Consider the following 72,089-nt stretch of genomic DNA (forward strand, 5'->3'; position numbering starts at 1 on the left):
ATCAATTTTCCCAAGCTTTTCTTCAACAGATTTGTTAAAAGCAGTTTGTGTACTAATAAATTCTTTAAGCATAGCTTCAAGTCCAGGGGGTGAACTCCTATTATTGTTGTAAGAATTCCCATAAGAATTACCATAGCCGTTGCCATTATTATAAGGATATGGCCTATAGTTGTTACTAGAATTGTTCCGGTAAGCATTGTTGTTAAAATTATTATTTTTAATGAAGTTTACATCAACATGTTCTTCTTGTGCAACCAATGAAGCTAACGGAACATTATTAGGATCAATATTAGTCCTATCATTCACAAGCATAGACATAATAGCATCAATCTTATCACTCAAGGAAGAGGTTTCTTCGACAGAATTTACCTTCTTACCTTGTGGAGCTCTTTCCGTGTGCCATTCAGAGTAGTTGATCATCATATTATCAAGAAGCTTTGTTGCTTCACCAAGAGTGATGGACATAAAGGTACCTCCAGCAGCTGAATCCAATAAATTCCGCGAAGAAAAATTTAGTCCTGCATAGAAGGTTTGGATGATCATCCAAGTAGTCAGTCCATGGGTTGGGCAATTTTTAACCAAAGATTTCATTCTTTCCCAAGCTTGAGCAACATGTTCAGTATCTAATTGTTTAAAATTCATTATGCTACTCCTCAAAGATATAATTTTAGCAGGGGGATAATATCTACCAATAAAAGCATCCTTGCATTTAGTCCATGAATCAATACTATTCTTAGGCAGAGATAGCAACCAATCTTTAGCTCTTCCTCTTAATGAGAAAGGGAACAATTTTAATTTTATAATGTCACCATCTACATCTTTATATTTTTGCATTTCACATAGTTCAACAAAATTATTGAGATGGGCAGCAGCATCATCAGAACTAACACCAGAAAATTGCTCTCGCATAACAAGATTCAGTAAAGCAGGTTTAATTTCAAAGAATTCTGCTGTAGTAGCAGGTGGAGCAATAGGTGTGCATAAGAAATCATTATTATTTGTGGTTGTGAAGTCACACAACTTAGTATTTTCAGGGTTGGCCATTTTAGCAACAGTAAATAAAGCAAACTAGATAAAGTAAATGCAAGTAACTAATTTTTTTGTGTTTTTGATATAGCAAACAAGATAGCAAATAAAGTAAAACTAGCAACTAATTTTTTTGTATTTTGATTTAGTGCAGCAAACAAAGTAGTAAATAAAACTAAGCAAGACAAAAACAAAGTAAAGAGATTGGGAAGTGGAGACTCCCCTTGCAGCGTGTCTTGATCTCCCCGGCAACGGCGCCAGAAATTTGTTACTGGCGCAAAGTTGACGTGGGAGTTAGAGATCTCTGTGGTGTAACTTTTCTTCAGTTCCCCGGCAACGGCGCCAGAAATTTGCTTGATGCGTGTGGTTGACACGTCCGTTGGGAACCCCAAGAGGAAGGTGTGATGCGCACAGCGGCAAGTTTCCCTCAGTAAGAAACCAAGGTTTAATCGAACCAGTAGGAGTCAAGAAGCACGTTGAAGGTTGATGGCGGCGGGATGTAGTGCGGCGCAACACCAAAGATTCCGGCGCCAACGTGGAACCTGCACAACACAACCAAAGTACTTTGCCCCAACGAAACAGTGAGGTTGTCAATCTCACCGGCTTGCTGTAACAAAGGATTAACCGTATTGTGTGGAAGATGATTGTTTGCAGAAAACAGTAGAACAAGTATTGCAGTAGATTGTATTTCAGTATAGAGAATTGGACCGGGGTCCACAGTTCACTAGAGGTGTCTCTCCCATAAGATAAACAGCATGTTGGGTGAACAAATTACAGTTGGGAAATTGATAAATAAAGAGGGCATGACCATGCACATACATATTATGATGAGTATAGTGAGATTTAATTGGGCATTACGACAAAGTACATAGACCGCCATCCAGCATGCATCTATGCCTAAAAAGTCCACCTTCAGGTTATCATCCGAACCCCCTCCAATATTAAGTTGCTAACAACAGACAATTGCATTAAGTATTGCGTGTAATGTAATTAGTGACTACATCCTTGAACATAGCACCAATGTTTTATCCCTAGTGGCAACAGCACATCCATAACCTTAGAGGTTCTTGTCACCCCTCCAGATTCACGGAGACATGAACCCACTATCGAGCATAAATACTCCCTCTTGGAGTTACTAGCATCAACTTGGCCAGAGCATCTACTAATAACGGAGAGCATGTAAGATCATAAACAACACATAGACATAACTTTGATAATCAACATAACAAGTATTCTCTATTCATCGGATCCCAACAAACGCAACATATAGAATTACAGATAGATGATCTTGATCATGTTAGGCAGCTCACAAGATCCGACAATGAAGCATAATGGGGAGAAGACAACCATCTAGCTACTGCTATGGACCCATAGTCCAGGGGTAGACTACTCACACATCACTCCGGAGGCGACCATGGCGGCGTAGAGTCCTCCGGGAGATGATTCCCCTCTCCGGCAGGGTGCCGGAGGCGATCTCCTGGATCCCCCGAGATGGGATCGGCGGCGGCGGCGTCTCTGGAAGGTTTTCCGTATCGTGGCTCTCGGTACTGGGGGTTTCGCGAAGGAGGCTTTAAGTAGGCGGAAGGGCAGGTCAGGAGGCGGCACGAGGGCCCCACACCACAGGGCCGCGTGGCCAAGGGGGGGTGCCGCGCCGCCCTAGGGTGTGGCCCCCTCGTGGCCCCACTTCGTCTCCTCTTCGGTCTTCTGGAAGCTTCGTGGCAAAATAGGACCCTAGGCGTTGATTTCGTCCAATTCCGAGAATATTTCCTTACTAGGATTTCTGAAACCAAAAACAGCAGAAAACAGCAACTGGCACTTCGGCATCTTGTTAATAGGTTAGTTCCAGAAAATGCACGAATATGACATAAAGTGTGCATAAAACATGTAGATAACATCAATAATGTGGCATGGAACATAAGAAATTATCGATACGTCGGAGACGTATCACAGGCAGAGAGATTGATTAGGAATGGTACATCGTTCCGCCCAAAGTACGGTCTTGGTTACCATGATGTGGATCCCTTAGACGATGAAGAAGAACTATATGAAAAACATCGAGTTAACAGTTGCACTACTTCTGCAACTACAAAGGGACATTATTTCGACCTAGAAGAGGCAGAGTCTTCAGATGAAGAGGGTTTAGTATCAATATACCCATCTGAACATCAACCTTGATCTTTTGAAGCTGCAGCCAATGCATGCCAGGGGCTAAGAAATAAACAATATCTCCTCTCCAGAATACATGAGGCGATGCCGATAGCTCATGGGGAAGTTCTTGAGGCTGCCCCGGCTCCACAACAGCTAGAGGATGAAGTCAAACTTACCATCGATGAGCTAACTGAAGTCAATCTAGGGACAGAGGATGATCCCCGGCCTACATATGTTAGTGCAGCCCTCAGCAATGAAGAGCGAGAAGAATACAGGACGTTTCTGATGCAATATCGGGATTGTTTTGCCTGGTCATATAAAGAAATGCCCGGACTTGACCCTCAAGTCGCAACACACAAACTTGCGATTGACCCACAATTTAGGCCAGTAAAACAACTGCCAAGGCGTTTTCGTCCCGAGTTACAGGATCAAATAATTGCGGAAGTGGATAAGTTGATTGCTGCTGGTTTCATAAAAGAAGTGCAATATGCGCGTTGGTTGGCAAATATTGTACCAGTCATGAAAAAGAACAATCAAGTACGAGTATGTGTGGATTTTCGGGACCTCAATCGTGCTTGTCCCAAGGATGATTTTCCCATACCCGTGACTGAGATGGTGATTGATGCTACTACTGGATACGGTGCTCTGTCGTTCATGGATGGATTTTCAGGGTACAATCAAATTAAAATGGATGAATATGATGCCATTGACACAGCCTTCAGAACGCCCAGAGGAAATTTCCATTATACGGTAATGCCTTTTGGACTGAAAAATGCGGGTTCTACCTATCAAAGGGCCATGACACACGTGCTTGAGGGTCTCATACACAAGTCGGTTGAATGTTATGTTGATGACATAGTGGTAAAAAGTAGAGAGCGAGGAGGTCATTCAGAAGATCTCCGTGTTGTGTTTGAGAGATTGAGAAAGCACCAATTGAAGATGAACCCCCTTAAATGCGCTTTTGCCGTCCAATCAGGTGTGTTCCTGGGCTTTATTGTCCACAATCGTGGTATAGAGATTCAGCCAAAGAGCATTAAGGCAATTATTCAAATGCCGCCCCCTCAAAATCTGAAAGAGTTGAAATCTTTGCAGGGGAAGTTGGCGTACATTCGACGGTTTATATCAAACCTCTCAGGGCGCATACAACCCTTTTCCAAACTTATGAAGAAGGGCGCACCGTTCGTCTGGGACGAGCAATGCCAAAATGCCTTTGAGAACATTAAGCGGTATTTGTTGAACCCCCCTACTCTAGCAGCACCTATTAAGGGCAAGCCACTTATCCTTTACATTTCAGCCCAGGAGTCTTCCCTAGGTGCCCTCCTTGCACAACACAACGAGGAAGGGAAGGAAGTAGCATGCTATTACCTCAGCCGAACCATGGTGGGCGCAGAACAAAATTATACAGATATTGAAAATCTATGCCTTGCATTGATCTTTTCCTTGAAGAAACTAAGACATTATACGTTGTCTCATGAGGTCCAACTAATTGCCAGAGCAGATCCGGTGAAGTATGTTCTCAGTCAACCGGCACTCCTAGGAAGGCTTGGGAAATGGGCTGTTTTGATGATGGAGTTTGATATCACGTACGTGCCACAAAAGGCGGTCAAGGGGCAAGCTCTAGCCGACTTCCTTGCAGCACACCCAGTGCCTGATGATTCTCCCTTGATAACTGACCTCCCGGACGAGGAGGTGTTCACCGTTAGTTCAAAGGCATGGGAGATGCACTTCGATGGTGCTGCCCGCACGGAGAAAGATCTCGATGGTGCGCCCAGAAGGAGGGCTGGTGTTTAAAAGTCCGATGGGTCAAACCTTCTATCATTCATATTCCCTTCTCAAAGAGGGATGCTCTAACAACGAGGCAGAGTACGAAGCTCTCATATTTGGTTTGCTTTTAGCACTCTCAATGAACATACACACTTTGCATGCATTTGGTGACTCCCAATTAATTGTTAGACAAGTTAATGGCGTGTATGAGGTTCACAAACCAGAGTTAGCACCTTATTGCCAAGCTGCTCAGAAACTAATGAGAAAATTCGAAAATATCCAGGTCGATCACATTCCACGGGGGGAGAACTCATCTGCGGACGCATTGGCAAAACTAGCATCATCACTTGTTTTCCCTGGGGATGATCATGTACAAATAAGAGTTGAAGAACGATGGCTACTCCCGGCTGTCCTTGAGCTTGTCCAAGATGAATATGAGGTAAATATCATCGTCGTCGCTAATGTTGAAGAAAGTGATTGGCGTAAGCCGTTCTTAGATTATTTCAATCATGGCAGCCTTCCAGATGATCATGTGACAAGAAGACAACTGCTACGATGAGCTCCCTCCTATTTGTTGAAAGCTGATGTGTTGTATAAAAGATCTTTCGATGGAGTTCTCCTTCGTTGTGTGTCACGAAGTGAAGCCAACATGGTATTGAACGAAGTACATTCTGGGGTATGTGGCGGACACCAAAGTGGGGCCAAAATGTACCATAGTGTGAGACTAGCTGGGTACTATTGGCCAGGCATCATGAAAGACTGTTTAGATGTTGCTAAGGCATGCCATATGTGCCAGATCCATGGCGACTTCAAGCATAGACCGCCAGCACCACTACATCCCACAGTACCTTCTTGGCCTTTTGATGCTTGGGGCATCGATGTGATGGGGCCTTTTGATCCTCCATCCTCCGGGGGTCATCGTTTCATACTGGCAGCTACAGATTACTTCTCAAGGTGGGCTGAAGCAGTTCCGTTACCTGAGGTGAAAACTGAAAATGTTATCAATTTCCTCGAGCGAAATATCATTTATCGCTTTGGAGTCCCGCATCGCATCACCTCTGATAATGGCAAAGCTTTTAAATCACACAAGATGTACAGGTTTGCTGCAAAGTATAAAATACACTGGAACTTTACCACGGGGTACTATGCACAGGCCAATGGATTGATTGAGGCATTCAACAAGACTCTAGGAAAGATATTGAAGAAAACAGTGGCGAGGCATAAAAGAGATTGGCATGATCGTCTCTTTGAAGCTTTATGGGCATATCGTGTTACCATCCGCACACCCACACAGAGCACGCCATATGCCCTTGTTTTTGGTAGTGAGGCTGTTCTACCACTTGAGGTTGAAATACCCTCGCTCCGAGTTGCGATACATGATGAACTCACAGAGGATGAACAAGTCAAGTTACGGTATCAGGAGTTGGACTCTATTGAAGAAGAGCGCCTACATGCACTTCAAAATCTTGAGCTCTATCGTAAGAATATGGTGCGCGCCTATGATAAACTCGTCAAGCCACGGGTGTTCAGAAAAGGGGAGTTAGTGCTAGTTCTCCGACGTCCAATTGTACTCCTGGGAAAAAGTAAAGGCAAGCTGGAGCCCAAATGGGAGGGGCCATATGTCATTGAACAGGTCTATGATGGCGGTGCCTATCAGCTAATTGATCAAGAGGGCCAGCACCCAATGCCACCTATCAATGGCAAGTTCCTCAAGAAGTATTTTGCTTAGAAGCTAAAAAAAAGAGGGTTGAATCCATACAGCATCCTCATTGCTGATATGGCATTATTTTTCTCTTTCCTTGTAAAAAATAAAATGAAATAAATAAAGGGTCATAGTCCGCCCCATATTAAAAAAAATACAGGGCTCCCCTTTTCTGATGTTTGACTGTGGCACATGAGTATAGTTGCATATGAGTTTGATCGCTTCGGCAAAGTGCGGTGAAATAGTGATTTGTGCTGGCACATAGCTCGGAAGAAACACTTTCTACAAGAAACCATGCAAGGCCAGAGCACTCGCAAAATATGTTTCTCATCCCATGATGACTGCTGCATCGTAAGCATGCAATCTCTTGAAGACCAACTATGGGCGAATAACCCCGCGAGCAGGGGCATAGAGTTATGCTGAGACATACACAATCGTCCAAGACACAAATAACTCTTGCAACACTACTCATGGGTCACACCATAGTCTAACAATTTAAAGGCGGAGCCCACAAAAAAAAGCAAAAAATATCAGATTTTGTTTTTGGTCTTCATCACATCTTTCACTTAACTTCTTTTTGTGATTGTTTTCATGCCTTTGTCAATTTTTGGATGAATTCTATAATGTGCATTAAAATTTAAGGGGTAAAGTGGCATGATGTTTCGCCATAACCCGCTGACACATATTTTTTTGAAACTCCACTGGCTGGCACTGTATAACAGTCGCAGTAGGGTTGATGAAACTTCTTGAGGAACGGCAGGTCCTTTCGCCTTGTCTCAAGATTTTTAAGAAAATGACTTGGCGTGAAATTCTCTGGTTGACACCGAGCAGCTTTGGTCGCAGAGACGTTCTGTGGTGAAGACATGGTACTTCGTCAGAACTCAGAATGTATATGTCAATCATTACATCGGCAACCCATATGGCTGGCACCATCATGGTCGCAGTGGGATTAATTCTTGTGCTATGACATGGACACAGCATGGACTTTCGCTGTGGCTCATTCAAATTCAGGAGTAAGCTGACCTGGGACAATATATATATGATCAGCTTATAGTATAGAATGACGCTATGAAATCCTGTATACTATACACAGCAAGGACTTTCGCTGTGATCTTGCTGAATATTGATTTTACCAATGGGCAATAATCAGGTGGACTACACTGCTTGCAGTACCAGAATCGTAAAGAATAATGAAATGAGCTGATCTGTGATAGCCTCACATACCTTGAGTTTTTAGGTTCCACGATATATAAAGGATGGCTTCACAGACTTTGAGTTTCAGGTTCTACATAAAACAAACTACCAAAATACAAGACAATGACTATTTTCTAACGAAACAGAGAAACTTTGATGGTGGCTTGATAGGCTGCTCGAGAATTTAATTTGCATGTATAGAGCAAGGAGGTTTGTTGATGGCGCTCAAGCTTGGACACACAGGTTCAAAACTTCATGACTGAAAATATAAGTGCTCAAGACCGGTTAATCTTACAAGTTTTAGGCAGAAATATGCAGTGTTAGTAAATAAAAGATCGTGCAGCATGGATACGAAACAAAACTGTCGCCCTTTATTGATGAATAATGGTCCCGATTACAACGAAGAACTTTAACAAGTAACAAAGCAAACTATGGCGTTCTGAACTAAGAAATAAAGGAATGGAAGACTTGTCTTTGTAAACTCTGACCCTAAAGAAGAAAATGGGCGGACAGTTGGGTGAGCATCACTCGTCATTTTCTTCAACACCTTCGATCATGCATGATTCCACAAATTTGAGCTGTTCGCGCAGACCAAAGGGGAGTTCAGAATCGCCTAGGCTTCCGGTCTCCTCAATGGCCTTATTGATGCTCTCCAAGCAAGAACTCCCCTGCGCCAATGTTTCTTCAAAACGAGAAAGGGCACCGGATGCCCCGTTTAAAACTTCGTCGTACTGACTATGGAGTTCATTGATTTTCTCCTCATATTCTTTCTCCAAGGAGAGTTTAGCCCTGGCAATTCCTAGGGCATCATTGAGCTCCTTGATCTTCACGAGGTGCTCTTCCTTCCGCTGCTTCACTTCATCCTTGAGGCCGCGCCAGACGCTGCCATAGCCCTTGAGTGAATTATAGCCCAACATGACAGATCCATGCGACTTCTGACCAATACTCAGTTGCTCCTTGACATGTTCTTCATCTGCCCTCAGTTGAGAAATACCGGTTGAAATGTCATTCAGACGGTTGAAATGTCATTCAGACGGGATTTGATAGGTCCCAGACTAGCATCTTGGAACGTCTTGCTTCAACGACTCGAACGAGTACAGTTGACGTCAGGTCCTGATGTGGTTAGATGGAATCTATGCGAGAGTGGTAAATTCTCGGTGGATTCAATGTACAATGCGCTGATTCATTCTGTTACACCTGTTTATAAGAATACAAAAATCTGGTCTATGAAGATACCGTTAAAAACGAAAATTTTTGCTTGGTATCTTCGTAGGGGGGTAATTCTTACTAAGGACAATCTTGTAAAGCGTAATTGGCAAGGTAGCAAAAAGTGTATTTTTTGTCATCATGACGAGACAATCAATCATCTTTTTTTCCAGTGTCAATTTGCGAGATCTATATGGTCGATAACCCAGATAGGTTCTACCTTGCATCCACCTCAGAGCGTTGCTAATCTTTTTGGCAGCTGGTTAAATGGGGTGGACCGTAAGTATAAAACCTTTATTAGGGTGGGGGCGATTGCCATCATTTGGTCGCTTTGGCTATGTAGAAATGACAAGATTTTCCATGATATTAACTCTTCTTGTTTGCAGGTTATCTACCGATCCACCGCTTTGCTCCGTTCGTGGTCTATGCTTCAACGGACAGAGAATCGAGACCTCTTTATGGAGGTATCTTCACGATTGGACGATGTGGCGAAGGATATTTTTTCCCAACATGGATGGCGGCGTAACCTTCGGATTGAGCCTTCGGGGTCCTAGGCGTTCACCATTGTTGGTTTTTCTCATAGCTTATTCAAAGACGTTTGTTCTTTTTTGGGTGTGTACGATGATACTCTTGAGTGTGTGCGGCTGTGTGCATCTTGTTATGCAGAGGCCGGGTGTAATGCTTATTTATAAGTAATGGAAGCGCCCTTTATCGAAAAAAAAAAGTTGAGAAATACTAAAAGGGACCGCGTGTTCCACCTTACTATTCAGGTTCTCACACAAATGCTCTAATTCATTTATGAGTTCTTGTACCTCTTTTGGGATTTTGTCCCGCAACATGGCCCTCCAGTTGTTCAAGATTTTTCCAATCCGGGTGTATAAAGCAACCTTGTCCAAAATCGGCGCGGCAATCCACTTATGGATGCGTTTAAGATCAGTTTGGACGTAGCCCATCATGCTTCTTAAACCAGGGTCAGCAAACTGGGGCACCACAATCCCAGTACGTTCTTCATATTTGTTGATCCCACTTTGATCAGAGTTACGTTTAAGCTTCTTCATATTTGTTGATCCCACTTTGATCAGAGTTACGTTTAAGCTTAGTGAATTCATCACCAACATTTGACAAATAGCAATATATTGTCCGATCGATGGTGGACTTCAGTGTCGCGGCCTTGGACAATGCGGCTTCCAAATCCTGTTCATCGCCTGATAAAAAAAAGAGGTTGAAAAGAAGCAGTCTACATGTTTATGTTGGACATTCGTACAAAGATAAAGTTTGCTTCATTTAATTACCTGGTCGACCCAGACGTGGTTTCTTCGCTGGACTTTTGTCATGGTGGTCTTCTGGTTGCTCAAAGGGGATGTCAAGTCCTTTATTTTCGATGTTGGGTTTCACTAAGTCCGTCTTTCCCTCTCCTCTTATAGGTTGAGGAGAGGAACGTTTTCCCTTGTTCTTTTGCAGAGCATCGGTCTTTTCTGGTGAAGAGACCAAATTTTCATCTGGGACAGGAACATGAGCTTCAACGGTTGTCACATCTCTTTTCTTGTTGCCACCAGCTTTGACGGAATGATACACCTGAAGGAACCGAGCAGCTGTTTCTTTAGGACTACTTCTCTTTTCAATAGAAGCTTCGCCCACCGATGAGTTGATATTCGGGACACCTGCGATATAAGAAGTTCATGTTTACACTACTGATGTATTCACGTACTGGAGAAAGGGTTACTGGAGAAAGCGGCAGTAGGTTAGGAGTCAACAAAAGGAATTCCTTATTACCCAATTTGGAGGAAGCCGTGATTCTCTTTTCATCAGAAGTCATATTTCCCTTCTTATTGGAAGCAAGAATATTTTTTTGCAACAAGTGGGTAACCGCTGGCACAGAAGAAACTGCAAAAAAAAAAAAAGAGAGGCAAACAAAATCAGTACGCAGGTTAATTCAGTTTCGTTTTGTTTATAAGAGAAGATGTAGCTCACGTTTGGAGGCTTGGTTGGTCTTGGCTTTTGGACTAGCCTGAGATTTCTTAGGTAAGACAGTAGCTCCAACAGTAGTTACACCTGGGTCTGCATAAGAGCAGTTTATTAAACCAGCATGAAACCAAAGAAATAGTAGGGTGAATGCCATTTACCTAAGCTACGGGCCGTTTCAGTGCCTTTGTTGGTAATGGAAACCGGTACGACTGTCGGTGCTGGGTCCTTTTTCTCTTTCTTCGAGGCAGATGAAGCTACAGGAAGAAAACATACTGATGTCAATTTACTTGAGTCAGCTGATAAAAAAAGAAAAAAAAATAACTTCTGCAGTGCTGCTCACCTGTCACGGACTCGACTTTGATCTGGTCTGTTTGAACAACACACAATGGCTCTTGCCCGGAACAGATTACATCAGCGTTTGTGAGGAAGCTCAGCGCTGACATGCACCACTTTATATACTCAACAGAACACTTGCTCCGTCGAGAGAAAGGTTGTAAATGGAACTGATGACCCATTGGAAAATAATATGCCAAGTGTCTCCGCTGCAAATGTTCAATTGTCTCCTCACGAGTACCTTGTAAATAGGTAGGAAACTGCAGAAGAAATTGCCCGTTTGACCCTTCCATAAAGAAGTCAGGGACATCTTGATCGCAGGCGTGCATACGAGCAAAGCGGTGTGGGCAATATACCAAATTGTTGTGAATCTGACACCTGGTATGTGTTACAGCACCGACACTAGAACTAATCAGCATATCAATAGTTGTAATACGGATGGAATTTCGGCCACCATCGACTGACTCACGTGCATCACTTAACAAAACTTCAGATTCCGACTTGGGGAAACGAATACAAGATTTTCCCAAGAAAGACAGCGAAAGAAGAGATTTCTTGTCTGCCGCCAAATCAATAAAAAGACGATGAGCCTTAAACAGATCAATTTTTGCAGAGGTGATTCTCCATGCATCGGTAACAAACGGTGGAAAATGAGTAATTTTGGGATCTACCCTGAGTTGTGAAGGTGTCGTTTTCCAATAAGAAGAGAACCAACCCATGATAAAATGAGCTGGTACTGAAAGTTCACACTCACTCGCTGACCTTGATTCAGAGATGATGTTCTGACAAACAATGTCAAGACTTTGGTAAAGATGAGCCATGCTCGCTGTACCTATTGCAAGACGAACACCTTGTGCTAGACGCGCCGCAGCACAAAATACTTCTGGCCGAATGGAGGCCCCCATGCCGACTGGGACACAATATGTACACAACCAAGCCGCAATGAAAGCTGCACGATATACCTCTCGCCCATAACCTTGCTGATGAAATATTCTGTAACTGCTAAACCTGGCAGACCAACACTTCTGCAATTCAAGAGTGCGGAAATCCAGTCGTGAGAGTAATGGATCTTCCGGATCCGCATAAAAGTGACTTGGCATCTGTGTTTTTGTTTTTGTTTTCACAGTGGCCCCAAGGTCTTCACCTACAAAAGAAGGTGTGCGTTAAAGATAACCATCACGTCGAAATTAAATCAAGAAGTACGAGTTTGATAAATTTACCTATGAAATGATCTAGCCAATTTTGGAGGGTCACACTGGAAGAGTTCCCTTTCTGATTCAGTATCCATATGTCCGTGTACGCCGTGTGGAGGACACGCACAATACCTAAAACTTCTGACTCTATCGGTATGTATTCTTCATATAGATGACCAGAAATTGGTATACCCATTGCATCGTACATGGCAATGAGAGGATATCCTATCTCTCCCTGAGTTGTGACTAAAGTATGTCCTTCAGTATTCCAAAATGTGAGAAATGCAGCAAGCAACGATGGGTTGATAGGGATATGATACATGGATGCCAGAACGCCACGGAAGATATCAGCCTGAAGTAACATAGCTTTGTCCTCCTGGGATATGAGCATCATACGAGCCCACAACAACAATTTATGGTGATAGGGAATAGAGGTGTGGAGCTGAAGCGAAGAGTTGTTCCACCATAGTTTTGAAGGGTTGCGAATGAACTCTTGAGCCAGAGTGTTAGTTATAATTGAGGCTGCTTCTTTCAGGACGGGCTCTAGAACAATAAAAGTGGTGCTTTTCTCTTCTGATACAAGTTCATTCTCCTTCTGAGATCCTTCAAGTCGGAACAACTTATTTGTTAATTCCCTCGGAGGAGTTGGGACTCTGCAATGGTTAAGGGGCCGGGGGGTGATCTTCATTCTATCGGTACGCTCAAGACCCATTAACTTGGCGGCTTCGCTAATATATTGCTCCGCATCACGATCTCCCATGTCCTTACCAACATCAGGAAGCTTCATGATGATATCGCTATAGACTTCATGAGTCTCTTCCCACATGATGGCTTCCCCATCAGCACCCGCTTGTTCATCAAAGTCAGTATCACTAAAACTGTTGCGCTCCATGGCCTGTTTGGAAAAGAAACCTCTGGCATAAGTGTTTGCCTTATGCAAAATAAAATTAAGCAAGATTGCATAAAAAGAAAGCCGAAAGTTCAAAGGAAAATGAGCCACATATATATATTTATAGGGAGTACCAGGGAAGCATCAGACTCCACTTTGCTCTTCTGGGTGTTTCCGTGAGTTGATGACCCGTCTTTTGAGTTGTTTGGCGTGCGTTTGTTACGCATATCAACAACGGCACGTTTGGGCCTGTACTGATATTGGGTTCTCGGGTAATTTCTTATTTTTTGGCGAGGATCACCCTCCGGAAAAGAGGCATTTGAGCCTTGATATTGTGGGCGTCTGTAGCGTCGGGGCCTGAGTGGTTGAACTACAGTATTATAGTAAGATCGATGGCTGCGTTCCCCTCTTCCACGACCACCCTGTCTGCCACGATCCCCTCTTCCACGATCATAATTATGGTGATGATCAGAGCTATCTTCGCGCTCGTCGTACCTTTCACCTCTTTCCCCCTCAGTGTAATTTGTATGGCAGCAAGAGCAAGAGAGATGCCCCTACCTGCAATTAACAGAGGATAACTTCAGAAGGTGCAAAAACATGAAAAATAAAAGGGATACTGCAACGTGATGCATCTAGTGAGTGACTGAAACAGTAACAGATAGTGGACACAATTCTCTGAAGTTAACTCTTCTTATCATAATGAGAACAACTTGACGGCAGCGTAGCTTTGCTGCATGAAGGAAAATGATCAAAGGCGGTCGACGCTTCCACAAGATCAAAACACAGCTTTAACCCAGCCTAACGAAGACTACTGCACGTCGCGTACTGACGACGTGGTGGTATTCCGTAATACTTATCCGACCTTGCACCTGGAGTTCGTCACCCGTCTCCTTTGCAGAGAAAAAAAAAATTCAATTCTAACGAAGACTATTATGCTGAAATTCCCATGAGCTGGTGGCAGCTTGACACCTTTGATGGTTAGAAAAGTAACTCCAAGCCCGACAAAGTTTATATAATGACAGACCATGGTGACATGATGGGCGAGCCCAATGCTCCAAACTTCTGCGTCCTAACGAGGACTACTTGATGTAATTTGGCGATGACTGATGATGCGGCGGCTGTAAGGTTACCCTGATCGGATTTCACTTTAGCTGAACCTAACGAGGACTACTTGAGGCGGTTTGCCGCTGATCGCCTCGACTGCTGGTAGAACCCAGCATAGATCGATCTACATCGCATGGCTCAATGATGATGATCTTTAGGCTCAGTAGAATTCTCTATGTATCCTGCTAACAAGGGAAAGACGATACAAGTGAAAACACAAAATAAAAGAAGAGGAAAATCAGCTGCACCTCAGGATTACGATGGAGTTAAGCCAAGCTCTGTTTCACGGCGGCGTATGCAGAGAGCTTGGAGGCAGAGACTTTGGAAGCTTTTACCCTGGGCCGTATCTGTATTTATAAGCCAGATAGTTAGGATTACGATGGTACGTAACAGATACGGAACCGGCCGGCCGGCCTGGTTGTTAGTTGTTACAGATTGGACTTTACATATAATGCAGCGCGAGGATAAAAGTTCTCTATCTGATTGAGAGAGGAGATTGTTGGCTTTACGGCTGCAATATTTCTGGGTCATTTGAACAGTTGGGATCGACCACTTTCGGTGAGATACGAATCAATCTATTTCACCAAGCAAAGTACAAACTGCTCCGCGTTTGAACTTAACTTGGTGAGGGGCATTTGTTTGATGGTGTTTTGGTCATAGGGTACTATGAAATCTGACATACATCACTGCTGACAGAAAAATTAGAGTAATATAAATTTGTTGATGCAGTATATATGTAAATATTTAATGGTCAAAAGGGAGCAAAGGAATCACGTGACAGTTTTGTCCTAGCAAGGTGATTTTGGCTAACCATCAGCCGTGATATGCATGCGATGGCAGCAGCTGCATGCAATATGTCGGACGGTTGATTTATTTATTTAATAGCAAGAAAATTCAGATGTTAGCAACTTGTATCAGCTGGCCAGCTAGCCAGTTCGGAGCACGCACACATTTAAATTTTGGGCTCACGCCTAAACAAGGAGAGAGCGATGGAAACGGCCAGTACCTCACCAAGCGGAGCAGTTCAAACTTCTCGCTAACAACTGCGGCCGGGGCGCAGGTGATACTTATCTCTTCATCTCCATCTATGACTGGCCGTAGACTGGTAATATAAAAAGCCCCACAATGTGAGCGCAGAATAGGTTAGAGATACATTTTGAAACACACACTGATACATCATTTCACCACGGCTATCACATACATACCGCGAATCCATCTGCACTCCCCACTCCAATTCACCCTACGCCCTGCCTCTACATCTTGCCCCTGCCGAGCTCCATCGGCTGGCTTCTTCAAGTCACAAATCAATGGCATCACCTGGTGAGTATATTGCATGGAGGTAACATGCAACATCTTTTTTCCTTTTTTTAGTATTACAGGTTTGTGGTGTTTCCTGGCTCTACGTGATTCATATCACCGCCGCGGATGCCGCTTGTTTCGATCTGTGAAATTGTTGTCGCCCCGGCTCTACGCGAGTCATGTCGCCGCCGATGGTATCTTCACAATTGGTGTTATCGCGGCTCTACGCGATTCATGTCGCCGCCGATGATATTCATGATCTTATATGCAAAATCAGTTTTGTCCCGGCTCTACGCGAGTCATGTCGCCGCCGATGGTATCTTCACAATTGGTGTTATCTCGGCTCTACGCGATTCATGTCGCCGCCGATGATATTCATGATCTTATATGCAAAATCAGTTTTGTTTTCGGCTCTACGCGATCTATATCGCCGCCGCGGACTTATCATCCCGTCTACAAGATTGTGGTATGATAGGCTCTACGCGATTCATATCGCTGCCGGTGCATTGTAGTGTAAATAAGTGCCTTATGACATTTCGTGGTATCTCAAGACCTGCGGAAATCTTCACCAAAATACAAGTGCATCTATCTATTTGCGAGGCTCCCATGTACACGCATTGGCTGGTCTTCAAGTTTTCTGGAAACGGCATATACATGTGACGTCTGAACAAAAAACGTGGTCATCTACATTGGAATAAGCAAAGACCCATGATCAAGAAATTATAGAGTGACGATTCACATCAGGCCTGTGATTCAGTACAGTCTACTCTTCTTCCGCGACCGATGAGGCCGGAATCTACACACAATCTACACGTATATCCTGACCGACGAGGCGGGACACACCCTTTTCCGCGACCGACGAGGCCGGAACCTTCATATAAATCCTGACCGACGAGGCGGGATAAATATTGTTCGCGACCGACGAGGCCGAACATCTATGTTGAGGCTTTTCTCTGAATATGGTGCCAGATTTGGCGTTGCATCCATGATTTGTTGATGCGGCTGCAATTGAATTAAGTTGTCAAATATTTGCATGTCATATGCCTTGGCAGATGTGAGCTACGAGTTGATGATGATGATGACCACTTGATGCAGTATAATCGGAGGTTATCCATAGATATAAACTGTGGATGTAATTAACTAGAAGCCCTCTCGAGGCTCTAGGAGTTGAGAACTACACAATCGTCTCTTGTATGTCAGATGCTACACAGAGGATATGTAATAAGACTTGTATGTAATCTGCAAAAAGTTAATGAAAACTACAAGTTTCCACCGCATGATCTTTGTGTTTGTGTTATTTAAATTGTATACAATCGTATACTGGCACGCCCGCGCTTTATACTGTCAATGGCGAGAAAGCTTATTAAATATTTCTCTCGCTAAAACATATATAGATATAGATTTGAATATAAGTACTAAAGAAAAGCCAAACAGAAAGAGAAAAAGATACCATCTCGTCGATGGGTAGGATTTATTCCAGGATTTAACCGGCGCTATGCTTTCAGTGGTAGGTGATGTGCCCGTCAACAGCGAGGCGCCAGTGGTGACTTCGTCAACCTCAAGATATGCCGGCTCAGTCCCTCGGAGGTGCTCATAGGGTAGGGTGTCGAAAAGACACCCATACCATGGCTTCAGAAATGGCCCAATATGGGCTTCTTTCTTGGGCCGGATTTTTTTATCTTGAGCAGATTTTCTTGGGTCAGGTGGCGCGTCATGTTCTGTTTGTAGCTGCAATCTCGGTAAGTGGACCGGCCCAAGTACAACAGCCCACGCGCTACCTCAAAACCCTAGGACCCCATATATAACGCTCCCTCTCGCCATTCCCTCTCCTTGCCGCCGCAGCTCGCCCCCGTCGCCCGGATTCCGCCGCCGCAGCTGCTGCTCGCCTCCTACCCGTCGCCGAGATGGTACGCTGCTCCTAACCTTCTCTCCTCCATTCGTCCACTCGCCCTAAAAGTTGTGCCCTTGGCTGATTGAACGCGTAGATCTGCGGCACATTGTCTGAACTATTCTTTTCTGAGGATTCCTGGTTATCGATTCTTGTTAGTGTTTGTTCCCACGAGTTCACCGCAGCTAGGTTATCTGCCATGTCAAGTAGAGCACTCTCGATTATTTTTTGGTCCATTTGTGTTAACCGTGGTCGGCTTTGTTTTCCGCCCGATTATCTTCTTCAGTTCGGGTTCGGTTATAAATTGCAGGTTTAGGATGGTTAACCGATCTCGCAATATGTTATTGGCTTATATATTATGGATCTTTTGTTGTTTGCATATAAAAGCTAGTGCTAGTTTTGCCTGCGTTTTGTATCGAAGTTCTAGAGTGGGATTGGGAGGATTTAGTTGAATGTTCTTAGTTTCAGAATGTTATTAGTTGTCATCGTAATTTCACTGAAGTTCTGAGACTGGAATCGTTCTGGCATGTTTGAGCATTATTGACTTTCGTGCTGGAACCTTCTATGTTGCTGATACAAACCTGCCCTACCTTCTAGTGTGAAATGTTAGTAGTTTGAGTTGTGCAACCACGGGAAGTTATATCATATACATGTTAGTAGTTTTAGTTGTGCAGCCACGGCAAGTTATATATCATATAAATGAGTACTTTGAGTTGTGGAACCACCGCAACTTACTTCAGATTGGTCAGTTTTAGTAAGCGGCTGCCTAAGTTGTTGCATTTGCCATTTCTTCCCAGACAAAGCGCACCAAGAAGGCTGGAATTGTTGGCAAATATGGTATATACAATTTAGAAGTTTGGTAATTTCATTAATTCACTCATTTGTCAGTTTCTTGAAATAACCCTCATGATTTTACAGGTACTAGGTATGGTGCCAGTTTGCGTAAGCAGATCAAGAAGATGGAGGTGTCTCAGCACTCCAAGTACTTCTGTGAGTTCTGTGGCAAGGTATGTCAGCTCTCACCCTGCCTGGTTAGCATTCGTGCCAGACTACTACCAGTTTATGGATTATAACTATACAATACACCAACCAATGGTGGCCAAGATTCCTAATGTTTGTTGATGTTTATCTCATACCATGTAGTTGTCTTTTTGAGCCTTTTCCTCCTATGGCAGCATTAATTTTGTCTGTGCCTTTCTGTTAATGTTCTCAAGTCTATGTCGAAGATACATCTTAGTAGTACGATCTTGCTGATCATAGTAGTACGATCATAGCAGTTCGATCGTGCTAATCTACTTTGAATGTTGTATTGTGAGCTATATGTTGCAACATTGAGCTTGTTTTAGCTTACCTTTTTCTGTCTATTAGTTACTCTATATAGTTTTTATTTTCGGATGCTATAAACATGTCAATTTTATGTATCTGAATAATCCTATCTTAATTCTTCCTCGCTGTAATTCTTACCAGTTTGCCGTGAAGAGGAAAGCAGTTGGAATCTGGGGATGCAAGGACTGCGGGAAGGTGAAGGCTGGTGGTGCTTACACCATGAAGTATGTTATCATCAGCTCTCTTATCCTTTGAAATTTTACCCCTTTGGTCGCCCAATCTATGTTGCTGATGACGCAATATGTATATGCAGCACCGCCAGCGCTGTCACCGTCAGGAGCACAATCCGTCGCTTGAGGGAGCAGACTGAAGCTTAATTTTGCTACTCTTGTTTTGTACTAAGGGCCACCTGGGGTTTTGCAGTTTAGACGAGATTTCATCTACTTATATTGGCTGTTTAGCCGGGGATAACTTTGTACTTGGTCTTATGGATGACCTGTTATGCTATTCCACCACTCTTGTGTTGCCTGATTTCATCATTATCTATCCTCTGACGTGCTAGCTTGATGATTAGGGATTGAATTACCGTCATGGAATAGCGGGAGCAACATCAGGCCCTGCTGTGCTAAACCCTTAGTTTGGTTGTCCATGTCCTTTTTTTTTGATACATAGATCTATTTGGGTTTCTTAGCATTCTCCACTCAATCAATGAATTTTCCCTGACTGCCTAATGAACAAACAACGAATCTCTGGTTTAGTCTGCTTAGCTAGCTGCCTATTTCTCCTGCATCTTGAACAATTAATCAGCTTCCACTCACCTGCCCTTAAACTGATAGATGTTTTATGTCTTTGTTTTTCGGATTATTTAGACTATGAACTATATATCTGAACTATACTTTGTGCAGTCAGTTTCGAAAATTGGTTGTGCTGCTCTGCTCCTGAAAGTTAATTCAGCATCAGAAAACCTGTGTTGGGTCCAGCGTTGTCACTTGTCATTTTCCAGACCATCTAGTTCCGTGCCGCCCCAAGTACCCATTGCACGAGTGTGAATCCTATCCCCACTCCCCGTGTTGGCCCTTCCCGATTCTGCCGCACCAGCCACGGTCGATCCTGCCACCCCACTCTCTCCAGCCTCGACGCGGCGCTCACATCGTGATGGATGCCCCCAACCCGCTGGTGGTCGCTGACCAGGTCACGCCACGTGTATCGACCCTGCCCACCGCTCCTGTATCTCGAGCCGCCGCACCAGCCGCCAAGGAGCTCGTGGTCGACACCGCCCAGGAAGCTCCCCTCCCTAACGGCAAGCGCAAGCGGCTGGGGCAGCACGTGCTCCCGCTCTCACTCTCGGTGCGACCAAGCGGCAGAAGAAGTCAGCCAGCAAGCCGCAGAAGAAATCGGTAGCGAAGAAGACCATCGTCAAGAAGCTAGCCGCCAAGATGGCATCCTTGACAGCTTTCCCCGGGGGCGATGGGTGAGGCATCCGCGGTCACGCATAAGGTGCTCGACAAAAGTCCCACCCTTGATGATGTGCCGGAATCGTATGTTGACATGCTCAACGACGCATCCTTTTGTATAGTTATGCGGAAAAAAATCGCATGTACATATCGACAATCTATGTCCTTTTGTATAGCTATGCGGAAAACCCATACTTTTTGCGTTTGATTTAAAATGACAAAACATGTATTTTAGCATCAAATTTTGTATTTTGATTCAAAATTACTAAATTTTCAAATAAGATCTAGAAAATCATAAGTGTTGATCGAACTCTTGCAGGAAATTCAAAGTTCCAAAACAGACATCCCTCCATTCCATATAAATACAGTAAGAACTTAGTATTATAGACCATATATACAATAAAGTATCAGCATTTATAATTAAAAATATATAATGCACTATCAAAATATGGTTTCTTCAAAGGGTATGGTAGGTTTTTCAATTTTTGTCAGGTGACATTTTGCTAAAAAGTTGGAAGTAATATTGTAAGAACTTGACAAGATCGGTATGAAACTCCATCCTACAAATTGAAACCGGTCTAGTTTCCGAGGATGGGTGGCGGTAAGCAAGGTAGAGCAGGACATGTACTCCGTTCTGAAGAAATATATGAACATGAATTAGGCCTTAAGCAAGCAACGTCCGCTGTGGACTAGCGCCGCCGCGACAGCCTTCTGAAGAAAAATAGGCAGCGCTCGCCGTCACCGCCGTCGTCTCTCCAGCACGTGTAGAGATCGATGCGGTGGCCCGCCGAAATGCCGCTCGCCTCCGCGAACCGGAGCCACCCGGAGCCAATGATCCGGTACGTCCGGCTGGAAGGGCGGTAATGGATGTGGGCCGCCTCCTCGACGCCGCCGGCGTTGAGGAGCGTGACCGGGATCTTGGCGTGGCCGAGCTCCGCCAGCTCCGGGAAGAGCTCCGGGATGGGTCCGCCCAGCACCGTCGTATCCATGAGCAGCAGCCGGCGATGGCCCGGATGGACGTCGGACGGCCCCACGTGCTTGGCGAGCGCCCAGGAGGCGTCGTGCACGCCGAGGCCGTCCATGGCTTCCCGGTGACGCGCTTCTGCCGCTGGATGGATGCGAGGACGCTTCATGTTGCCGACGACGTCCGAGCACCGAGGGCGATGTGATGGTTATACTTATATGGGAGAGCTCTGCCTCGTCGTGCGATGCGGACACACATATGTAGTCGGTTTGCTTGCACGACCGCGTGGTTTCTTGTTTGGAAAGATATGAGATCGGATCTTGAGCATCGTACTCTATTCAAACTCTGCAATATTTATCGGAGCAGAGTTGTAATACAACATCGCTTCAACAATTATGTAGACCGGTTTGTACTCTACTCGTCCATGTATTCTACCACGATTCAAGATCGTCACGTCGAGCCTGCAAAATGCACACGACAGGTCAAGCACAATCTACTTTTCGTTTTTCTAGTCTATTGGCATTAAAAAAAATCGAGATAAAAGAGATTTACCTCATTCATTAATTATTAATTAAGCAGTGAATCCGCCGTTTTTATGAGAAAACCGAGCAAAAATCTGGCCAACCTACACAAGCAGCACATCCACACAAACCCACACTCAAGCCTAACAGAGCCACACGAACTATAGCCAACACAAGAGACTATAAAGCAAAGTGAACGAACACTTCAGACACTCTAATATCATGCCGACAAAGATAAGCCATGACAATAGGGTGTGAATTCAGGGTAGGCAACAATCAAGATGGCTAAAATATCGCAAACCTCTCTGGCGATGACTCCGCGCACATCACAAGTAGGAACCACATGCTGGCCAAACTCAGGCAAGAGAGACAGTACAACATCAACAATATCACTCTTCTCAAGAAGCCACATGTCTATTGGCAATAGTTATCTTTAAAAAAAGTATTTCCTCCATTCATAAAAGAATGTCTTAACTCTATTAAAATTTTAGGGAAGGTGTATTTCTACTAATCGAAACTAGAGTGTGCCTACCTTCTTGTAATGCTAGTGGCAAGGATAACATGCACGGCTTATTTAAGTGTACCGGAGTGATGGAGATTTAGGACCTGCTGGGTTTGAAAGAGATCATTGATGAAGCACTAGACAAGATGTTCACACACCCCGCTACCGTCATTTGTGGAGTATGTCATAAGATTCATGGTTCAAAAGCACTAAATAAATATGGTTTTTTAAATCACAATAAACATATTTTAACAGTAAATTGCTTGTCAAAGCATTTTCTTAACAAATGAATTATACTTTAAGGCTAGTTCGATCAGACACGATTCTGTCATTTAAGGGAACAGAAATAAAGAGCAAGACCCATCACCAAATCGAACTGCAAACAGATGGCGGTGAACCGTTTTCGCCTCGTCCTCTCCCAGGCGACAGGCGGCGGCGAAAATTCCCTCCAATCTCCAGCAGTGAGAGCGTTGGTCCCCTCTCCCTCCACTTGCCGCTCCGGCGGTAGGAGGGAGGGGGGCCTCGTTCCTCGGTTCTATAGTTAGGGTTAGAGTTTTGTCTGCTATGGTGCGTTGTTGGGGTGGTGGGAGCGGCGCTCAGGCGAATAATTTTTTGTCTCAACTCCACTCCTACACCGGCGACGATCTTCACGGCCTTCAGATCGGTAGCTAGGTCTTCTCGCCATTCTTCAGATCTTGCCAGATTTGTTTCTCGATGTGTCGCCAGCGTTCGACATTATCTAGGGATCGGGGCGAGGTGGATGATCGGGAGCGAGGATGTTGGTCCGCAGGTGATGGATCTGGCATTATTCCCCGACTTCACCGACAGGATGTGGTGGATCTTGGCCCAAGAAAACATAGGAACGTCCCCCGGTTGACGTGCACAGCAACATGTGCCTTAGAGCATCTCCAACAGAGGCACTATAAAGCGGCGCGCTAAAACAGCTTTGCAGCGCGATGCATCCTCATATAGCATGCAGCGCCGGTTTCTCCTCCACCAGAAGTGCTAAAAAGTCGTGAGCCAAAATAGCTCAAATCATCCCTAGCAGGCGCACTAAAATGCAGTGCCACAAACACGATTTTGCAAAGAAATATCACAAAATAAGATCTAGAAAATAGGATAAAACTAGTTTAGATAGAACAGAAAATAGAGATAGCTCATATTTTTAAAACTAGTGCAGATAAAAATAAACCTTATCTAACAACTAGACATCGGACGAGTCTGGCGTCGTGGTTGACACCGGTGTCAACGAGAACTGATGGGCCCAACGGGCATCGCTGTCGGAGATGGTGTGCGGACCTTCCATCTGCGCCTCGATGCAAGCGCGCCTCACCGCCTTGTCGGCCCTCTGGAAGAGGCGGTCCTCCTTCCTTCTGCGCCGCCTTGTGTGTGGCGAAGTGTTTCTTCTCAGCGAGGACGTCCTCGGGGAAGCGGGCGCCCACTCGAGCCATGCGCTCGTCCCGCTCGGCGATGAGATGACGGCGTTGCTCCTCCTGCGTGACGAGGCATGGCGGCGGCGCGAGGTCCTCGGCCTACTAGCGCGTCCAAACGTCACGAAAGTTCATAGACTGCCGCGGGCACCAGATCCGCCAACCCATGGCGTCGCACGCGCCTCGTGCGCGGTCTCGAACATGCCGAGGCCGATGCGCTCATCGCCGGCCCGGATCTCCGCGTAGAAGGTTCCGTTGGAGCGCTCACGGACGCCACGGTACCCTGAGCACGAAATGGCGTCACGACGGTAGCGGAAGCGGTAGGGGAGGGGAAAGGCGCGCTGAAATGTCATGTGGTTGGAGGTTTTATAGATTACGTGCTCACCGTGTCGGGCCCAGAAAAAAGCGCGGCGTCCAATTTTAGCTTACCGTTTCGGTAATTTTTTTGTTGCGCGTCCAATTTTAGCTCGCCGCTTCAACAAATTAGCAATTATTTTAGCACACGGTTGATTTGGCACCTCTGTTGGAGATGCTCTTACTGCTTGCAGCGGGCCCATTCATCGACTCACAGCTTCGTTGACAATGGTGCTTATATGGGAGAGCTCTGCCTCGTGTCGTGCGATGCGGACACACATATGTAGTCGGTTTGCTTGCACGACCGCGTGGTTTCTTGTTTGGAGATATGAGATCGGATCTTGAGCATCCTACTCTATTCGAACTCTGCAATATTTATCGGAGCAGAGTTGTAATACATCGCTTCAACAATCATGTAGACCGGTTTGTACTCTACTCCTACTCCACCATGTATTCTACTACCACGATTCAAGATCTTTCCGTTGAGCCTGCAAAATGCACACTGTTGCGAAATAAAACATGTGGTCAATTGTTTGGGAAGGATGCCTTCTAGAAGAAATGTCATGTGGTTGGAGGTTTTATAGATTACTTGCTCACCACGCCCGGCCCAGAAGAAAGCGCTCGCTGCCTTTTCCCGTAGGCGGTAAATTTTTTGTTGCGCGTCCAATTTAAGCTCGCCGCTTCAGCAAATTAGCAACTATTTTAGCACATGGTTGATTTGGCACCTCTGTTGGAGATACTCTTACTGCTTGCAGCGGGCCCATTCATCGACTCACAGCTTCGTTGGCAATGGTGCTTATTTGGTCTGTCTTTTAGTTTCCACATTTGTATGTTCATGTAACATGATTTGATTTTCTATTGATGAAATATGTGGTTGCTCTAAAAAAAAATCTAACTGCAAACAGGAGGTGGAATGATTAATACTACTAGTAAGAAAGTAATCCACTGATTCAAAACGCGCCATGAATCCATCTAAGAGAAAAGGATTCACGCGAAGAAACTGTCTCACTAACTGCAGTTCAAATTCAGAGCACGCAAAATTTTCAGAATGTTACACCGGAACCAAAATTGTGCTATCATATCTTAAACGAGTAATTGCAAAAATTCTGAAAGCCGAACTGTATCCCCTTTCTTTACTCATAGGGGTGCATCTGGTATGCACACAAACATTTCTAAAAGCCCACCGCAAAACTATCAAAACGCCCTCTCTACTTTCTTGCTAGAGATTCTGCTTTGTGATCACTACCAGTGGTCACAGTATAACCAGCTCCAACCTGAAATTATTTCACAAATACAGCATCATACAATAAATTATTTCAAAGTGGACTTACTGTTACAATGGTTAAATGTAAATTTAATTCATTTTTATTTCGTTACAACAACTAACAGCATCAGTTGATGTGACAATATTCAACATAACTGAAGTTCTTCTCCCTCAAGTTCAATTACTAGAGTACAAATTGGTCAGAAGAAAACACATACCTGGCAATCTTTCAAAACAGCACGCTCTTGAAGTTGCACATTATTACATACAACAGAACCTTGAATGTGACAGCCATCTTCAATAACCACATGGTTCATGACAACAGAATTGACAATCTGTGACAACATATGGAAATAAATAGTTTCGTAAAACAGAACTCACTTTTGCGGTAAAATGGCACGCTAGCTTTGCAAGAATGGTTGTCAAAGAGAAAAGGTTTGCAATAATGTAACCATGGTACAGAAAGGTGCCAGCTTGCAGAATTCAGCTAGGTTGGATGCTAACTTTACAATGATGTATCAGCAGGATGTAGTAAGGGCAACATGATGAGGTGCCAGAAATAAACTAGATATGGCCAACTAGATCTTAGCAACATCCAAGAAAGAACTTATAAAATAAATCCCACAAGCCATTCAGTAAGAACTCAACAAAAACAGAATGCAACTCAACAAAATTATGGATGAAGTACTTGTTCCTCTGCACGACAGGCTCTATTTGAGCAAAGGATTAAGGCTAAACAGGCTGGTTTAAATTGTATTTTATTACATAAATTGTCACACTGAACTTAATACACTCGATTGGGCAATTTCACGACTTAACTGTAAAAATCACTAAATAATGGTCCTGTTTCATCTCCAATCAAATTTTAAAGACATTATAGTCAAACAAGAAGGCAACACAGGACCTTCACATTTACACAATTGCAGTACCAGCAAGCAGAATGCTATTAAGGTACACACACAATTGCAGTACCAGCAAGCAGAATGCTATTAAGGTACACAAGCATCATTTCAGTAAAAAAAAATTACAAGAAACCAGCTAGGAAAAATAAAATATTGCTTTTTACCTTCACATTCGAACCGAGTCGACAATGACGGCCTATCACAGATCGCTTGACACTACATTTGTCACCTAACTGTGAACCCTCAGCAAGCATGCATTGTGGCCCGACCTAACAAACCATAAGGCACAAGGGAGATGAGCCAAAACAGAGGAGGGGAGGGGGGGGGGTTAGAATATGCAGTAGTTGCAACTAATCTACCATAAAAAAATTCACAAAACATACTCATAATATAAGCAGTATTAACATGTGTTTATCAATACCACAGCCAACATCATCCACCATAAATATGGAATCAAGTGGGTTTGAACTTATGAAATAGATTAAGATAACAGATAATTCTAAGGATCCAGTCTTGTAAGGGAAAATAGGTAAATTATACTCTCTCCATCCCATAATATAAGATGTTACTACAATCAATATAATTAGGGAGTATATGCATATAAGAACACAAACCAAAAGTACACAAACACGTTTTTTTCTGGAATGTTGTAGGATAATGTGGCATATTGTCATGACCTATATTGTTTCCTTGGTTCTTATGTATTACAAATAAACAAGAAAGTGTATTATGTAACTGAGGTAAAATAGCAAGGCTTAAATTTGAGTACTGTCATAACATTAATACCATAGACCACTTATTTGAGCCTTCAGATTGACCAATACACTATGCTATCTTTGATCTAACTCATCAAATGCTCATATATAAGACATCTCTACTTGCATCCAATATTGCATTTTTAGCATTCATTCATTTAAGGTATTTGCAGGCAACCAGCCGTAGATGCTTGTAATGAATAAGTATGAAATTAGACTCACTGTAGTCTTCGATCCAAGCACACAGGATGGGTGGATGATGTTATTATGTGAAGAGAAGGAATAACCAGAGAGAGGACTAGCTTCCCCTATAACCTGTGATATTGTGAATTTGTGATTAGCGTAACTTTCAAGCAATACCCAACACTAAAACAATACAAAAAAAAAAACGAAATGGATGGTTGTGTTGGATCCTTACATCTCGGTTAATATCACAGTACGCCTGAATGGAGTTCAAACGGTGGCAGTACTTGTTTTTACCAGCAATATAGACACAACACCTATGTGTCTCACCACCTGAACTTGATAGTAAATCTTGCTTGAAAGCAGATGGTGCAATTGCACGATGTTGTGACAAGCACTGTAAATTACTGTTGGGCGGAACTATAACATTCCCAGTTTCATCAACTATTGTTCCTTCACCTCCTGATGGAGCTGATCTCTATACAAATTTGGGAACAGTTAAATAGCGCCTAGGACAATCTCAGAAGAAAACAGTGCTTCGGAAAATCATTATGCAGTAAGCACGAGCTTACCAACTGGCTCCTCACTAAGTATGGGAGGACTTCAAGTCTAATGCTACGGTATGTTTCTTTCTTTTCCAGTACATCCTGCAATGTTGTCCTGTGACCAGCAGTATATATCAAGAGATTGCTGAGTGAGAGTGCTTATAAAGACATGAGATAAAACAAGTTTAAGACAAAATAGGCCAACCTATTGAAGGCATAAAGATGGGCATCCATCAGGTCACTTCGAATTTCCATCTGGCAAAAGAAAGGCAGGGTATATGTTAAATTCATCAGTATATAAACATCAGAGCTCAATACTTTTGAGATTTCTATAATTATGTTAAATCAAATAATGCTAGGAATAAAATTAAGAGCTTCGGTTATCACTAAAAACATGATGGCCACCAACAAACTGCAACTGTTCTTAAAATGCCACAAAAATAACATCTCCTAACTCATTGGACGTATTATCGTTGCAAGTTATGCCACAAATTTTCAACAAATCTGAATTTGCAACAAAATTACAGCCATTATATGCAGAGAAAAATCAAGCTCGTAAGCTTGCAAGGAGTAGCTCTCATCCCAAGAAGGAAAGAGTGCCTATTTAGCTCATGTCCTCAGAAAATTTCCCTGCCTTACTTCAGTCAATTGGTTCACCTCTTGTAGTGTGCAAAATATTCACCACAAGAAACACATAAAATATTTATTTGGTCCACATTTTCAACAAACAATTATTAATCACTCACTCATTCCAGCACATAGATATAAACTGTCCAAATTTCACTCCACAGTGCATAGTAATATCCTGCCGAGGAAACAGTATAATTTATCTTCTTTCAATGTAAAAAGGCAACAAAATTTACTCATATTATGTACAGATGATGTATTGTCCTGTCAGGGGCAGACTCAAGTACAGCTGAGTGGGGGCAATGGCCCCCACTCAATTTTTAAAGTTTAGGTGTAATTGTATTATACTTTAAGGAAAAAAGTTTTAAAAAACGCTCATCTGAATTGCCCCACTGAACTTTTTGCCTAGGTCCACCCCTGCGTCCTGTGTAAATGCCTCAGTAGTTTTAAATGGTTCTGAACGCAGTGGACTAGCATAAATCAATGACCTGAAACTTATTCACAAGTTGCTAAAATTTTAGTGAAGTACATTTGCTAGAACAGCACGACCATGAGCAACTGTAAAAATGGAGACACCTAGATCCTGACAGTTCTGTCTAGCATGACAAAGTTATTATGTGGCTGTCAATCGTAATATCTAGCCAGGAAAACGCACCCAAAAACAGAATAACTGCTCAGAAAAAAAAACAGCAGAAAGTAGAATAACTGCTCAGAAAAAAAACAGCAGAAAGTAACTGGTTTGGCTAGTTTGATCGGTATGTGGGACTCGGTACGGTAGAGAAAAACAGTTGTGCAATAGGGCATTTCATGTATACACCATGGAAAATCAGACAAGCTGAAGGGCGGAACACCCAACCTAAGTTAGTCTGCTCCAATTCAACATGCAGTACACCTCCGGATCATAAAGGCATGACCTAGTACCACATAGCGATCATGCGGATAACACTTCCAGCCCATATGCAAGTGGCACATCTGCCTCTATCCCTCAGCCACGCCATCTCTAGTCCACGATGCAAGACGAAGATGGCATCGCCAGCGACCATAAGCCCATGTGGTTTTAAGTTTAGGAGGTTCATAGCACTTCGAGCAGTCCATCATGTTTACTACTGTGGAGTCCTGCCGGCTTGTCAAGGGGTTTGTTTGTGCAACATGGGATTTAGTTACTGGATGTTGATACCATATGATTCTTTGACATAATTTATCTACCCCAGCGTGATTAGGTTCATCTCCATTTTAGTGACAGTCTTCCTCAAATAAGGAAGACGATTGACTTGATTGGTCAAATGATGTAACACCATTTGCCATCCCAGTACATTTTAGATTTGGAAGTGCAAGTATGAAGTATCTGTTGCCAGGTTCTTCTGACTATTCTTACATTACTCTCAATTATAGCAGTATGGCACGTTGAAACCCTGCACCAAATTAAGTGAGATTGGTTGACAGCAAGTTACTGTGGCATGGGTTAATTCATCCAGCCTTCTAGCTTCTAAACCTGTAAGCATGTGAAGAACTAAATGCCTGAGCTTAGGTGCCACCATCATGCCTAGCGCCTAGCATATTTTAGAACACTGGTTTGAAACACGATGTTCTAAGCAAGCATGGCATCCAGCCTTCCACTTGTTAGTTGTTTCTTTGATCTTCCATACTGAAAATTCATCGTCATATTGTTCCACACATTCATGTTAATTTTGGTAAATATGGTATTTACTGAACACTGAAATAGTTAAGTTATCACTGAGACTGATCATAGGTTTATTTAGTAATTCTGGTATGTAGTTTCAAATACTACCATATTTCAATTACTATAAATACCGCATGACCTCCCATAGTTATTTGTAGGACTCAAACAAAGATATAATAAACACAAGTATACTGCACACCAAACTAATTATGGACTGCTTGTATTCCGTGGCATGTGATAGTGTTATAGAACATAAGGTGTGGCAATGAAAAGTGAAAACACAAAATGCGGTTAGGAAACAAGCCAACATTACCTGACCTACAGCTCGTATTTTTCTCTTATAAACTCGAACATCCTTTTCAACGTCAGTTCCTACAAGTAGTATTTGACAAGCATAAGGATTTTGAATGACAGCTATTACCTAACTAAAGCAAAAAACAATAAAATAAGCAAACCTGATACAATATGCAACAAGAATTGCCTTGTTATGTCAAGCCCCACTATGTTCAATCGGGATGGTTTTTTAGCCTTATCTTTCCCTCCTGAAGAAGCAGCATCTGAAGGACCACTAACAGGAACATAACACAGTAACGCAGTAACAGCTGCACCATTTCTTCTATGGGTAGCAGCAACAGCTCCAGGAAGCACATCGGTTACTAGGTCACCGCTAATCACCTATTAAAACAAGGCAAATGCATTAGCATCTTGATTACTCCCAGCACGCATATACTTTTACGTTCCTGAAAACGTGGAAAAGCCCTGGCATTACCAAAACATCATTCGCGACCAGCCTCTTTGATATAGCTCGCAATGCACCAGCAGTTCCAATGTCCTCAGTAACTGCAACTACCTACACAAGACAGAAAGGAGTTACCTCCAGACAGCTGAGAATATTTCGCCTACAACATATTACCTCATTCAAATGCTAAAAGAAGCCAAGAAATAAAACAAAACACACACCTAAAGAAAAATTAATTAAAAAACAGATATGAACTAAAGCAGAAAATCCTAGTATTTTAACAACTTGATTAGCACTTTACAACATTCGTAGACAGAATATGCCAATTATGGTTCTTACACAAGCTATTTTAGTTTAATAGACCACTCATATGAAACTCGTTCATTCTATAGGAAGATGTTTACAGGTCCGTAAAATGCAGGATACCACGCAAGGAGAAGATTGGAAACTAGTATCCCATATTAGATAAAAAAATATAGTGAATTACCACTATGTAGCATACATGCACCTAAAAGAGTTAATAGAAAATAAACTTTAACTCAAGCAGCTCAAGTTACTGAAAATTATAGGATTTTAACAACTTGTTCTAATGTCATACTATCCGCCAAAACAGCCCACTGAAGTGAAACTCCACTAAACAACACATGAAAAAGAGTTGATCCACAAAAGTTGGCTATAACAAGAGATGCTTTCATTCATCAGCAAGCAAAGTTCTTGTGAAGTAAGCATAATTGAGGCAACCATTAGCCTATTCACTACCAAGTCGAAACTACATGCCAAGCTAATGCAGCAAGAAGCTTCTAATGGGATGAGAATTAGATGATCCTAACAACAATAGCATCATCCAGAGTGTTGTATTTGAAGCGGGCAAACGCCAAATCGGCCTCAGACTTACCTCCACGAGGAGGAGGCGGTCCAAGTATGCACTAGAGATCCACGCTCCGACGAGGCGGGCCGCCTCTTGCCCCTCCACGACCTGCAGAAAACACACGGTCGCATCAGCGAATAGCGCCCAACTTGGGAAGGAATTGAAGAAGTCGGTGGCTTGCTCACCACGATGATGTTCTTGAGGTCGCTGGACTCGAGGAGATCGAGCACGTAGGAGATCGCCGGGCGGTTAGCTACGGGGAGGAGGGCCTTGGGGACGTCCTGCGCGAGGAGACGAAGAGGATTAGTTAGGGTTATCGGTGTGACGGGCGGGGCATCGTGCTCGGGACTGGACCTTGGAGACGAGGGGCGAGAGCTTCTCGGAAGTGCCTCCGGCGAGGACGACAACCTGGAAGTCCATATCCCCGGCGGCGGCGGTGGCGGTGGCGGCGGCGAAAGAGTTCGCCGGGGAGGGTTCTGGGTTCGTCTCCTTCCGGCGGCAGTCAGTACTCAGTGCCAAGATGGGAGTTTTCGGATTCGCTTTCTGAATAGTTAAGGCACAATGTAATCCCAAAAAAAAGTTAATTCACAATTCGGGCCCAACTTGGAGATTGTTTTTGATGAAGTGTGTGCTACAGAAATTACTATGGGTTGGATTCTTGCTTCAATATTTCGAACATTTTTCATCTCCTTTTAAGAATTGGGCGCGTATGATCTAGGGTTTTTTCTTTGTTGCATCCAAATGAATAACCGGTACCTGAGGAGAGGAGACGATGCCAATCTAAAACAAATCTAGGTTTTCCGTCCGAGTCGCCGATGATGCTACATGTTCTACCTTCGGTGGCCTTGGGATCTTGGAGGTGCGGTGGACCATGGCCTCTCGTCGGTAGGAGGATTTTCGTTCTTTGTTTAACTTGTTTTTCAGTATCTTTTTTGAGATGGTGAGACAGCGGCTACATCTTGAGGTTAGAATAAGGTCCTCCCCGCTCTATCCTTTCGGTGGTGCGGCTAGCGCCGGCGAAGAGCGTGTGGAGTCGCGGCGGATCTACCGGGAACTGTTCGGTTTTCGTGTTCGTTGGTGTGGTTTCATGTCAGTCTCTTCCAATCTACGGTTATCATCATTGGCGACAGTTGTTGTTCTGGTGCATCGGTCCTTTTGGGCCTTGGCGCGATGACCTTATGTCTGTCTACCACAACAAGTTCTACTATTGCAAGATTTGACCGGCTCCAGTGATGGAGGGTGAGGATGGCGTTGCACCTTCGGCTTGCGCTATTGTTTCTAGTCGTCGTTAGATGGTCCAATAACCTATTTGTAATTTCTTTTACTTTTAGGATTCCTTTTACTACTCTTGATGATTATTAATAAATCGGTGGAAAAATGGCAATGTATGTAGTTTTATGTGTATTGCAATCTTTATTTTGCTTTCGACAAACATGTCAACTAAACTGTGTGATTCAAAGAGGCCATTGACTGTCAACTACGGACCTCGGTGGTTTGCATGATTTGAACAAAATAACGGAAAACGCGGGAGTATGATGTCATCGCAAGTTTAACCTTATAGGAATCAGTAATATAAGTCTAAAAAATAGAAATTCCTTAAATCAGTAGTATAACTTGTTTGAGTGCACTATAAAAAAAACACAAGATTATCTAGAGAGGTTGAGTCATAGATCCAAAGGAAATTTCTGAATGATCATGTAGTTAGAAATCCTATCGAACTATAGTGTACCAAACCCTAGCAAACTATAGTCAGAAATCCTATAGGGCAGGTCCATTAGGGGTAGGTGCCTATTCCGCTATTAGTAGAGATCTGACCTTATAAGGCCCTCCATGGCAATGGAAGGCATTTTCCGTGTGTGGCGGAACAACGCTGACGCTTAATAATTTGAGGCATGCACTCTAGGCAGCCTCCTACGCAGGTATATGACACGTGCATTTTGCATCACCATTACTGCTACATATATGTTTGTTTTTCATTGTTATTTGCCATCATACATCATTTTCTATGCATTTAGTCGATTTTCTGGACTTTTCTACAAAGTTCCATTCATTGGTATTTAATTTCTGGGAGGCAGAAAACCTTCTTTTTCGTATTTTATGTGTTTCAGTACTTTCTGTATCGCAAAAAATTGAGGAAAAAATAATTGATCAGTTTTTCACCCGGAAAAGGATCGTGAGCAAAAGAAGTACGCGAGGGGAGCCACGAGGGCCAAACGGCACCAGGTGGCACGCCCTACATGTTTGGGCGCGCCACCCAGGTCCGTTTACGCCTCAGGCATTGTCTTGGCCCCCTTCTATACCAGACCATCTGTTTCGCCCAAAAATCTAAGCCATATTTTCCCGAGATTTATTGAGGCGACGACGGAGGCGAAAGTCTTCTCCTACTTCGGAAGAGGGCAGATCCTTCTGCACCGGTGCCTCCGGTGAAGGGGAAATCGACGCCATCGAGATCCTCACTCCTCCTTGGCTTGGGAGGAGGCATCTCCATCAACATCTCCATCAACACCATCATCACCACCATCCCCATCTACGAGATCGACGTTACCCCCCTCATAGTTTGTGTTGAATTGAACCCCGGATATTGTTTTCTAGTGTTGTTACATGTTTGTGATTGGTACTTTTGTCATTATTTGGTGGGGAGATTATATATTCAGATTGTGTTGTAATCATTATGCTTCTGGTCCATATCATGTTTCACACTTTGTGAGTAGTTCCCCACGTTTCTAAGGGCATAGGATGATCTGGTTATGATTCTATATGATGTGCAATGAGTATTTGGTAAAATTTTCTATCTTTTATGTTGTTCTATGATGGTTTTATGCGAACATCGACTGCATATTACTTTACCTATATGAAATCATAGGGTTGCACTTTAATGTAATGCATTAGTGTTGGAAGGTACAGACTGATGGAAACCGTTTTCCAATACTATGGAGGTTGCATTAGAGGGGTTTATGTCGGGAACCAATGATCTTATTGCTATGGTGGGACATTTATGTCTTAATGATTCCTATACTTGCACACGAAAATGGCTCTAGGACCCATCATAAGGGGTGTGTTTGCACATATCTATGGCTGCACCTAATTTAGGCTCAACCCCTAATTGAATAAAGCTTGACAAAATATTTACTATGTCGTTTAGAAGTCAGATGCTAGTAAATCCATACCGCCCTCGGAAACTTTAGTCTCATATAAGCACACACACTTGAGCTTGTCCTCTTGCTGCATAGAGGATTGAGTTTTTCTCTCATCGAGAGCATTTACTTATTTGCTATTTACTTTCTGTATTTTATTTTTATTGCAAACTATACATGATGTCCTGTCCAAGAGAACTCTCGAACCTGGTTTCTGCATATCATGCATCAGCAGCCCTCTCGATGTAGCAGTAGCAAATTTGCTGCTGAGCTCAAGAAAGAGAAGATGGTAACTGCAGAACTGGAGGATCTTGTCAACACCCAGCGCAATCAAATAGATTAGTTGGCCAACAAGATAAAGGAAAATGAAGACCTGAAAGATGGAGGAGTTGCACAGGTTTATTCACGAGTAAAGGTAGACTTCCTAACCCATATAATGGCTATGGTGGACTGGTGGTGCGATGTTCAACGGTTGCTTTTGATGGTTGGCTGGTTATTGGCTGAACTATTATTTTGGTGGTGCGATGTTGAACTGTTGGTTTAGATGGTTGGATGGTTATGGTACACATTAAAGTAATGTTCCCAACTGTACTCGTTTAACTATGATCTGTGTATGCGTGTAATAATTCTCGTTTAATGTATATATTATATGTCTATAATTATTCCTTTTACTTTCGTGGCTTCGGTTTCTGCAAGCAAGTCCCTTGGGCCATTTTATGTCATGCATGATGTGTATTCATGGTCTATAATTTATCATAGCGGGTTAATATTCTTTATATGATGGGCCGTGGGCACGCCGTGTCATGTACTAAAGTAGCAAACTAGGCCGAATATAATCCAGCCGTGAATATATAAATGTTTCATCTCATATTTTAACTAGGCTGAACTAAAAACTCGGCCCAGCTATAAGCAGGCCTCGCGTTGCGGGCTTCGAACGGACCTATTTTTAACTAGGTCGAAGTAGAAATCCGGCCCAGCTATAAGCAGGCCTCGCATTGCGGGCTTCAAACACGTGGCTATTTATTATTCGTCCACCTAGTGGAAAGCGCAATGTCAGTATCAACACATGTCAGTCACGGGGATGTCCACGTGTCATTGGCAATAAAATATGTCGTTCTATAAATTGACACGTGTCGAAATGCTACTGGTCCTCTTGCCCTATTACTATTTGTCCATGCATTGAGATGCTATTGGATAACGTGTCCTTATTCCATTTGTCCAGGTGACATGCTTCAATTGGTAAGCCTCTCGTCATCAGACGGACACGTGTTGGCTTCGTAATGCGCCACGTTACTCATGCCACGACGGTACTGACGTCAGGATAGACGACAAAGTTTAGAGTCGACCGGACTAACAACTTAATAATTGGTCTGACAAGTCAATCATTGCCCCGACATGGTAATCATTGACATGACACACCTGACACGGTGGTCACCGGTGAGGGGAACCGGCGCATGACGGTTATTTGCGTCACAACGACTTGGGCCAGGCGGGCTCTAGGCCAGCACAAATCAGTCATGGATCTGTGACGGCCAAATCTAACTGTCAGCCGGTCCATCTGTGACGCGAGGTTCGCCACGGTCTTCCAAACCGTCAGTATGAGGTCTCCGTGATGGATTTTGCACATTTGCCGACGAACTAAAATCGTTATGAACTTGCGAATTGTTTGTAGTGACTTCAAGAAGGTATTATTATAGGATGAACATTACGGATCTACAGACCTTCTGATACTCAAATGAAGCTTTTCCGTGATTGCCTGGATGAGTGCAACCTGGTTGATCTCGGTTTTTCTGGACCGAAATATACGTGGTCAAATAGGAAAGATGCCCAATGTAATATCGAGTAGGCCTGGACAGGGCAGTGGCTAATGGAGCTTTCTTGAACTTGTTTGCTGATTGTAGTGTCGAGAATATTATTGCGACATCTTCTGATCGTTATGTTGTGCTTATCTCCCTTGCATCAGGCGAGCCTCGTCTGGAAAAACCCCTAGTACAACATGGTTTTAAGTACGAGGCTGCCTGGAGAAGGGCCGATGATTATGTGGGGTGATCAAAGAGGCCTGGTCTCCGAACAGTGTTGGGCCTAATTGGAGGCAGTCAACGTGGGCCAACTTGAATAAACTTGCAATGTATCTCAAGGAATGGAGCAGAGTTTCTTTTGGTTCTGTCCAGCGAGAGATTCACAAGCTTGAGCGATCACTTCGCTTCCTTCGCAACAGACCCATCAGTGATATTGTGATCGTTGAGGAGAAGGCAGTGGAACGTCAATTGTGTGAGTTGTTTGAGCGCGAGTAGGTTATGGCGCGGCAACGTTCACGAGTGGAGTGGCTCCGCGAGTGAATGTGTATTTGACGCGACTAGAGGGGGGTGAATAGGCGCTATACCAATTTTAGTTCTTTTTCAGTTTTTATGCGGAAGAAGAATATAAAGGTGATTACTTGATAAAGTAAATTGTTCCTACAATGATCGATGCAATGCACACTAGCAATTAGAACATGTAAATAGCAAGTGTAAAATAAAAGGGACAACCGGGAGAATGGTAGCGTAGACGACGCGCTATGTGTTTACCGCAGTTCCTTCCACAATAGGAAGTACATCTGCGTTGAGGAGGTGTGGACCACGAAGGTACCAACAACCACACAGGCTTCACCTTATTCCTCGTGAACACCCAACGTAGGAGTATTCACTTCTCCACTATCAAGGCCGGTCGAGGCGGCGATTCCTTCACAAAAGGTTGGGACGAACTCCACAAAGGACGGAGGCTCCCAACAACATCAGGGCCTAGTCACAACAAGATCTAGGACGAGATGCTCTACAAGAACAAGGATCCCCACATAGGAGATCTAGGGTTTCTCAAATGACTAAGGAAAACTATGGGGATCTTGAAACTTCTTGGGTAGATAGGTAGATCTAGCCCTCCTCCTTCGATTCCCCAAGTATGAAGTGATTTGGTTGGCTAGGGAGCGAGATCTACGCGATTTGAGCTTTGGAACAATGGACGAGAGAGAAAGTCTTAGTGAATCTTAGATCTGATTTGAGGAAGATGAAGGCTCCCCCGTTTATAGCCCGTACGGGCCAACAGCCCGTTGTTGTGTCGAGGGGGCGGATGATCCGGCATTAGTAGGCCGGATGGTTGCCCCCCTAGATGATCCGGGGTCTAGCCTTCAGAAGCTCGGCCGGATGGTCCGGCCCCTCCGAGGAATATTCCTTTTCGGGCCGAGGAGAATATTCCCTCCAGCCTGCTCCTCCGCACGAGTGTCGTTGGTGTGCAGTTCCCTCTAGGGGGGAAAATGTTTCGAATCATCCAGGGGGCGGATGGAAAAACCATCGGGCCCTCCAAAACTGCTCGCGATGCGAATTCCCCTGGTGGGCCGGCTCTTCTCTTCGTCCAGGGGGATGAAATAAACATCCGCCCCTCTGGTCTTTAGCCGATTTTGCTTCAGGGGGCCGGATGATCCGGCCATTGGGGGTCGGATGATCCGGTGCACTTTTCTTCAGGTTTCAGTTCCTTCAGATCATCTTTCTCCTTTGCAATGTCACATCCACCAATTCACATATATCTTTATGCCCAGTATAAAACCAGACTCAAAGACACATATGAACAGGTGGGTACAATCCCATGGTGCTAAAAATAAACCTACACACTTAAGCACACATGGTAAAATTCAATTCAAGTGTTGTAATCAAACACACAAAACACTAGGGATTAGAATATGCTCTTTCAGCGAGGGAGACCGAAATATCGCATTTTTCTTTTCAAAGGCTTCGGCGAGAACGAACCTTATAAGTACCTTGCTGCGGGAAGATGGATCGGTGAGCATTGATCAAACTAAGATTAAAGGGATGGTGCACAATTTCTATGAGGAGTTTTTTAATTTAGAACCCCTTGTGATGATGGCCACTGTTCTGGACTCGATCCCTAATAAGGTTAATGATCAAATGAATGAATACCTTTGTAGACCATAATCAAATGAGGAAATCAAGGAGGCCTTATTTCAGATGGGAGCTACCAAGGCACCCGGACCTGATGGTTTCCTAGATGTCTTTTTACCAGGTGCATTGGGATCTTGTCCAAAATGAGGTTTGTGGTGCCATCATGAGCTTCTTTAGTGGTGATGATATCCCAGAGGGTTTTTGTGAATCAGTGATTTTCCTGATTCCCAAGGTAACAAACCCAAAACATCTATCTAAATTTAGACCAATAAGCTTGTGCAATGTTCTGTATAAGATTGCTTCAAAAGTTGTAGCAAATAGGCTAAAGATTCTTTTGCTACACATAGTCTCAGAATTTCAGAGCGCTTTTGTGCTAGGATGGCTGATACGTCCAATTTGCATCACTATTTTATATCATAATTTGCTGTTATTCATTGATATATTTCATATTTAGAGATGATACTTATGTTATTTTATCTATTTTGCATGTTTCATGATTATTTGGGGATCGCGCACCGGAGCCAGGATTCTGCTGGAAAAAGCGCCGTCAGAATGCAATATTTCGGAAGATCAATAGTTGACGGAAATTATATGAAAAACCCTATTTTTCCAGAAGACGAAGGGAGCCAGAAGGGGGAGCCGAGGGGACTCGAGGTGGGCCCACCTCATAGGCCGGCGTGGCCCAAGGCCTGGCCGCGCCGCCCTGTGAGGAAGGGGCCCACAGCCCTCTCTCGCCTCCTTTTCTTCGCGTACGTCTTCGTCCCGAACACCTAAGCCCCAGAGGATAGTCGCGAAGAGTCACAGCCGCCTCTGCGGGGCGGAGAACACCAGAGAGAAAAGAGCTCTCCGGCGGGCGAGGAACTGCCGGGGAAATTCCCTCCCGGAGGGGGAAATCGACGCCATCGTCACCGTCATCGAGCTGGACATCATCTCCATCACCATCGTCATCATCTCCATCATCATCACCGCCATCTCCACCGCTGCACCTCGTCACCGCTGTAACAATTCGGGTTGGATCTTGATTGTTTGATAGGGGAAACTCTCCCGGTGTTGATTTCTACTTGTTATTGATGCTATTGAGTGAAACCATTGAACCAAGGTTTATGTTCAGATTGTTATTCATCATCATATCACCTCTGATCATGTTCCATATGATGTCTCGTGAGTAGTTCGTTTAGTTCTTGAGGACATGGGTGAAGTCTAAATGTTAGTAGTGAAGTATGGTTGAGTAATATGCAATGTTATGATATTTAAGTTGTGGTGTTATTCTTCTAGTGGTGTCGTGTGAACGTCGACTACATGACACTTCACCATTTATGGGCCTAGGGGAATGCATCTTGTACTCGTTTGCCAATTGCGGGGTTGCCGGAGTGACAGAAACTGAGCCCCGTTGGTATATCGATGCAGGAGGGATAGCAGGATCTCAGAGTTTAAGGCTATGGTTAGATTTATCTTAATTACTTTCTTCTAGTTGCGGATGCTTGCAAGGGGTATAATCACAAGTATGTATTAGTCCTAGGAAGGGCGGTACATTAGCATAGGTTCACCCACACAACACTTATCAAAACAATGAAGATTAATCAGCTGTATGAAGTGAAAGCACTAGACTAAATTCCCGTGTGTCCTCAAGAACGTTTGGTCATTATAAGTAAACAAACCGGCTTGTCCTTTGTGCTAAAAAGGATTGGGCCACTCGCTGCAATTATTACTCTCGCATTTTACTTACTCGTACTTTATTCATCTGTTACATCAAAACCCCCTAAATACTTGTCTGTGAGCATTTACAGTGAATCCTTCATCGAAACTGCTTGTCAACACCTTCTGCTCCTCGTTGGGATCGACATTCTTACTTATCGAAGATACTACGATACACCCCCTATACTTGTGGGTCATCAAGACTATTTTCTGGCGCCGTTGCCGGGGAGTGAAGCGCTATTGGTAAGTGGAATTGGTAAGGGAAATTTCTACTGTTTGTGCTGATTTTATTTCACTGCTGCTATAATTCATTATGGAGAGATCTTCTCTTGAGTGTTTATTTGGGAAATCTACTACTACTGCAAAGGTAGTGGATGAGGCGCCAGGTAAGGAAGAAATACCATACAAAATACCTATGAAAATTATTGAACGTGTAGTGGGTAACCGTTATACAGGGGATGGAACTGTCCACCCTGGAGATCATTTACTGTTCTTACATGAATTATGCGGTTTATTCAAGTGTGCAGGTATTGCTATGGATGAAGTGAGGAAGAAACTATTCTCTATATCGCTGTCTGGTAAAGCGGTGCATTGGTATAAATTACTGGATAATGGGGATTCTCTTGAATGGAATGATATTGTGCCCCGGTTTTATTCTAAGTTCTATCCTCCAAGTGAGATTCACAAAGATCGGAATCGCATATATAATTTTTGGCCTCATGAAGGAGAGAGTATTGCCCAAGCGTGGGGGAGATTGAAGTCTTTAATGCTCAAATGCCCCATTCATGAGCTTCCTGGTAATATTATTATTGATAATTTCTATGCAAGACTTTCTTTTCAAGACAAGACCTTGCTGGATACTTCTTGTTCTGGATCATTTACACGCAACAAGGAAGGGTTTAAAAGGGACCTTCTTAATCGGATCCAAGAAAATACTGAAGGATGGGAGAACGACAAGGATAGAGAATCAGGTATAAGTTATGATTATAAATGCATTGAAGCTTTTATGGATACTGATAAATTTTGTAATATGAGTGCTACTTATGGTCTTGATTCTCAAGTCGCTGCAAATCTTTATAAATCTTTTGCCTCTCATTATGAATTGCCAAAGAAGAACTTTGATAAGTATCATGAACCGTATAAAGATAAAATTGATTCATCTATAAATAAATGTGTTGTAGTTGAAACTGTTGATCATGTTATTCCTGAAGCTTATATTGAAAAAACTCCTTTCCCTGCTAAAATGAAGGAGTACTCTGTTATAAATAGTGTGGTTCATAAAAGTGAAAAGAAACCTATAGAACCTGAAGAACAAATAAAAGTTGAACCTGTTGTTGCAATAGTTAAAGATCTTGTGACTGAAAATGTGGAAGATGGTCATATTATTTTCTGTGAAGATGCTTCTAATATTGTTTCACATCCTAATAAGTCTAGGAAAGCTAGTGTTCCTATGCTCTCTGTTAGAATTGGTGATCATTGTTATTATGGTTTATGTGACATTGGTGCAAGTATTAGTGCTATTCCTTATGAGCTTTACACGGAGATTATGCACGAAATTGGTTCTTGTGAACTTGAAGATATTGATGTGGTTATTCGGCTAGCTAATAGAGAAACTATCTCTCCAATTGGTATTGTTCGAGATGTGGAAGTTCTATGTGGTAAGATTAAATATCCTGCTGACTTTTTGGTACTTGGTTCTGCTGCTAGTAAGTATTATCCTATCATTTTTGGTAGACCTTTTCTAAATACTTGTGGAGCTATTATAGATTGCAAGAAAGAGAAAATTTTGACTAAATTTGCTGGTGAATCTTATGAGTTTAACTTCTCTAAATTTGCCAAAACTCCTTATAAAGCTGATTTGCCTAATAATGATTTTAAAGTTGAACAGTGTGCATCTATTGCTCTTGCTCCTAGTAATCCTTTGCAGCAACATTTGGAGAATAGTGAGAGTGAAGTCTTTAGGGAAGAAAGAAATGAGCTTGATGAAATTTTCCTTCGTCAACCTATTCTTAAACATGATTTACCAAAAGAGAAGATCTAGGTACAACACCACCACCAAAGGAAGATCCTGTCTTTGATTTAAAACCATTGCCTGATAATCTTAAATATGCTCATATTGATGATAAGAAAATATATCCTGTTATTATTAGTTCTAAGCTTTCAGAGTTTGAAGAAGAAAGGTTATTGGAAATACTGAAGAAACACCGAGGTGCTATTGGCTACACTCTTGATGACTTGAAGGGGATTTCTCCCTCTATTTGCTAACACGCCATTAATATGGAAGATGATGCAAAGCCTGTTGTTGAACCTCAGCGTCGTCTAATTCCTAAGATGAAGGATGTGGTAAGAAATGAGGTATTAAGACTCCTTGAAGCTGGTATTATATATCCTATTGCTGATAGTAGATGGGTTAGTCCTGTGCATTGTGTTCCTAAGAAAGGAGGAATGACTGTTGTGCCTAATGATAATGATGAGCTCATACCTCAAAGAGTAGTTGTAGGGTATAGAATGTGCATTGATTATCGAAAAGTTAATAAGGTTACTAAGAAAGATCATTACCCATTGCCTTTTATTGATCAAATGTTAGAAAGGTTATCTAAAAATACTCATTTTTGTTTTCTTGATGGTTATTCTGGGTTTTCACAAATTGCTGTTAAAACTAAAGATCAAGAGAAAACCACTTTCACTTGTCCCTATGGAACTTATGCTTATAGGTGTATGCCTTTTGGTTTATGTAATGCTCCTGCTACTTTTCAAAGATGCATGTCTGCTATTTTTCATGGTTTTTTCGAGAGTATTGTAGAGGTATTCATGGATGATTTTTCTGTCTATGGGAATTCTTTTGATAATTGCTTGCGAAACCTCGATAAAGTTTTGCAGAGATGTGAATAAACTAACCTTGTTCTTAATTGGGAGAAATGCCACTTTATGGTTAATGAAGGAATTGTATTGGGACATAAAATTTCTGAGAGAGGTATTGAAGTTGATAGAGCTAAAGTTGAAGCGATTGAGAAGATGCCCTATCCGAGGGATGTTAAAGGTATTCGTAGTGTTCTTGGTCATGCTGGGTTTTATAGGAGGTTTATTAAAGACTTCTCCAAGATTTCAAAGCCTCTTACTAATCTTCTTCAAAAAGATGTACCTTTTGTTTTTGATGATGATTGTAAGGAAGCTTTCGAAACTCTAAAGAAAGCCTTAACAACTGCCCCTATAGTTGAACCTCCTGACTGGAACTTACCATTTGAAATTATGTGTGATGCTAGTGATTTTGCTGTAGGCGCTGTTCTTGGACAGCGAGTAGATAAAAAACTGAATGTTATTCATTATGCTAGTAAAACTCTTGACGCTGCTCAAAGAAATTATGCTACTACTGAAAAGGAATTGTTAGTTGTAGTCTTTGCTTGTGATAAGTTTAGATCTTATATCGTTGATTCAAAAGTTACGATTCATACTGATCATGCTGCAATTAGATACCTTATGACAAAGAAAGATGCTAAGCCAAGGCTTATTAGATGGGTACTTCTGCTGCAAGAATTTGATTTACATATTGTAGATAGGAAAGGTGCTGATAATCCTGTTGCTGATAATTTGTCTAGATTGGAAAATATTGCTTATGATCCTGTTCCTGTTAATGATAGTTTTCCAAATGAACAATTGGCTGTAATAAAGGTGAATTCGCGAGATAGCCCTTGGTACGCTGACTATGCTAACTTTATTGTATCCAAGTACTTGCCTCCAACCTTTTCAGCTCAGCAAAGGAGGAAATTCTTTTATGACTTGAGGCATTATTTTTGGGATGACCCACACTTATATAAAGAAGGAGTGGATGGTATTATGCGAAGATGTGTTCCTGAATATGAACAACAAGAGATATTGAGTAAATGTCATGGTAGTGCTTATGGAGGACATCACGCCGGAGATAGAACTGCACAAAAGGTTCTACAATCAGGTTTTTATTGGCCAACTCTCTTCAAAGATGCAAGGAAATTTATTTTATCTTGTGATGAATGTCAAAGGGTTGGTAATATCTCCAGACGCAATGAAATGCCTATGAATTATACTCTTGTTATTGAACCATTCGATTGTTGGGGATTCAACTTCATGGGTCCTTTCCCTTCTTCAGAAGGTAACACTCATATACTTCTCGCTGTTGATTATGTTACTAAATGGGTAGAAGCTATACCCACAAAAAGTGCTGATGGTGAGACTTCTTTAAAAATGCTTTTAGATATTATTTTTCCTAGATTTGGAGTTCCTAGATATATTATGACAGATGGAGGTTCTCATTTTATTCATGGTGGTTTTAGAAAAACTCTTGCTAAATATGGTATTAATCATAGAATTGCTTCTGCCTATCATCCTCAAACTAGTGGGCAAGTAGAATTATCAAATAGAGAGATTAAATCTATCTTGCAAAAGACTGTTAATAAAACTAGAAAGAACTGGGCTATTAAATTGAAGGACGCACTATGGGCTTATAGAACTTCTTATAAAAATCCTATGGGTATGTCGCCCTATAAAATGGTTTATGGAAAAGCTTGTCATTTACCTTTAGAATTAGAGCACAAAGCTTATTGGGCTGTTAGAGAACTAAACAAAGGTCCTAAACTAGCCGGTGATAAGAGGTTGTTGCAATTAAGTTCTCTAGATGAATGGAGAAGTGAAGCTTATGAAAATGCTAAACTCTTTAAAGAGAAAGTTAAGAAATGGCATGATAGAAGAATTATCAAAAGAGAATTTAATGTTGGGGATAAAGTCCTATTGTATCGGTCTCGTCTCAGATTCTTTGCAGGGAAGTTGCTCTCAAAATGGGAAGGACCATATGTTATTGATGAGGTTTATCGATCAGGAGCAATTAAAATTAGCTCTCTTCAAGGTAATGCCACACAAGTAGTGAATGGACAAAGACTCAAGCATTATATCTCTGGAGATTCTTATAATGAAGATGTTGATATTATCCAAGTGGTAACTCCGGAAGCTTTCATCAAAGGTCAAACTGACAGTTCTGCAGAGTTCGACTTTGAATAGGTAACAGTACTGGTAGTAAAAAGTCCGCGTTTTACCTTCCGAACAATGTTTTTGCTGTTTTTGGAAAATATGAAAAATTACGAGATCGAAACGGAGTGGAGGAGACGCACGAGGGCGTGCCCCCATAAGCCGGCGCGGCCAGGCCTTGGCCCGCGCCGCCCTATGAGCTGGCCGCCCCGTCGCCCCTTTCCGACTCTGGTTCGACCTGGTACTTTCCTTCTGTCGTAAAAATTACTGCTATGTAATCCCCCGGACCCCTGGAGGTCCGTATATCGTTTTCTCGACGTGTTTTGTTTCGAGCTGTTTCTGCCAGGATCTATTTTCAATCTAGAAGCACCATGGTCTCCAACAACAAACACAAGGAGCCTATGGAGGAAGATATTCAAGGTTTCAAGCTGAAAGAAGAATTCAAAGAGGAAGTGAAGGAGACGTCATCAATAAAAAGGAAGCGGCAAACTATGAGGAGTAAGCCAATATTGGTGGGATCGGTTAACACTGGACGTTCTTTTTCTCATAACTTGCAGGGACCTCTACCGCCTGCTCTTAGCCTCGACTCTTTCCCGTGTGTGGAAGAGGCACTACGGGTTACCGATGAGTTTTGTGATCAATACCGTGCGCTGAGAAGGGAAGTGGAGATTCTTCTTGAGGAGAACAACCGACTTCGCAGAATGCTGGAGTATTACTCAATTCCTACCACAAGGCCGCCACCGCCACTTTCAGATAACAATGAATCTCTTTGAGTCTTAGTGCAGAATTGCCAAATTGAGAAGCTGAAGCTGAAGGATATCCTTAAGGATCGCAGGAACGGACCATCACCATCACCACCAAAGGAGTAATTCACCATCGGTATTGGCATCCCCTTGGTTTGTTCCAAGCTTGGGGGAGTGCCGCGGTATCACATCATCACCATCTTTTACATTTTTATTATCAAGTAGTGTCATATCATGAGTAGGGAAGTTATCATATAAGATGTGTTGCGGTATGGAAGTATCTCCCTTTAGTTGGTTGTCTATGTATCCCTTGGTGTGAGTTATCGTTATGAAATATTAATGAGAAGTCTTATCATTTACATATTGCACATCTTATTTTAGTTTGCAATCTCTATTATGTGATTGATCTTGTTGTTAGTATTGGTATCACTTTGGGAGCATTGAGTAAATCTATTTGGTTTTGGCAAACTTAGCATTGGTCAATAGCAACAACACTTTGAGTTTTGAGTAGAAAAGAGGAAATACATGTAGATATGTTATTATCTTTCTTGTTAGTTCTTAGCTTAGTATTCTGAAGTTAAAATTGTTTGTGCTTACAAGTAAGATGCATGATTGTTTCTATCACATGTATATTTGTTTGTTTTCCTCAACTCTTATGCTTGCTAATCAACCTTGCTAGCCAAAGACCTGTACTGAGAGGGAATGCTTCTCGTGCATCCAAACTTTAACCCAAACCTAAGCCATTTGTGTCCACTATAACTACCTATTATGTGGTATTTCCTGCCACTCCAAGTAAATACTTCATGTGCTACCTTTAAACAATTCAAAACTTTATTACTCCTTATTTGTGTCAATGTTTTATAGCTCATGAGGAAGTATGTGGTGTTTATCTTTCAATCTTGTTGGGCAACTTTCACCAAATGGACTAGTGGCTTCATCCACTTATCCAATAACTTTGCAAAAAGAGCTGGCAATGGGGTTCCCAGTCCCAAATTAATTAACTTTCGTAATTTTACAAATAGACACTCCTCCATGGTATGTGATTGATTGGACGGCACCCGAGGATTCGGTTAGCCATGGCTTGAGAAAGCAAAGGTGGGGAGGAGTGTCATCTAAATAAAACTAAAATAAAAGGACACTCCTTCATGGTATGAGATTGTTGGCAGGCACCCGAGGATTCGGTTAGCCATGGTTTGTGAAAGCAAAGGTTGGAAGGAGTGTCAACCAAAAAGAAAACTTTATGGGAGCCGCTCTTTGAGAGTTTGTCTGACAAGGGGGTTAGAGTACCCGCTACCAGTCGTTGACAACAACAAACACCCCTCAAAACTTTACTTTTATGCTTTCTATATGATTTCAAAACTTGAAAAGCTCTAGCACATGATTTAATCCATGCTTCCCTCTGTGAAGGGCCTATCTTTTACTTTATGTTGAGTCAGTAAAACCTATTTCCCTCCATCTTAAACAAGCATTTGAGTTGTTGGATCCAACCATCTATATTGTGATATATTTAGTCATGCCTTTTATTCTTCCTTGTTTAGTACAAGTTTTATCTGATGAATATAGCTTTGAAGATTATCAATGATTATGAGGAGATTATTATGATTGAGTATGCAAGTTGTGCTATATAAGCTTTAATATAAGAGCTCCGCTCGATAGATAAGTATAATCTGTTAACTGTTCTTTGACCAAGAACGAAGTTTTCCATCACCAATTATGATTTCCTATGCACCTTTATTTGTGATCTCCTTTTACTTGTCTCAAGTTGAATCATATTGGGAAGTTGTTCACTAGAATGCCTTGTGTGAATTAATATGATGCTTCTTGTCCGTATTTTATTTATCGACTCTTCACTCCATAAACATGTGGTCTTGTTTACTGAGCTCAGTTTCGCTTGGGGACAAGCGAAGTCTAAGCTTGGGGGGAGTTGATACGTCCAATTTGCATCACTATTTTATATCATAATTTGCTGTTATTCATTGATATATTTCATATTTAGAGATGATACTTATGTTATTTCATCTATTTTGCATGTTTCATGATTATTTGGGGATCGCGCACCGGAGCCAGGATTCTGCTGGAAAAAGCGCCGTCAGAATGTAATATTTCGGAAGATCAACAGTTGACGGAAATTATATGAAAAACCCTATTTTTCCAGAAGACGAAGGGAGCCAGAAGGGGGAGCCGAGGGGACCCGAGGTGGGCCCACCTCATAGGCCGGCGCGGCCCAAGGCCTGGCCGCGCCGCCCTGTGAGGAGGGGGCCCACAGCCCTCTCTCGCCTCCTTTTCTTCGCGTACGTCTTCGTCCCGAACACCTAAGCCCCAGAGGATAGTCGCGAAGAGTCACAGCCGCCTCTGCGGGGCGGAGAACACCAGAGAGAAAAGAGCTCTCCGGCGGGCAGGAATCCGCCGGGGAAATTCCCTCCCGGAGGGGGAAATCGACGCCATCGTCACCGTCATCGAGCTGGACATCATCTCCATCACCATCGTCATCATCTCCATCATCATCACCGCCATCTCCACCGCTGCACCTCGTCACCGCTGTAACAATTCGGGTTGGATCTTGATTGTTTGATAGGGGAAACTCTCCCGGTGTTGATTTCTACTTGTTATTGATGCTATTGAGTGAAACCATTGAACCAAGGTTTATGTTCAGATTGTTATTCATCATCATATCACCTCTGATCATGTTCCATATGATGTCTCGTGAGTAGTTCGTTTAGTTCTTGAGGACATGGGTGAAGTCTAAATGTTAGTAGTGAAGTATGGTTGAGTAATATTCAATGTTATGATATTTAAGTTGTGGTGTTATTCTTCTAGTGGTGTCGTGTGAACGTCGACTACACGACACTTCACCATTTATGGGCCTAGGGGAATGCATCTTGTACTCGTTTGCCAATTGCGGGGTTGCCGGAGTGACAGAAACCTGAGCCCCCGTTGGTATATCGATGCAGGAGGGATAGCAGGATCTCAGAGTTTAAGGCTGTGGTTAGATTTATCTTAATTACTTTCTTGTAGTTGCGGATGCTTGCAAGGGGTATAATCACAAGTATGTATTAGTCCTAGGAAGGGCGGTACATTAGCATAGGTTCACCCACACAACACTTATCAAAACAATGAAGATTAATCAGCTGTATGAAGCGAAAGCACTAGACTAAATTCCCGTGTGTCCTCAAGAACGTTTGGTCATTATAAGTAAACAAACCGGCTTGTCCTTTGTGCTAAAAAGGATTGGGCCACTCGCTGCAATTATTACTCTCGCACTTTACTTACTCGTACTTTATTCATCTGTTACATCAAAACCCCCTGAATACTTGTCTGTGAGCATTTACAGTGAATCCTTCATCGAAACTGCTTGTCAACACCTTCTGCTCCTCGTTGGGATCGACATTCTTACTTATCGAAGATACTACGATACACCCCTTATACTTGTGGTTCATCAATGGCTCATTACGGATAGCTACCTCGTTGCATATGAGTGTTTGCATACAGTGCGACGTCAAAATAACAAGATCCCTTTCTTTGCTTTGAAGATTGACATGATGAAGGCCTATGACAGAATTGAATGGACGTATCTCCATGGATGTCTGCATAAGCTGGGTTTTGCTTCGAGCTGGATCACCACAGTCATGTGGTGTGTTACTTCAGCAAGGTATGCGGTTAAGGTGAATGGTGATTTGACTTCTCCTGTGGTACCGTCGAGAGGGATTCGGCAGGGAGATCCGATCAGCCCATATTTGTTTCTATTGTGCACAGAAGGTTTATCTTGTTTGCTACAGAAGAAGGATGGTCTTCGTGGGCTACAAGGAATACGAAATGGACGTACATGCCCTTCTATATCACACTTACTCTTCGTAGACGACAACATCTTCTTTGCACGCAGTGATCAACAAAGTGTCGAGTCCCTCAAGAGAGTTCTCGACACCTACTGTGGAGCTTCTGGATAGAAAATCAACTTACAGAAGTCATCCATTTTCTTTGGAAATAAATGTCCTGACAATGTCAAGATCCGAGTGAAGAATAAATTGGAGCCAATGAGATACTTCACGATACTTACCTTGGCATGCCTACTGAGATTTCTAGGGTATCTACCGCTTCCTTCAAGTTCATATCAGAGAAGGTTTGGAGGTATGTCACAAGCATTTCGGGTCGGCCTTTGTCACGAGCAGGGAAGGAGGTATGGCTCAAAGCGGTTGCACACTCTATCCCGAATCATGTAATGAGGTGCTTCCAAGTCCCTGTCACTAATTGTGACAAAATGAAAGCAAGTGTGGTCGCAGGAAGATGCATTGGCGGTGATGGCTGTGAAACACTTTTTCTAGCGTTTAAACCCTTAGCTAAGTCAAGAAATTAACTAAGTTTACCTCTAAATTTGTTACTAATGACTAATTAATGCAAAGATATGCAATCTCTCCTATCTTTTAATGGTGTCTGATAACCCACAAGTATAGGGGATCGCAACAGTCTTCGAGGGAAGTAAAACCCAAATTTATTGATTCGACACAAGGGGAGGTAGAGAATACTTATAAGCCTTAACAACTGAGTCGTCAATTCAGCTGCACCTGGAAAAGCACTAGTAACAGGGGTGATGTGAAAGCAGCAGTAATATGAGAGCAGTAGTAACAGTAACACAGCAGCAGTAGCAGTAATATGAGAGCAATGGCACCAGAAAATAGTTGATACTACTTCCAATGTCATGTAGAATGAGTATATGATGATGAGAGATGGACCGGGGTTCCCAGCTATCTACACTAGTGGTAACTCTCCAATAACAAGTGTTGGGTGAACAAATTACAGTTGGGCAATTGATAGGATTGAAATAGCATTAAGACAGAACATCAAGATTATTAATCATGTAGGCATGTTTCCCATATATAGTCATACGTGCTCGCAATGAGAAACTTGTACAACATCTTTTGTCCTACCAGCCGGTGGCAGCCGGGCCTCTAGGGAATCTACTGGAAATTAAGGTACTCCTTTTAATAGAGCACCGGAGCAAAGCATTAACACTCCGTGAAAACATGTGATCCTCATATCTAAGCCTTCCTCCAGCTTGTCCCAATTTCTGTCACTTTGGGGCCTTTGGTTCCAGACATAGACATGTGCATACAACTTGTAGATACAATCTAAGCAATAATTATAGAGCTTAAATCTAAGATCATGCCACTCGGGCCCTAGTGACAAGCATTAAACACAACAAGATTGCAGCAACAATAACTTCACAAACTTTATAGATAGACTAATCATAATGTAACAATCCATCGGATCCCAACAAACACAACACCGATTACATCAGATGAATCTCAATCATGTAAGGCAGCTCATGAGATCATTGTATTGAAGTACATGGGGGAGAGAATACCAACTAGCTACAGCTAGAACCCGTAGTCCATGGGGGAACTACTCACGGAGCATGATGGAGGCGGTGGCATTGATGGAGATGGCTTCCGGGGGCACTTCCCCGTCCCGGCAGGGTGCCGGAACAGAGACTTCTGTCCCCCGAATTGGAGTTTCGCGATGGTGGCGGCGCCCCTGGAGTCTTTCTGGAGTTTCTTCAATTGGTATCGCGTTTTTAGGTCGAAAGAGGTCTTATAGGCGAAGAGGCAGCGCAGGAGGGAGATTGGGGGTCCCACACAGTAGGCCGGCGCGCCCAGGCCTGGGGCCGCTCCGCCTTATTGTGTGGTGGCCCTCTGGCCCGCCTCCGACTCTCCTTTGGTGTTCTGGGGTCTTCCGGGAAAAATAAGATGTTGGGCGTTGATTTCGTCGAATTCCGAGAATATTGCCCGAACAGCCTTTCTGGAACCAAAAACAACAGAAAACAGCAACTGGCCCTTCGGCATCTCGTTAATAGGTTAGTTCCATAAAATGCATAAAAACATTATAAAGTGCAAGCAAAACATGTAAGTATTGTCATAAAACAAGCATGGAACATCAGAAATTATAGGTACGTTGGAGACGTATCAGCATCCCCAAGCTTAGTTCCTGCTCGCCCTCGAGTAGGTAAACGATAAAAAGAGTAATTTCTGTAGTGACATGCTACTTACATAATCTTGATCATCCTATTATAAAGCATATGAGATGAATGCAGTGACTCAAGGCAATAATCTATAGTTGCTAACAAATAGATAACATATAGCAAAACTTTTCATGAATAGTACTTTCAAGACAAGCATCAAAAGTCTTGCATAAGAGTTAACTCATAAAGCAATAAATTCAAAGTAAAGGCATTGAAGCAACACAGAGGAAGATTTAAGTTTAAGCAGTTGCTTTCAACTTTCAACATGCATATCTCATGGATAATTGTCAACACAAAGTAATATGATGAATGCAAATAAGTAAGTATGTAAGAATCAATGCACAGTTGACACAAGTGTTTGCTTCTAAGATGGAAGGAAGTAGGTAAACTGACTCAACATAAAGTAAAAGAAAGGCCCTTAGCAGAGGGAAGCAGGGATTAAATCATGTGCTAGAGCTTTTTCAGTTTTGAAATCATATAGAGAGCATAAAAGTAAAGTTTTGAGAGGTGTTTGTTGTTGTCAACGAATGGTAGCGGGTACTCTAACTACCTCATCAACCAGACTTTCAAGAGCGGCTCCCATGAAGGACGTTATCTCTACCAGCAAGGTAAATCATCCCTCTTCTCTTTTGTTTACACATATATTTTAGTTTCATTATGGATGACACTCCCCCCAACCTTTGCTTACACAAGCCATGGCTAACCGAATCCTCGGGTGCCTTCCATCAATCACATACCATGGAGGAGTGTCTATTTGCAGTTTAAGTTGCTTACTGATAAATCAGGGCAAAACATGTGAAGAGAATTATTAATGAAGGTTGATTAATTGGGGGCTGGGAACCCCGCGCCAGCTCTTTTTGCAAAATTATTGGATAAGCGGATGAAGCCACTAGTCCATTGTGAAAGTCTGTCAGAAGTAAATGACAAGATCGAAAGATAAAACACCACATACTTCCTCATGAGCTATAAAACATTGACACAAATAAGAGATAATAGCTTTTGAATTGTTTAAAGGTAGCACATGAAGTATTTGCTTAGAATGGCAGGAAATACCACATAGTAGGTAGATATGGTGGACACAAATGGCATAGGTTTTGGCTCAAGGTTTTGGATGCACGAGAAGCATTTCCTCTCAGTACAAGGCTTTGGCTAGCAAGGTTGTTTGAAGCAAACACAAGTATGAACCGGTACAGCAAAACTTACATAAGAACATATTGCAAGCATTATAAAACTCTACACTGTCTTCCTTGTTGCTCAAACACTTTTACCAGAAAATATCCAGACCTTAGAGAGATCAATCATGCAAACCAATTTCAGCAAGCTCTATGGTATTTCTCCACTAATAGGTTTAAACTACATGATGCAAGAGCTTAATCACGACCTACTTGAGAGCTCAAAACAATTGCCAATTATCAAATTATCCAAGACAATATGAGGCATTTTCTTTTTCCAACCAAATAGCAATAAATGCAATAGCTTCCAACTTTTGTCATTGAACATTAAAAGTAAAACGAAGAACACAAGTGTTCATATGAAAAAGCGGAGCGTGTATCTCTCCCACACAAGGATTGCTAGGATCCGAATTTATTCAAACACAAACAAAAATAAAAACACACAGACGCTCCAAGTAAAGCACATAAGATGTGACCGAATAAAAATATAGTTTCAATAGAAGAAACCTGATAAGTTGATGAAGAAGGGGATGCCTTGGGCATCCCCAAGCTTAGACGCTTGAGTCTTCTTGAAATATGCAGGGATGAACCACGGGGGCATCCCCAAGCTTAGACTTTTCACTCTTCTTGATCATATATCATCCTCCTCTCTTGACTCTTGAAAACTTCCTTCACACCAAACTTTTCATAAACTTCATTAGAGGGGTTAGTACTCAAAAAACTTTAATCCACTTTAGCCCTGTAGTGACACATTGCAAGTACTCAATAAAACATTAGCTACAGCTCTCCACATCTAGAAAGCCTCACTTAAAGTCTACAAGAGACAATGCAAAAAACAGAGACAGAATCTGTCAAAGCAGAACAACCAGTAAACACGAATTTTTAAGAGGTACTTCCGTTGCTCAAATCGGAAAACTCAAAACTAATGAAAGTTGCGTACATATCTGAGGAACACGCACGTAAATTGGTAGATTTTTCTGAGTTACCTACAGAGAGCCCTGCCCAAATTCGTGACAGATAGAAATCTGTTTCTGCGCAGAAATCCAAATCTAGTATCAACCTTCTATTAGAGACTTCACTTGGCACAACAATGCAATAAAATAAAGATAAGCAGAGGTTGCTACAGTAGTAACAACTTCCAAGACACAACAAAACAGTAGTGAAATAAAGACATGGGTTATCTCCCAAGAAGTGCTTTCTTTATAGCCATTAAGATGGGCTCGGCAGTTTTAATGATGCACTCGCAAGAAATAAGAATTGAAGCAAAAGAGAGCATCAAGAAGCAAATTCAAAACACATTTAAGTCTAACCCACTTCCTATGCATACGAATCTTGTACACAAATAAATTCATGAAGAACAAAGTGACAAGCATAGAAAGATAAAACAAGAGCAACTTCAAAATTTTCAGCATATAGAGAGGTGTTTTAGTACCATGCAAATTTCTACAACCATATTTTCCTCTCTCATAATATTTTTCAGTAGCTTCATGGATAAACTCAACAATATAACTATCACATATAGCATGCTTTCCATGATCTACAAACACATAATTTTTATCAAGCTCAGAAATAATGGGATCAAAACTTTCAAACCCACTTTTATCAATAATGTAACAAGATGATTGATCAATCTCAAAAGATATGGGACTCATAGATAAAGTCAAGACTTCTCCAATCCCATTTTCATTAGTAGTACAATTAATATTATCAAGTAACATAGGACCATCATCTAGAGATTTATCATAAACATTTGCCAAGCAAAACTCTTTAGTACCATGCATTTCGACATCAGGCATAAACAAAGCATTATCATAAGATTTATCAAAGTAGCATGGATTATCATAGATAACAGTAGCATAATTATTCTCACAAGTTTTACTCACAGGAAATATTTCAAGAGAATCCACAGGAACATAACATTCATCCTCCTTTGGTAAGCATGGAGGACAATCAAATAGTGTAAGAGATAAAGAGTTACTCTCATTAGAAGGTTGGCATGGGTAGCTAATCCATTCTTCTTCCTTTTGTTCATCACTCTCCTCTTCTTTTTCATCCAATGATCTTTTAGGTTCATCAATTTCCTCCTCTTTTTCATCCAATGAGCTTTCAGGTTCATCAGTTTCTTCTTCCACTGGTTCCTGCAAATTGTGAGTGCATTCTTGTGCATTAATGAGTCTCTCTTTATAATCAATGATATAAGGATTATCACTGTAGCTTTCTATGCAAAAATTAAGGATAGAAGAGACATAATCTTTAAGGTCCTTACAAACAACACAAGTTTCATAATTTTTAGCAATGAAGGATTCTATCTCAGAGGCTCCCATAAATATGACAAATTGTTCTACCTCTTCAAACCCAAAATGAATATAGTTATTCCAATTATAGTTCTTAATTAAAACTTCCTCACTAAAGCCACATTGAAATTTAAGATGTTTAGTATCCTGTTTAGAGCAACAGTTTATATCATGGCGTTTAAGCAAGATTTTAGCAATTGTATTCAGTTTTTCTATCACAGCACTCATAACTTTTCATGTTCTTGATTCTCTATAATTATTATATAATTCAATAAGCTCCAAATAGGTTGTAGGTTCTCCCATAGCAACAGTTTTTTAATTTTTCGGTTTTTCAAATTTTTATGGATTTTTAGGTATATGAGAAAAGTAAAACAAAACAAAAACAAACTACACAAAAGTAAACTAGGAAAAATAATACTAGACAGAAATAAACTAAGCACAAATAAACTAGACAGAAGTAAACTAAGCAAAACAAAATAAAATAAAAACAGAGAGAGAGGTGGAGTGTACTCCCCAGGTGAACTTATGAGTAGAGCTATGCCTCCCCGGCAATGGCGCCAGAAAATAGTCTTGATAACCCACAAGTATAGGGGATCGCAACAGTCTTCGAGGGAAGTAAAACCCAAATTTATTGATTCGACACAAGGGGAGGTAAAGAATACTTATAAGCCTTAACAACTGAGTCGTCAATTCAGCTGCACCTGGAAAAGCACTAGTAACAGGGGTGATGTGAAAGCAGCAGTAATATGAGAGCAGTAGTAACAGTAACACAACAGCAGTAGCAGTAATATGAGAGCAATGGCACCAGAAAATAGTTGATACTACTTCCAATGTCATGTAGAACGAGTATATGATGATGAGAGATGGACCGGGGTTCCCAGCTATCTACACTAGTGGTAACTCTCCAATAACAAGTGTTGGGTGAACAAATTACAGTTGGGCAATTGATAGGATTGAAATAGCATTAAGACAGAACATCAAGATTATTAATCATGTAGGCATGTTTCCCATATATAGTCATACGTGCTCGCAATGAGAAACTTGTACAACATCTTTTGTCCTACCAGCCGGTGGCAGCCGGGCCTCTAGGGAATCTACTGGAAATTAAGGTACTCCTTTAAATAGAGCACCGGAGCAAAGCATTAACACTCCGTGAAAACATGTGATCCTCATATCTAAGCCTTCCCCTCCAGTTGTCCCAATTTCTGTCACTTTGGGGCCTTTGGTTCCAGACATAGACATGTGCATACAACTTGTAGATACAATCTAAGCAATAATTATAGAGCTTAAATCTAAGATCATGCCACTCGGGCCCTAGTGACAAGCATTAAACACAACAAGATTGCAGCAACAATAACTTCACAAACTTTATAGATAGACTAATCATAATGTAACAATCCATCGGATCCCAACAAACACAACACCGATTACATCAGATGAATCTCAATCATGTAAGGCAGCTCATGAGATCATTGTATTGAAGTACATGGGGGAGAGAATACCAACTAGCTACAGCTAGAACCCGTAGTCCATGGGGGAACTACTCACGGAGCATGATGGAGGCGGTGGCGTTGATGGAGATGGCTTCCGGGGGCACTTCCCCGTCCCGGCAGGGTGCCGGAACAGAGACTTCTGTCCCCCGAATTGGAGTTTCGCGATGGTGGCGGCGCCCCTGGAGTCTTTCTGGAGTTTCTTCAATTGGTATCGCGTTTTTAGGTCGAAAGGGGTCTTATAGGCGAAGAGGCGGCGCAGGAGGGAGCCTGGGGGTCCCACACAGTAGGTCGGCGCGCCTAGGCCTGGGGCCGTGCCGCCTTATTGTGTGGTGGCCGTCTGGCCCGCCTCCGACTCTCCTTCGGTGTTCTGGGGTCTTCCGGGAAAAATAAGATGTTGGGCGTTGATTTCGTTGAATTCCGAGAATATTGCCCGAACAGCCTTTCTGGAACCAAAAACAACAGAAAACAGCAACTGGCTCTTCGGCATCTCGTTAATAGGTTAGTTCCATAAAATGCATAAAAACATTATAAAGTGCAAGCAAAACATGTAAGTATTGTCATAAAACAAGCATGGAACATCAGAAATTATAGGTACGTTGGAGACGTATCAGCATCCCCAAGCTTAGTTCCTGCTCGCCCTCTAGTAGGTAAACGATAAAAAGAGTAATTTCTGTAGTGACATGCTACTTACATAATCTTGATCATCCTATTATAAAGCATATGAGATGAATGCAGTGACTCAAGGCAATAATCTATAGTTGCTAACAAATAGATAACATATAGCAAAACTTTTCATGAATAGTACTTTCAAGACAAGCATCAAAAGTCTTGCATAAGAGTTAACTCATAAAGCAATAAATTCAAAGTAAAGGCATTGAAGCAACACAGAGGAAGATTTAAGTTTCAGCAGTTGCTTTCAACTTTCAACATGCATATCTCATGGATAATTGTCAACACAAAGTAATATGATGAATGCAAATAAGTAAGTATGTAAGAATCAATGCACAGTTGACACAAGTGTTTGCTTCTAAGATGGAAGGAAGTAGGTAAACTGACTCAACATAAAGTAAAAGAAAGGCCCTTAGCAGAGGGAAGCAGGGATTAAATCATGTGCTAGAGCTTTTTCAGTTTTGAAATCATATAGAGAGCATAAAAGTAAAGTTTTGAGAGGTGTTTGTTGTTGTCAACGAATGGTAGCGGGTACTCTAACTACCTCATCAACCAGACTTTCAAGAGCGGCTCCCATGAAGGACGTTATCTCTACCAGCAAGGTAAATCATCCCTCTTCTCTTTTGTTTACACATATATTTTAGTTTCATTATGGATGACACTCCCCCCAACCTTTGCTTACACAAGCCATGGCTAACCGAATCCTCGGGTGCCTTCCATCAATCACATACCATGGAGGAGTGTCTATTTGCAGTTTAAGTTGCTTACTGATAAATCAGGGCAAAACATGTGAAGAGAATTATTAATGAAGGTTGATTAATTGGGGGCTGGGAACCCCGCGCCAGCTCTTTTTGCAAAATTATTGGATAAGCGGATGAAGCCACTAGTCCATTGTGAAAGTCTGTCAGAAGTAAATGACAAGATCGAAAGATAAAACACCACATACTTCCTCATGAGCTATAAAACATTGACACAAATAAGAGATAATAGCTTTTGAATTGTTTAAAGGTAGCACATGAAGTATTTGCTTAGAATGGCAGGAAATGCCACATAGTAGGTAGATATGGTGGACACAAATGGCATAGGTTTTGGCTCAAGGTTTTGGATGCACGAGAAGCATTTCCTCTCAGTACAAGGCTTTGGCTAGCAAGGTTGTTTGAAGCAAACACAAGTATGAACCGGTACAGCAAAACTTACATAAGAACATATTGCAAGCATTATAAAACTCTACACTGTCTTCCTTGTTGCTCAAACACTATTACCAGAAAATATCTAGACCTTAGAGAGATCAATCATGCAAACCAATTTCAACAAGCTCTACGGTATTTCTCCACTAATAGGTTTAAACTACATGATGCAAGAGCTTAATCACGACCTACTTGAGAGCTCAAAACAATTGCCAATTATCAAATTATCCAAGACAATATGAGGCATTTTCTTTTTCCAACCAAATAGCAATAAATGCAATAGCTTCCAACTTTTGTCATTGAACATTAAAAGTAAAACGAAGAACACAAGTGTTCATATGAAAAAGCGGAGCGTGTATCTCTCCCACACAAGGATTGCTAGGATCCGAATTTATTCAAACACAAAAAAAATAAAAACACACAGACGCTCCAAGTAAAGCACATAAGATGTGACCGAATAAAAATATAGTTTCAATAGAAGAAACCTGATAAGTTGATGAAGAAGGGGATGCCTTGGGCATCCCCAAGCTTAGACGCTTGAGTCTTCTTGAAATATGCAGGGATGAACCACGGGGGCATCCCCAAGCTTAGACTTTTCACTCTTCTTGATGATATATCATCCTCCTCTCTTGACTCTTGAAAACTTCCTTCACACCAAACTTCTCATAAACTTCATTAGAGGGGTTAGTACTCAAAAAACTTTAATCCACTTTAGCCCTGTAGTGCCACATTGCAAGTACTCAATAAAACATTAGCTACAGCTCTCCACGTCTAGAAAGCCTCACTTAAAGTCTACAAGAGACAATGCAAAAAACAGAGACAGAATCTGTCAAAGCAGAACAGCCAGTAAACACGAATTTTTAAGAGGTACTTCCGTTGCTCAAATCAGAAAACTCAAAACTAATAAAAGTTGCGTACATATCTGAGGAACACGCATGTAAATTGGCAGATTTTTCTGAGTTACCTACAGAGAGCCCTGCCCAAATTCGTGACAGATAGAAATCTGTTTCTGCGCAGAAATCCAAATCTAGTATCAACCTTCTATTAGAGACTTCACTTGGCACAACAATGCAATAAAATAAAGATAAGCAGAGGTTGCTACAGTAGTAACAACTTCCAAGACACAACAAAACAGTAGCGAACTAAAGACATGGGTTATCTCCCAAGAAGTGCTTTCTTTATAGCCATTAAGATGGGCTCAGCAGTTTTAATGATGCACTCGCAAGAAATAAGAATTGAAGCAAAAGAGAGCATCAAGAAGCAAATTCAAAACACATTTAAGTCTAACCCACTTCCTATGCATACGAATCTTGTACACAAATAAATTCATGAAGAACAAAGTGACAAGCATAGAAAGATAAAACAAGAGCAACTTCAAAATTTTCAGCATATAGAGAGGTGTTTTAGTACCATGCAAATTTCTACAACCATATTTTCCTCTCTCATAATATTTTTCAGTAGCTTCATGGATAAACTCAACAATATAACTATCACATACAGCATGCTTTCCATGATCTACAAACACATAATTTTTATCAAGCTCAGAAATAATGGGATCAAAACTTTCAAACCCACTTTTATCAATAATGTAACAAGATGATTGATCAATCTCAAAAGATATGGGACTCATAGATAAAGTCAAGACTTCTCCAATCCCATTTTCATTAGTAGTACAATTAATATTATCAAGTAACATAGGACCATCATCTAGAGATTTATCATAAACATTTGCCAAGCAAAACTCTTTAGTACCATGCATTTCGACATCAGGCATAAACAAAGCATTATCATAAGATTTATCAAAGTAGCATGGATTATCATAGATAACAGTAGCATAATTATTCTCACAAGTTTTACTCACAGGAAATATTTCAAGAGAATCCACAGGAACATAACATTCATCCTCCTTTGGTAAGCATGGAGGACAATCAAATAGTGTAAGAGATAAAGAGTTACTCTCATTAGAAGGTTGGCATGGGTAGCTAATCCATTCTTCCTCCTTTTGTTCATCACTCTCCTCTTCTTTTTCATCCAATGAGCTTTCAGGTTCATCAATTTCCTCCTCTTTTTCATCCAATGAGCTTTCAGGTTCATCAGTTTCTTCTTCCACTGGTTCCTGCAAATTGTGAGTGCATTCTTGTGCATTAATGAGTCTCTCTTTATAATCAATGATATAAGGATTATCAATGTAGCTTTCTATGCAAAAATTAAGGATAGAAGAGACATAATCTTTAAGGTCCTTACAAACAACACAAGTTTCATAATTTTTAGCAATGAAGGATTCTATCTCAGAGGCTCCCATAAATATGACAAATTGTTCTACCTCTTCAAACCCAAAATGAATATAATTATTCCAATTATAGTTGTTAATTAAAACTTCCTCACTAAAGCCACATTGAAATTTAAGATGTTTAGTATCCTGTTTAGAGCAACAGTTTATATCATGGCGTTTAAGCAAGATTTTAGCAATTGTATTCAGTTTTTCTATCACAACACTCATAACTTTTCCCGTTCTTGATTCTCTATAATTATTATATAATTCAATAAGCTCCAAATAGGTTGTAGGTTCTCCCATAGCAACAGTTTTTAATTTTTCGGGTTTTCAAATTTTTATGGATTTTTGGGTATATAAGAAAAGTAAAACAAAACAAAAACAAACTACACAAAAGTAAACTAGGCAAAATAATACTAGACAGAAATAAACTAAGCACAAATAAACTAGACAGAAGTAAACTAAGCAAAACAAAATAAAATAAAAACAGAGAGAGAGGTGGAGTGTACTCCCCAGGTGAACTTATGAGTAGAGCTATGCCTCCCCGGCAACGGCGCCAGAAAATAGTCTTGATAACCCACAAGTATAGGGGATCGCAACAGTCTTCGAGGGAAGTAAAACCCAAATTTATTGATTCGACACAAGGGGAGGTAAAGAATACTTATAAGCCTTAACAACTGAGTCATCAATTCAGCTGCACCTGGAAAAGCACTAGTAACAGGGGTGATGTGAAAGCAGCAGTAATATGAGAGCATTAGTAACAGTAACACAGCAGCAGTAGCAGTAATATGAGAGCAATGGCACCAGAAAATAGTTGATACTACTTCCAATGTCATGTAGAACGAGTATATGATGATGAGAGATGGACCGGGGTTCCCAGCTATCTACACTAGTGGTAACTCTCCAATAACAAGTGTTGGGTGAACAAATTACAGTTGGGCAATTGATAGGATTGAAATAGCATTAAGACAGAACATCGATACCAATTGACGAAACTACATAAAGACTCCAGGGGCGCCGCCACCATCGCGAAACTCCAATTCGGGGGACAGAAGTCTCTGTTCCGGCACCCTGCCGGGATGGGGAAGTGCCCCCGGAAGCCATCTCCATCGACGCCACCGCCTCCATCATGCTCCGTGAGTAGTTCCCCCATGGACTATGGGTTCTAGCTGTAGCTAGTTGGTATTCTCTCCCCCATGTACTTCAATACAATGATCTCATGAGCTGCCTTATATGATTGAGATTCATCTGATGTAATCGGTGTTGTGTTTGTTGGGATCCGATGGATTGTTACATTATGATTAGTCTATCTATATAAGTTTGTGAAGTTATTGTTGCTGCAATCTTGTTGTGTTTAATGCTTGTCACTAGGGCCCAAGTGGCATGATCTTAGATTTAAGCTCTATACTTATTGCTTAGATTGTATCTACAAGTTGTATGCACATGTCTATGTCCGGAACCAAAGGCCCCAAAGTGACAGAAATTGGGACAACTGGAGGGGAAGGCTTAGATATGAGGATCACATGTTTTCACGGAGTGTTAATGCTTTGCTCCGGTGCTCTATTAAAAGGAGTGCCTTAATTTCCAGTAGATTCCCTAGAGGCCCGGCTGCCACCGGCTGGTAGGACAAAAGATGTTGTACAAGTTTCTCATTGCGAGCACGTATGACTATATATGGGAAACATGCCTACATGATTAATAATCTTGATGTTCTGTCTTAATGCTATTTCAATCATATCAATTGCCCAACTGTAATTTGTTCACCCAACACTTGTTATTGGAGAGTTACCACTAGTGTAGATAGCTGGGAACCCCGGTCCATCTTTCATCATCATATACTCGTTCTACATGACATTGGAAGTAGTATCAACTATTTTCTGGTGCCATTGCTCTCATATTACTGCCACTGCTGTTGTGTATTCTTTTGTTACCTCTTTGCTCTCATATTACTGCTACTTTCACATCACCCCTGTTACTAGTGCTTTTCCAGGTGCAGCTGAATTGACAACTCAGTTGTTAAGGCTTATAAGTATTCTTTACCTCCCCTTGTGTCGAATCAATAAATTTGGGTTTTACTTCCCTCGAAGACTGTTGCGATCCCCTATACTTGTGGGTTATCAAGACTATTTTCTGGCGCCGTTGCCGGGGAGGCATAGCTCTACTCATAAGTTCACCTGGGGAGTACACTCTACCTCTCTCTCTGTTTTTATGTTATTTTGTTTTGCTTAGTTTATTTCTGTCTAGTATTATTTTGCTTAGTTTACTTTTGCCTAGTTTGTTTTTGTCTTGTTTTATTTTCCTCATATACCCGAAAATCCATAAAAATTTGAAAAATCGAAAAATTAAAAACTGCTATTATGGGAGAACCTACAACCTATTTGGAGCTTATAGAATTATATAATAACTATAGAGAATCAAGAACGGGAAAAGTTATGAGTGCTGTGATAGAAAAATTGAATACAATTGCTAAAATCTTGCTTAAACGCCATGATATAAACTGTTGCTCTAAACAGGATACTAAACATCTTAAATTTCAATGTGGCTTTAGTGAGGAAGTTTTAATTAAGAACTATAATTGGAATAGCTATCTTCATTTTGGGTTCGAAGAGGTAGAACAATTTGTCATATTTATGGGAGCCTCTGAGATAGAATCCTTCATTGCTAAAAATTATGAAACTTGTGTTGTTTGTAAGGACCTTAAAGATTATGTCTCTTCTATCCTTAATTTTTGCATAGAAAGCTACAGTGATAATCCTTATATCATTGATTATAAATAGAGACTCATTAATGCACAAGAATGCACTCACAATTTGCAGGAACCAGTGGAAGAAGAAATTGATGAACCTGAAAGCTCATTGGATGAAAAAGGAGAGCAGAGTGATGAACAAAAGGAGGAAGAATGTATTAGCTACCCATGCCAACCTTCTAATGAGAGTAACTCTTTATCTCTTACACTATTTGATTGTCCTCCATGCTTACCAAAGGAGGATGAATGTTATGTTCCTGTGGATTCTCTTGAAATATTCCCTATGAGTAAAACTTGAGAAAATAATTATGCTACTGTTATCTATGATAATCCATGCTACTTTGATAAATCTTATGATAATGCTTTGTTTATGCCTGATGTCGAAATGCATGGTACTAAAGAGTTTTGCGTGGCAAATGATTATGATAAATCTCTAGATGATGGTCCTATGTTACTTGATAATATTAATTGTACTACTAATGAAAATGGGATTGGAGAAGTCTTGACTTTATCTATGAGTCCCATATCTTTTGAGATTGATCAATCATCTTGTTACATTATTGATAAAAGTGGGTTTGAAAGTTTTAATCCTACTATTTTTGAGCTTGATAAAAATTATGTGTTTGTAGATCATGGAAAGTATGCTGCATGTGATAGTTATATTGTTGAGTTTATCCATGAAGCTACTGAAAATTATTATGAGAGAGGAATATATGGTTGTAGAAATTTGCATGGTACTAAAACACCTCTCTATATGCTGAAAATTTTGAAGTTACTCTTGTTCTATCTTCTTATGCTTGTCACTTTGTTCTTCATGAATTTATTTGTGTACAAGATTCCTATGCATAGGAAGTGGGTTAGACTTAAATGTGTTTTGAATTTGCTTCTTGATGCTCTCTTTTGCTTCAACTCTTATTTCTTGCGAGTGCATCATTAAAACTACTGAGCCCATCTTAATGGCTATAAAGAAAGCACTTCTTGGGAGATAACCCATGTGTTTATTTTGCTACTGTTTTGTTGTGTCTTGGAAGTTGTTACTACTGTAGCAACCTCTCCTTATCTTTATTTTATTGCAATGTTGTGCCAAGTGAAGTCTCTAATAGAAGGTTGATGCTAGATTTGGATTTCTGCGCGGAAACATATTTCTTGCTGTCACGAATCTGGGTATGATTCTCTGTAGGTAACTCAGAAAAATTTGCCAATTTATGTGAGTGATCCTCAGATATGTACGCAACTTTCATTAGTTTTGAGTTTTCTGATTTGAGCAACGGAAGTACCTCTTAAAAATTCGTGTTTACTGCCTGTTCTGTTTTGACAGATTCTGTCTCTGTTTTTTGCGTTGTCTCTTGTGGACTTTAAGTGAGGCTTTCTAGACGTGGAGAGCTGTAACTAATGTTTTATTGAGTTCTTGCAATATGTCACTATAGGACTAAAGTGGATTAAAGTTTTTTTGAGTACTAACCCCTCTAATGAAGTTGATGAGAAGTTTGGTGTGAAGGAAGTTTTCAAGGGTCAAGAGAGGAGGATGATATATGATCAAGAAGAGTGAAAAGCCTAAGCTTGGGGATGCCCCCGTGGTTCATCCCTGCATATTTCAAGAAGACTCAAGCGTCTAAGCTTGGGGATGCCCAAGGCATCCCCTTCTTCATCAACTTATCAGGTTTCTTCTATTGAAACTATATTTTTATTCGGTCACATCTTATGTGCTTTACTTGGAGCGTCTGTGTGTTTTTATTTTTGTTTATGTTTGAATAAATTCGGATCCTAGCAATCCTTGTGTGGGAGAGATACACGCTCCGCTTTTTCATATGAACACTTGTGTTCTTCGTTTTACTTTTAATGTTCAATGACAAAAGTTGGAAGCTATTGCATTTATTGCTATTTGGTTGGAAAAAGAAAATGCCTCATATTGTCTTGGATAATTTGATACTTGGCAATTGTTTTGAGCTCTCAAGTAGATCATGATTAAGCTCTTGCATCATGTAGTTTAAACCTATTAGTGGAGAAATACCGTAGAGCTTGTTGAAATTGGTTTGCATGATTGGTCTCTTTAAGGTCTAGATATTTTCTGGTAAAAGTGTTTGAGCAACAAGGAAGACAGTGTAGAGTTTTATAATGCTTGCAATATGTTCTTATGTAAGTTTTGCTGTACCGGTTCATACTTGTGTTTGCTTCAAACAACCTTGCTAGCCAAAGCCTTGTACTGAGAGGAAATGCTTCTCGTGCATCCAAAACCTTGAGCCAAAACCTATGCCATTTGTGTCCACCATATCTACCTACTATGTGGTATTTCCTGCCATTCCAAGCAAATACTTCATGTGCTACCTTTAAACAATTCAAAAGCTATTATCTCTTATTTGTGTCAATGTTTTATAGCTCATGAGGAAGTATGTGGTGTTTATCTTTCAATCTTGTCATTTACTCCTGACAGACTTTCACAATGGACTAGTGGCTTCATCCGCTTATCCAATAATTTTGCAAAAAGAGCTAGCGCGGGGTTCCCAACCCCCAATTAATCAACTTTCATTACTAATTCTCTTCACATGTTTTGCTCTGATTCATCAGTAAGCAACTTAATTTTGCAAATAGACACTCCTTCATGGTATGTGAATGCTGGAAGGCACCCGAGGATTCGGTTAGCCATGGCTTGTGAAAGCAAAAGGTTGGGAGGAGTGTCATCCATAAATAATGAAACTAAAATACATGTGTAAACAAAAGAGAAGAGTTACCTATATATGGGAAACATGCCTACATGATTAATAATCTTGATGTTCTGTCTTAATGCTATTTCAATCATATCAATTGCCCAACTGTAATTTGTTCACCCAACACTTGTTATTGGAGAGTTACCACTAGTGTAGATAGCTGGGAACCCCGGTCCATCTTTCATCATCATATACTCGTTCTACATGACATTGGAAGTAGTATCAACTATTTTCTGGTGCCATTGCTCTCATATTACTGCCACTGCTGCTGTGTTACTCATTGCTCTCATATTACTGCTGCTTTCACATCACCCCTGTTACTAGTGCTTTTCCAGGTGCAGCTGAATTGACAACTCAGTTGTTAAGGCTTATAAGTATTCTTTACCTCCCCTTGTGTCGAATCAATAAATTTGGGTTTTACTTCCCTCGAAGACTGTTGCGATCCCCTATACTTGTGGGTTATCACGCGCCCAGGCCTGGGGCCGCGCCGCCTTATTGTGTGGTGGCCCTCTGGCCCGCCTCCGACTCTCCTTCGGTGTTCTGGGGTCTTCCGGGAAAAATAAGATGTTGGGCGTTGATTTCGTCGAATTCCGAGAATATTGCCCAAACAGCCTTTCTGGAACCAAAAACAACAGAAAACAACATCTGGCCCTTCGGCATCTCGTTAATAGGTTAGTTCCATAAAATGCATAAAAACATTATAAAGTGCAAGCAAAACATGTAAGTATTATCATAAAACAAGCACGGAACATCAGAAATTATAGGTACGTTGGAGATGTATCAGTGTCCAGGAAATCACATCATAATGACAAATGGACCTGCAATTACTGAAGAAAATCGCGTCACAAGTGCAACAAAGTTGACCAGGCTCGAAGAGGCGGTTCCAGAAGGTTTAACGGGCATCGGTACGGGCAAGTGCCGCCCGTACCATGCGCCCGTACTGGGTGCCGCAGCCTTCCCGAGGTAAAACCCTATAAGTTATGTGAAGGACCCGACATTAAAGATTGAGAGCCATTCGTCGCCAAACAGAGCCGCCATCCATCAGATCCATCTACACCACACCGAAGGAGATCCACCACCATAGTTCATCCATTCCGTCTCCAATCTCCTCCATAGCCATAGCCATCACCATTGTAATAGAGATCTCCTTGAGAATTTGCGACATTTGTAAGAATATTGTGATTTCAATCCAAGTATTTGCCACAATTATTTTTATCTTTGTTATTGATCTTGATATTATTGATGGGGTTCGTAGCATAGAAAACAAAAAAATTTCAACCGCAAGACGAATAAATCCAAGATCTAATCTATGGAACACCCAAGATCTAATCTACAAGATCGGAGCAACGAGATTGATGTGAGACTAACCCTCGAAGATTTCCAAAGCCTACGAGATTAGATCTTGTTGTTGGTGTAGACGATCATCCCCAGTGCTGCAATCCGGCAGCACTTCCGTACTCGGTCGCGCGTACGGTGTCGATGAAGCCCCTTCCTCTCCCCGTTCCAGCGGGCAGCAGAGGTGTGGTAGATCTCCACGGAATCTTAGCAGCACGACGGCGTGGTGGTGGTGGTGGAGCAGAATTACTGCAGGGCTTCGCCTAAGCCTGCGAAGTATATGGAGGAGGAAGAGAGGGGGGGCCGGCCAGGGTTTTCTAGATTGGTGTGGTGGCCGGCCACCCCCTCCCCTCTTTATATAGGGGGAGGGGTCGGCCTAGGGTTCCCCCTGGGCCCCACCTATCCCTTTTGGCCGGCCATGGGGGGAGACTTTTCTTCCCCCTCAAGCCTTCCCCTTATCTCTTCGTTTAAACACTTTATTTTAGAGATAGATCTTATCTCTAGATTTAAACCATTTAAATTAAGAGATAGATCTTATCTCCAAGGGGTAGGCCGGCCTGGGCCCACATGTCATAGTGGGCAGGCCCCACCATGCCATGTGGCGCCTATGTGGCCTCTCCCGGGGTGGTGGGTGATACGTCTCCAACGTATCCATAATTTCTGATGTTCCATGCTTGTTTTATGACAATACTTACATGTTTTGCTTGCACTTTATGATGATTTTATGCATTTTCCGGAACTAATCTATTAACAAGATGCCGAAGTGCCAGTTCCTGTTTTCTGCTGTTTTTGGTTCCAGAAAGGCTGTTCGGGCAATATTCTCGGAATTCGACGAAACGAAGACCAAACATCATAATTCACCGAGACGGACCAGGACACCGAAGGGGAGTCAGAGGGGAGGCCTGGGGCCCCCACACCATAGGGCCGCGCCGGCCTATGGGGAGGGCACCCTGTTGCCCCTCCTGCGCCGCCTCTTCGCCTATATAAGTCCTTTCGACCTAAAAATGCGATACCGATTGACGAAACTCCAGAAAGACTCCAGGGGCGCCGCCGCCATCGCGAAACTCCAATTCGGGAGACAGAAGTCTCTGTTCCGGCACCCTGCCGGGATGGGGAAGTGCCCCCGGAAGCCATCTCCATCGACGCCACCGCCTCCATCATGCTCCGTGAGTAGTTCCCCCATGGACTACGGGTTCTAGCTGTAGCTAGTTGGTACTCTCTATCCCATGTACTTCAATACAATGATCTCATGAGCTGCCTTACATGATTGAGATCCATCTGATGTAATCGGTGTTGTGTTTGTTGGGATCCGATGGATGATACATTATGATTAGTCTATCTATAAAGTTTGTGAAGTTATTTTTGCTGCAATCTTGTTATGCTTAATGCTTGTCACTAGGGCCCGAGTGGCATGATCTTAGATTTAAGCTCTATACTTATTGCTTAGATTGTATCTACAAGTTGTATGCACATGTCTATGTCCGGAACCAAAGGCCCCAAAGTGACAGAAATTGGGACAACTGGAGGGAAAGGCTTAGATATGAGGATCACATGTTTTCACGGAGTGTTAATGCTTTGCTCCGGTGCTCTATTAAAAGGAGTACCTTAATTTCCAGTAGATTCCCTATAGGCCCGGCTGCCACCGGCTGGTAGGACAAAAGATGTTGTACAAGTTTCTCATTGCGAGCACGTATGACTATATATGGGAAACATGCCTACATTATTAATAGACTTGATGTTTTGTCTTCATGCTATTTCAATCCTATCAATTGCCCAACTGTAATTTGTTCACCCAACACTTGTTATTGGAGAGTTGCCACTAGTGTAGATAGCTGGGAACCCCGGTCCATCTCTTATCATCATATACTCGTTCTACATGACATTGGAAGTAGTATCAACTATTTTCTGGTGCCATTGCTCTCATGTTACTCTGCTCGTATTCTTGTTACTCTTTGCTCTCATATTACTGCTGCTTTCACATCACCCCTGTTACTAGTGCTTTTCCAGGTGCAGCTGAATTGATAACTCAGTTGTTAAGGCTTATAAGTATTCTTTACCTCCCCTTGTGTCGAATCAATAAATTTTGGTTTTACTTCCCTCGAAGACTGTTGCGATCCCCTATACTTGTGGGTTATCAAGACTGTTTTCTGGCGCCGTTGCCGGGGAGGCATAGCTCTACTCATAAGTTCACCTGGGGAGTACACTCTACCTCTCTCTCTATTTTATTTTATTTTGTTTTGCTTAGTTTATTTCCGTCTAGTATTATTTTGCCTAGTTTACTTTTGTTTTTGTTTTGTTTTACTTTCCTCATATACCCAAAAATCCATAAAAATTTGAAAAACCGAAAAATTAAAAACTGTTGCTATGGGAGAACCTACAACCTACTTGGAGCTTATAGAATATTATAATAATTATAGAGAATCAAGAGCGGGAAAAGTGATGAGTGCTGTGATAGAAAAATTGAATACAATTGCTAAAATCTTGCTTAAACGCCATGATATAAACTGTTGCTCTCAACAGGACACTAAACATCTTAAATTTCAATGTGGCTTTAGTGAGGAATTTTTAATTAAGAACTATAATCGGAATAGCTATATTCATTTTGGGTTTGAAGAGGTAGAACAATTTGTCATATTTATGGGAGCCTCTGAGATAGAATCCTTCATGGTTAAAAATTATGAAACTTGTGTTGTTTGTAAGGACCTTAAAGATTATGTCTCTTCTATCCTTAATTTTTGCAATGAAAGTTACACTGATAATCCTTATATCATTGATTATAAAGAGAGACTCATTAATGCACAAGAATGCACTCACAATTTGCAGGGACCTGTGGAAGAAGAAATTGATGAACCTGAAAGCTCATTGGATGAAAAAGAGGAGGAAATTGATGAACCTGAAAGCTCATTGGATGAAAAAGAAGAGGAGAGTGATGAACAAAAGGAGGAAGAATGGATTTGCTACACATGCCAACCTTCTAATGAGAGTAACTCTTTATCTCTTACACTATTTGATTGTCCTCCATGCTTACCGAAAGAGGTTGAATGTTATGTTCCTGTGGATTCTCTTGAAATATTCCCTATGAGTAAAACTTGTGAGAATAATTATGCTACTGTTATTTATGATAATCCATGCTACTTTGATAAATCTTATGATAATGCTTTGTTTGTGCCTGATGTCGAAATGCATGGTACTAAAGAATTTTGCGTAGCAAATGTTTATGATAAAGCTCTTGATGATGGTCCTATGTTACTTGATAATATTAATTGTACTACTAATGAAAATGGGATTGGAGAGGTCTTGACATTATCTATGAGTCCCATATCTCTTGAGATTGATCAACCATCTTGTTATATTATTGATAAAAGTGTGTTTGAAAGTTTTAATCGCACTATTTTTGAGCTTGATAAAAATTATGTGTTTATGGATCATGAGAAGCATGCTTCATGTGATAGTTATGTTGTTGAGTTTGTTCATGAAGCTACTGAAAATTATTATGAAAGAGGAAAATATGGTTGTAGAAATTTGCATGGTACTAAAACACCTCTCTATATGCTTAAAATTTTGAAGTTACTATTGTTTTATCTTCTTATGCTTGTCACTTTGTTCTTCATGAATTTATTTGTGTACAAGATTTCTATGCATAGGAAGTGGGTTAGACTTAAATGTGTTTTGAATTTGCTTCTTGATGCTCTCTTTTGCTTCAATTCTTATTTCTTGCGAGTGCATCATTAAAACTGCCGAGCCCATCTTAATGGCTATAAAGAAAGCACTTCTTGGGAGATAACCCATGTCTTTATTTCGCTACTGTTTTGTTGTGTCTTGGAAGTTGTTACTACTGTAGCAACCTCTGCTTATCTTTATTTTATTGCATTGTTGTG

General features: G+C 41.7%; 2 protein-coding genes across 2 annotated transcripts; one reads left to right on the forward strand and one right to left on the reverse strand.

The window, feature by feature from the left end:
- Positions 1–17,596: 17,596 nt before the first annotated feature.
- On the forward strand, positions 17,597–19,573 carry LOC127313855 (large ribosomal subunit protein eL43z). Its single transcript, XM_051344325.2, has 5 exons — positions 17,597–17,730; positions 18,509–18,548; positions 18,630–18,718; positions 19,179–19,261; positions 19,351–19,573. The coding sequence occupies exons 1-5, from the start codon at positions 17,728–17,730 to the stop codon at positions 19,412–19,414; spliced, it is 279 nt and encodes a 92-aa protein (XP_051200285.1). The 5' UTR covers positions 17,597–17,727; the 3' UTR covers positions 19,415–19,573.
- Positions 19,574–25,248: 5,675 nt separating this feature from the next.
- Positions 25,249–32,375, reverse strand: LOC127313856 (uncharacterized). Its single transcript, XM_051344326.2, has 13 exons — positions 32,181–32,375; positions 32,012–32,107; positions 31,854–31,934; positions 30,989–31,069; positions 30,675–30,894; positions 30,533–30,591; positions 28,117–28,166; positions 27,939–28,026; positions 27,602–27,844; positions 27,406–27,498; positions 26,593–26,697; positions 25,745–25,861; positions 25,249–25,536 (listed from the first exon to the last, which is right to left on the reverse strand). The coding sequence occupies exons 1-13, from the start codon at positions 32,244–32,246 to the stop codon at positions 25,471–25,473; spliced, it is 1,365 nt and encodes a 454-aa protein (XP_051200286.1). The 5' UTR covers positions 32,247–32,375; the 3' UTR covers positions 25,249–25,470.
- Between the last annotated feature and the right edge of the window lie 39,714 nt (positions 32,376–72,089).

This window comes from Lolium perenne, chromosome 7 (assembly GCF_019359855.2).
Source record: "Lolium perenne isolate Kyuss_39 chromosome 7, Kyuss_2.0, whole genome shotgun sequence".
Lineage (NCBI taxonomy): Eukaryota > Viridiplantae > Streptophyta > Magnoliopsida > Poales > Poaceae > Lolium > Lolium perenne.

Excerpts from the sequence above, each read along its gene's own strand:
- LOC127313855 (XM_051344325.2), top strand. Across the intron at positions 18,549-18,629 it reads TGGAATTGTTGGCAAATATG|GTACTAGGTATGGTGCCAGT; the intron begins GTATATACAATT and ends ATGATTTTACAG. Across the intron at positions 18,719-19,178 it reads TCTGTGAGTTCTGTGGCAAG|TTTGCCGTGAAGAGGAAAGC; the intron begins GTATGTCAGCTC and ends AATTCTTACCAG.
- LOC127313856 (XM_051344326.2), bottom strand. The coding sequence starts at position 32,246 with ATGGACTTCCAGGTTGTCGTCCTCGCCGGAGGCACTTCCGAGAAGCTC. Across the intron at positions 25,862-26,592 it reads GACTCGGTTCGAATGTGAAG|ATTGTCAATTCTGTTGTCAT; the intron begins GTAAAAAGCAAT and ends ATGTTGTCACAG. Across the intron at positions 25,537-25,744 it reads CTGTTTTGAAAGATTGCCAG|GTTGGAGCTGGTTATACTGT; the intron begins GTATGTGTTTTC and ends AAATAATTTCAG.